Source organism: Dipodomys merriami, unplaced genomic scaffold (genome assembly GCF_024711535.1).
Source record: "Dipodomys merriami isolate MVZ:Mamm:240054 unplaced genomic scaffold, mDipMer1.0.p SCAF_266, whole genome shotgun sequence".
Taxonomy (NCBI): Eukaryota; Metazoa; Chordata; class Mammalia; order Rodentia; family Heteromyidae; genus Dipodomys; species Dipodomys merriami.
Window position 1 is genome coordinate 360,288 of NW_027204115.1, and position 71,381 is coordinate 431,668.

Sequence of the window (71,381 nt, forward strand, 5' to 3'; positions counted from 1 at the left end):
ATCCATCCATCCATCAACCCATCCACCCATCCATCCATCCATCCACCCATCTACCCATCACCCACCCATCGGTCCCCCCATCCACCGTCCATCCATCCACCCATCCATCCACCCATCCATCCATCCGCCCACCCATCCACCCATCCATGTATCCATCCGTCCACCCATCCACCGGTCCACCCATCCACCCATCCATCCACCCATCCATCCATCCACCCACCCATCCACCCATCCATCTATCCATCCGTCCACCCATCCACCAGTCCACCCATCCACCCATCCATCCACCCATCCATCCATACACCCACCCATACACCCATCCATCCATCCATCCACCCATCCATCCATCCACCCATCCATCCACCCATCCACCCATCCATCCCCATCCATCCACCCATGCATTTACCCATCCATCCATCCATCCATCCATCCATCCATCCATCCATCCACCCACCCATCCATCCATCCATCCACTCGTGACTCAGTGAGGCACTTCCTGTGTTCATTCCCTTTATTTCCAGAGGTCAGGGACGCCCTGGGATGGGTCAGGTCTTGGCCTTGTGTCCAGTGTCCTTCTGTCTGTCTGTCTGTCCGTCCGCAGGTCAGTTGAAGGCGGGCAGGCTGAAGAGCTCGGGTTGTATGTCACCCAAGGAGGGCAGCAGCAGGGTGGCCCCGGCCGTTGAGTTCGGGGTCGAGCTGGACGCTGGGCACCATGACCACCTGCATCCCCGCTGCCTGGGCGACCGCCATGCCGTGGGGCGTGTCCTCCAGCACCAGGCACTGCGGGGTCAGAGGGCGAGAGAGACACGCGGAGTGAGAGGTCGGCCGGGGGGTGGGCCGGGTGCCCAGTGTTGGAGGGAAGGAAGGGGGGAAGGAAGGAAGGAAAGAAGGAAGGAGGGAAGGAGGGAAGGAAGGAAGGATGAAAAGGAAGGATGGAGGGAAGGAACAAGAAGGAAGGAGGGAAGGAAGGAGGGAAGGAAAGAAGGATGGAGGGAAAGAAGGAAGGAGGGAGGGAAGGAGGGAAAGAAGGAGGGAAGGAGGGAAAGAAGGAGGGAAGGAAGGAGAGAGGGAAGGAAGGAGGGAAGGAAGGAGGGAGGGAAGGAAGGAAGGAGGGAGGGAAGGAAGGAGGGAAGGAAGGAGGGAGGGAAAGAAGGAGGGAGGGAAGGAAGGAAGGAGTGAAGGAAGTAGTGAAGGAAGGAAGGAAGGAGGGAAGGAAGGAGGGAAGGAAGGAGGGAAGATGACCGTTGAGCCACGGCGTGCCTACTGGCATGTTCTGTGTGTGATTTCGAGGCCTCCCCCACCCAGGGCCTGGTGTGGCCCAGGTGAGCACTGTGCCAAGGAGTCTCCCTCCCTGTTCCCCTGGGGCTGTCTGTCCATCCGTCTCTCCATCCGTCCATCCGTCTGTGTGATTGTGTGTCTGTCCGTGTCTCTCTGTCTGTCTCTGTGTGTCTGTCTGTCCCTATATCTGTCTGTCTGTGTCTCTGTGGTCGGTCTGTCTGTTCTGTTCTGTGTATCTGTCTGTCTGGACTCTTATGTCTGTCTGTCTGTCTTTGTATGTGTGTCTGTCTGTGTCTGGCCAAGTGTCTCTGTGTCTGTCTATCTGTGTGTGTCTGTCTCTGTATCCGTCTGTCTGTCTATATGCCTATTTGTGTGTCTCTGTAGTCTGTCTGTCTGTGTGTCTGTCTGTGTATGTATGTCTATCTCTCTGTCTGTCTATCAGTGTGTGTCTGTCTGTCCGTGTCTCTGTGCTCTGTCTGTCTGTCTGTCTGCCTGGTCTGTGTATCTGTGCGTCTGTCTGTGTCTATCTGTCTGTCTGTGTGTCTATCAGTGTGTCTGTCTGTGTCTCTGTGGTCTGTCTGGTAGGTCTGTGAATCTGTGTGTCTGTCCCGTCTCTTGTGTCTGTCTGTCTGTCTATCTGTCTGGTCTCTGTGTCTGTGTGTCTGTGTGTCTATCTCTCTGTCAGTGTGTCTGTCTGTCTATCGGAGTGTGTCTGTCTGTCCGTGTCTCTGTGGTCTGTCTGTCTGTCTGTCTATGAGTCTGTCTCTGTGTCTGTGTCTCTATCTGGTTTGTCTGCCTGTCGGTCTGTGTGTCTATCTGCCTGTCTGTCTGTCTGCATGTCTGTCTGGTTTGTCCATGTGTCTATCTGTGTCTCTGTGTCCGTCTCTGCGTCTATCTGTGTGTTTCTGTGTCTGGCTGTCTGGCTGTCTGGTCTGTGTATCTGTGTATCCGTCCATGTCTGTCTGTCTGTGTGTCTCTCTGTGTGTGGTCCATGCAGTGGACCCGAGGCCCGAGGCCTCAGTTTACCTGGTTGACGGGGGGGGGGGGATGAGGAGAGAACCTGCGGGTGCAGGCCAGGAAGATGTCCGGAGAACCTGTGGGCGCAGGCCAGGAAGATGTCCGGGGCGGGCTTGCTGGCCTTGACCTCGGGGTCATCACCCAGCACCACGTGGTGAAAGGCACCGAACAGCTCCCGGTGTGCGCTGGTCTTGGCCTGGTAGGACTCAGTCCCTGAGCTGGTGGCCAGGGCGAAGGGGATGCTGTGCTTCTGTATGTGGAGGATCAACTTCTCTGCACCTGGAGACAGAGAGACAGGAGGAGAAGAACTTAGGTCTTTGGTGGCCTAGGGGGGAAATCCACAAATCCATCCATCCACCCATCCATCCATCCATCTACCCATCCACCCATCCATCCACCCATCCGTCTATCTATCCATCCATCCATCCACCCACCCATCCATCCACCCATCCATCTATCTATCCATCCATTCATCCATCCATCCATCCATCCACCCATCCACCGATCCATCCACCCATCCATCAATCCATCAATCCATCAATCAATCCATCTACCCAGCCAGCCACCCATCCATCCACTCATCCATCCACCTACCCATCCATCCATCCATCCATCCATCTACTCATCCATCCACCCACCCACCCATCATCCATCCATCTACCCAGCCAGCCACCCATCCATCCATTCATCCATCCACCCATCCATCCATTCATCCATCCATCCATCCACCCACCCATCCACTCATCTATCCATCCATCCATCCATCCATTGACCCATCCATCAACCCATCCATCCACCCATCCACCCACCCATCCATCCATCAATTCATCCATCCACCCATCCATCCACCATCCATCCATCCATCCATCCACCCATCCATCCATCCACCCACCCATCCATCCATCCATCCATTCATCCACCCATCCATCCATCCATTCATCATCATCATCATCATCATCATCATCATCATCATCATCATCATCATCATCATCATGGTGACCCAGGAAGGATGTGAACTCCGGGCATCATCATCATCATCATCATGGTGACCCAGGGCGTTTCCCAGGGCGACCGGCTGGGCCACATGCACGCACACGCACGCACACACGTGTATGAGCAGATGACATCTTGTCCCGAGCACTGGGCAGCGAGTCCTAGATAGGGTGGTGGAGACGGCACCGCGTTCTAGAAGGTTCTGAATCCAACGGTCATGGCAGATGGACCGGTGAAGTCTAGGATGTACAGACAGACAGACAGACAGACAGACAGACAGACAGACAGACAGACAGACAGACACACACACACACACACACACACACACACACACACACACACACACACACAACGGCCCGGGGAAAGGAGATGGTTCTAGAAAGTTTGTCCCTTTTCAGAGTTCTTCACCCAGACAGACAGACTGACAGATGGATAGATGGATGGATAGACAGATGGGTGGATGGATGGACAGACAGACAGAGAGATGGATGGACAGATGGGTGGAAGGATGGACAGACAGACAGACTGATACATGGATAGACGGATAGACAGATGGGTGGATGGATGGACAGACAGACAGACTGATAGCTAGCTAGATGGATGGATCGATGGACAGACAGACAGACTGATACCTAGACAGATGGATGGATGGATGGACAGACAGACTGAAAGATGGCTAGATAAGACGGATAGACAGATGGGTGGATGGATGGACAGACAGACAGACTGATAGATGGGTAGATGGATGGATGGACAGACTGACAGATGGATAGATGGATAGACAGATGGGCAGATGGATGGACAGACAGATAGATGGATAGACAGACAGACTGACAGATGGATAGATGGATAGAAAAATGGGTGGATGGATGGACAGACAGACAGATGGATAGATGGATAATAGATGGATAGATGGATGGATGGACAGACAGACAGACTGACAGATGGACAGATGGATGGATAGACAGATGGACAGAAGGATGGACAGACAGGCTGGTAGGTGGATAGACAGACAGACGGATGGATAGATGATAGATAGATACACAAATAAGATACATGAATAGATGGATAGATGGATGGATGGTTGGACAGACAGAGAGATGTATAGATAGACACACAGACAGACAGATAGGTGGATAGATATAGTAGATAGATAGACAGATAGACATGTGGATAGACAGATGGATGGATGGATCCATGAATGGACAGACAGACAGAGAGTAGATAGACAGACACCTGGATAGACAGAGGGATGGATGCATAGATGGACAGACAGACAGATAGACGGATGGGTGGATGGGTGGATAGATGGGTGGATAGAAGGGTGGATGGATGGATGGGGGATGGGTGGGTGGATGGGTGGATGGATGGGTGGGTGGATGGATGTTGATTGAATATGGATGGGATTAACATTTACACACTTGAGTGACTTGGACCCAAGTCCTGATACAATATGGGTGGGATTAACGTTTGCACACTTCAGTGAGTTGGACCCAAGTCCTCATCTGGATGGAGGAGAGACGGAAGGGATTAACATTTGCACACTTGAATGAGTTGGACCCAAGTCCTGCTGTTGATGGAATATGGAAGGGATTAACATTTGCACAGTTGAGTGACTTGGACCCAAGTGTTCATCTCAATGGAGGATGGATGGATGGGTGGATGGATGGATGGATGGGTGGGTGGATGGATGAGTGGATGGATGGGAGGGTGGATGGATGGATGGATGGGTGGATGGATGGATGGGTGGATAGATGGGTGGATGGGTGGATGGATGGATAGATGGGTGGATGGGTGGATGGATGGATGGGTGGATAGATGGGTAGATGGGTGGATGGATGGATGGATGGATGGATGGGTGGATGGATGGATGGATGGGTGGGTGGGTGGATGGATGGGTGGATAGATGGATGGGTGGATGGATGGATAGGTGGACGGATGGGTGGATGGATGGATGGGTGGATCAGAGGGTGGATGGGTGGATGGATGGATGGATGGATGGATGGGTGAATAGATGGGTGGATGGATAGGTGGATGGGTGGGTGGATGGATGGGTGGATGGATGTTGATTAAATATGGGCGGGATTAACATTTTCACACTTGAGTGACTTGGAACCAAGTCCTGACCTCAATGGAGTAGGTCAAGCTCTGTCTCTGTCTGTCTGTCTGTCTGTGTCTTCTTCTGTCTGTCTCTGTCAGTCTGTCTGTTGGTCTGCGTGTCTCTACCTGTCCATGTCTGTGTCTGTCTGTCTTTGTCTCTCTGTCTCTGTCTGTCTCCTCTGTCAGTCTGTCTGTGTCTCGTTCTCTCTTTCTTTGTCTGTCTGTCTGTGTCTGTCAGTCTACTTCTGTCTCTGTCTTTCTGTCTGTCTGTCTCGTCTGTGTCTGCCTGTTGGTCTGCCTGTCCATGTCTGTCTCACTGTCTGTCTGTCTCTGTCTCATTCTGTCTTTGTCTGTCTCGGTCTGTCTGTCTGTCATCAGTCTACTTCTGACTTCTGTGTCTGTCTGTCTCTTTGTCTCTCTGTCTCTGTCTCCTGTGTCTGTCTGGGTCTCGTTCTGTTTTTCTTTGTCTGCCTGTGTCAGTATCTGTCTGTCTGTGTGTCTGTCTGTCTGTGTCTCTCTGTCATTCTCTGTCTGTCTTTCGTGTCTGTCATTCTCTGTGTCTGTCTGTCTTTCTCTGTGTCTGTGTCTGTCTCTGCCTATGTCTGTCTGTCCATCTGTCTGTGTCTCTCTCTGTGTCCATCTGTGTGTCTGTCTCTGTCTGTCTTTGTCCCAGTGTCTGTCTGTCTTGCTCTATGTCTGTCCGTCTCTGTCTGTCGGCCTGTGTCTGTCTCTCTCTGTCATTCCCTGTCTGTCTGGCTCTGCCTCTGTCTGTCTGTCTCTCTGTCTGTCATTCTGTGTCTGTCTGTCTATGCCTGCCCATGTCTCTGTCTTCTCTGTGTCTGTCTGTGTCCATCTATCTGTCTGTGTCTCTCTGTGTCCATCTGTGTGTCTGTCTCTGTCCCAGTGTCTGTCTGACTCTGTTTCACTGTCCCTGTGTCTGTCAGTCTGTCGCTGGGAACCGCGCATGCGCGTTGCAGGGCAGCGCAGCCCAATCCCGCGCATGCGCAGATCCGTACCTCGCAGAGCCCGGGGAGCACACGCATGCGTGTTCCTGCTCGGCGGGGGGGGGGCGGGGGGGGAGGGAGGGACGGGGCGTGCTGGCTCATGCATGCGCGGTACAGCGCGGAGGACCTCCCCCCCCCAGGTGGCACGCATGCGCAGTACCAACTAGACCAACCGAGGGAATCCCACGCATGCACGCACCACACGCTCGGCCCGGACGGTGCCGGACGACTCAACCAGTGCGCATGCGCAATGCGGACGGAACCTCGATCCTCCGGAGTCCCCTAGGCACCTCCCGGAGGACTCACGCTGTGCGCATGCGCAACTCGACCCTCCAGGGTCCGCTCTGCGCCTCCCGGCCGATTCAACCTGTGCGCATGCGCCGTGGGTCCACACGCGGGAGGGCAGTGGGAACAAGCAGCCAAGGGACACGCATGCGCAGCGGCGCTCCGCCGGGAGCGCTAGGCCCCTCCCTGCTGACGAACCCTGTGCGCATGCGCATTGGCGCAGGCTGGCTCAGCCCCTCCCAGCTGCCTAACCCTGTGCGCAAGCGCAATGGCGCTCCGCCAGGCCGGCTCAGCCTGTCCCCGCTGAAGAACCCTCTGCGCATGCGCAATGGCTCTCCGCTGGGAGCGTTCGGCCCCTTCCCCGCTAACCCTATGTGCATGTGCAGTGGCGCTCCGCCGAGAGCGCGCGCATGCGCGCCCGCGTCTTGGCGCCGGCTGATGACATCGATGCGACGGCGCCGGCGGCCGCGCCCGGAAATGCAGCCGTGGCGGGGCCGCGGAGCGTCGCCGCCGCCGCCGCCATGGCCACCACTACGCCGTCCGGATCCGGAAGCGGAAGTGGAAGCGCGCAGGACCCCCGAGGACGCCGACCCGGGCGGCCCCCGGGTCACCGTCGGTGCGTGGAGGCCTCCGGGACGAGGCGCCTTTAAGAGGCGGGGACGCTGGAGGGCGTGGCTTTCTGATGGGCGTGGCGTCGCGGTGGGCGTGGCCTGCAGGGCGTGGAGCTGACAGGAGAGTCAGTGGGGGGCGTGGCCTGGAACAGAGGCCATTGGGCCGCTGGGGTTTGGGGGCGTGGCCTGGAAAGACACCATTGGGCGGCTGGACGTAATGCCATTGGTCGGCTGGGCTGGGGGGGCGTGGCTTGGAAGTAAGGCCATTGGGCCGCTGGGCCTAGGGGGCATGGCCTGGCAGGAACTAGGCTATTGAGGGTCCTGGCTTTGGGGGTATGGCTTGGAAGTAAGGCCATTGGGCGGCTGGTCCTGGGGGGGCGTGGCCTGGCAACAGTGATGCTATTGTGTAGTCTGGCTTTGAGGGCGTGGCCTGGGCGTGCTGCCATTGGATGGCTGGCCTGGGGGGCGTGGTCTGGCAGGAACCAGGCCGTTGGGTGCCCTGGCTTTGGGGACTAAGCACCCAGCACCTCCCCATGGTGACCCAAGGCAGGGACTTAGCACCCACCACCTCCCCATGGTGACTCAGGGACTGAGCACCCAGCACCTCTCCATGGTGACCCAGGGCAGGGACTGAGCACCCAGCACCTCCCCATGGTGACCCAAAGTGGGGACTCAGCACCCAGCACCTCCCCATAGTGACTCAGGATGGGGACTGAGCACCCAGCACCTCCCTAAGGTGCCCCAGATCCAGCAGTAAGCACCCAGCACCTCCCCATGGTGACCCAGAATGGGGACTGAGCACCCAGCACCTCCCCATGGTGACCCAGGATGGGGAATAAGCCTCCAGTACCTGCCCATGGTGACCCAGGACCAAGACTAAGCACCCAGCACCTCCCCATGGTGACCTAGGGCCAGGACTAAGCACCCAGCACCTCCCCATGGTAACCCAGGATGGGGACTAAGCACCCAGCAACTCCCCATGGTGACCCAGGGCCAGGTCTAAGCACCCAGCACCTCCCCATGGTGACCCAGGGGCAGGACTAAGTACCCAGCACCTCCCCATGATGACCCAGGGGAGGGACTGAGCACCCAACACCTCCCCATGATGACCCAGGGACTGAGCACCCAGCACCTCCCCATGGTGACCCAAAGTGGGGACTAAGCACCCAGCACCTCCCCATAGTGACTCAGGATGAGGACTGAGCACCCAGCACCTCCCCATAGTGATTCAGGATGGGGACTGAGCACCTAGCACCTCCCGATGGTGCCCCAGATCCAGGAGTAAGTACCCAGCACTTCCCCATGGTGACCAAGGGCAGGGACTAAGCACCCAGCACCTCCCCATGGTGACCCAGGACCAGGACTAAGCACCCATCACCTCCCCATGGTGACCCAGGGCCAGGACTAAGCACCCAGCATTATCCCATGATGACCCAGGGCTGGGACTAAGCACCTAGCACTATCCCAGGGTGACCCGGGGCCAGGACTAAGCACCCAGCACCTCCCCATGGTGACCCAGAGTGGGGACTAAGCATCCAGCACCTTCCCATAGTGACTCACAATATCCCCCAAGCACCCAGCACCATCCCATAATGACCCAAGACAGGAACTAAGCACCCAGCACCTCCCCAGGATGATCCCCAAGCACCCAGCACCACCCCATAGTAACCCAGGGCTGGGACTAAGCACCCAACACCTCATCATAGTGACCTAGGATGATTCCCAAGCACCCAGCACCATCCCATGACAACCCAGGGCTGGGACTAAGCAACCAGCACCTCCTCAGAGTAACCCAGGACCAGGACTAAGCACCCAGCACCATCCTATGATGACCCAGGGCTGGGACTAAGCACCCAGCACCTCCCCATGGTGACCCAGGGGAGGTACTGAGAACCTAGCACCATCCCATGATGACCCAGGACAGGGACTAAGCAACCAGCACCTCCTCAGAGTAACCCAGAACTGGAACTAAGCACCCAGCACCACCACCTGGGGAACAAGGACTGAGCCTAAGCATTCAGCACCTCTCCATGGAGACCGAGGATAGGAACTAAGCACCCAGCACCTCCCCATGGTGACCCAGGAACGGGACTTCACACCCAGCACCTCCCTACTGTTTACATGAGTCAGGTACCAAACACCCAGCACCTGCCTATTACTAACTCAGGACAGGTACCAAGCACCCAGCACTTCCCCACAGGGACTCTGGATAATCAGCAAGCACCTAGCACCTCACGTGTGTGTCCTTTCCCTCCCCCTGACCCCATCCCAGGTTCTCCACGTGGCGCGATGACCGCTGGTTGTACAGGATGATGGACTACGTGCCTGGTGGCGAACTCCTCAGCTACCTGCGCGCCCGCCAAGATCCTGTGCGCACTGGCCTACCTGCAGGTGAGCGGACCAGCAATGATGGGGGCCGCCCATCCATCCATCCATCCATCCATCCACCCATCCATCCACCCATCCATCCATCCACCCATCCATCCATCCATTTACCCATCCATCCAGCCATCCATCCATCCACTCATCCATCCACCCACCTATCCATCCATCCACCTATCCATCCACCCATCCATCCATCCACCCATCCATCCTCCACCATCCACCCATCCATCCATCCACCCACCCATCCATCCACCCATCGATCCTCCATCCATCCACCCACCCATCCATCCACCCATCCATCCACCATCCATCCATCCAGAAAGTTCCAGAAAGTTCCCCCAAGGTTCCAGAAGGTCCCAGAAAGCTCCAGGTTTCAGAATAACTCAGCACATTCCCCAGGCAGGCGTTCCCTCCACCCAGACACACCCCAACCCTCCCACCCCCCTTCCTTGGCCCAGGAATGATTTTTGGGGGGAGAGGGGGAGGGAAGGAGGGTATTGATGATATTGGTATTGGTGTTGGTATTGATACTGATCCTCTCATGGTCTATTGATGATAGGTTTTCCCAGGGGATCTGTTTGATCTAAGGACTTGAGACGCTTCCAGGACAACCCATGGAAGGTTCTAGAAAGAAGCCAGGGCTGGGGCTGGTTTCTATTTCCTCCCCCCCCCATTCTCCCCAACATCTGGGACCCAGTTGCGTTCATCCCTTGGGATTCTCCTCCATGGGAGAAGTTGAGGATGGATGATGACATCACCCCTTCCCATGATCCTTTGCGGTGACTGGTCCAGTGTCCCTTGACTATTCTTGTTGTTGTTGTTGTTGTTGTTGATTTATTATGATGATTAGCTCATGTGCATGGTCTTGTCTTTCCCTTCCCCCCGCCCCAACCAAGCTTCTAGAAGCTTCTGGAACAAATTGCTGATGGATTTCCTGTGTGTGTGTCAGACTCAACCAGAACCCAGCCAATGGCTTCCTCTTCTCAACGCCTGGAAATCTGCCCAACACTTCCTGGAAGGGGGGAGGGGGAGAGGGAATGGAGGAAATGAATAATGAATGAATGAATTCCCTCCTTCCTTCCCTCCTTCCAATCCTTCCTTCCCTCCATCCTTTCTTCCTTCCTTCCCTCCTTCCTTCCTTCCTTCCTTCCTTCCTTCCTTCTTCCTTCCTCCTTCCTTCCCTTCTTCCTTCCTTCCCTCCTTCCTTCCTTCCTGCCTCCTTCCTTCCCTCCAATCCTTCATTTCTTCACTCCTTCCTTCCTTCCTTCCTCCTTCCTTCCCTCCAATCCTTCCCTCCTTCCTTCCTTCCAATCCTTCCTTCCTTCCCTCTATCCTTTCTTCCTTCCTTCCTTCCTTCCCTCCCTCCCTCCTTCCTTCCTTCTTTCACTCCTTCCTTCCTTCCTTTCTTCCTTCCTTCTTCCTTCCCTCCAATCCTTCCTTCCTTCCCTCCTTCCTTCCTTCCCTCCATCCTTCCTTCCCTCCTTCCTTTCTAATCCTTCCCTCCTTCCCTCCTTCCTTCCTTCCCTCCTTCCTTCTCTCCAATCATTCCCTCTTTCCCTTCTTCCTTCCTTCCTTCCTTCCTTCCTTCCTTCTTTCCTTCCTTCCCTCCTTCCTTCCTTTCCTCCTTCCTTTCCTGTGTCCAATCCTTCCCTTCTTCCTTCTTTCCTTGTCTCCAATCTGTTAGGTTTTTAAAAAGAGGTAGGCGAGTAAGAACCGCACCAGCACGCATGTGGTATTCAGATAAGGGGTAGGTTTATTCAGTAGACCTGCTGGGACCAGGCAAGGTTGGCACTCCACGTGGCTGGGAAAGGCCTGGGAATGAGAGAGAGAGAGAGCTGGGAAGAGAGGAAAGAGAGAGAGAAGAGCAGAGAGAGGGGTAAGAACAGTAGCACTCACGTGGTATTCAGGTAAGAGCTAGGCTTATTCAGTAGACCTGATGGGACCAGGCAAGGTTGGCACTCCACATGGCTGGGAAAGAGAGAGAGCAAGAAAAGAACAGAGAGAGAGCTAGAATAGAACAGAGAGAGCAAGAAGAGAGCAGCAAGAGCAAGAGCAAGAGAGCGTCTGGGCCTGGGTTAGGCCTTATGTAGGGTATGGGCGGGGAAAGGTGTGGCCACATCAAATTCAGATGTGACCTCAGCGGATGCAGATGTGACCTCTTCCAGGTGTCCCAGTTGCCTAGGTAACACAGGTACTGGGTGGAGACTTTGCTGCGAGGAGGGTGGAGTCTGCTCGCCATCCAGGAGCGGACCTTACACAATCCTTCCCTCCTCCTCTCCTTCCTTCCTTCCTTCCTTCCTTCCCTCCTTCCCTCCTTCCCTCCTTCTTTCCTTTCCTCCTTCCCTCCTTCCTTCCTTCCCTCCAATCCTTCCCACCTTCCTTCCCTCCTTCCTTCCTCCCTCCTTCCTTCCCTCCAATCCTTCCCTCCTTCCTTCCCTTCCTTCCTTCTTTCCTTCCTTCCTTCCTTCCTTCCTTCCTTCCTTCCTTCCTTCCTTCCTTCCTCCCTGGTCCAACCCAGGGCCTAGGAGAAGCACCGAGCTCGGGGCCCACAGCACCCATGCTGGGTGCTGATGGCTGAGTCCTTCCTGTGTGCAATGTGGAACAGCAGCTGGGTGGGGGGAGGAGGGGCACAGGGAAACTGGAAGCCTCTGCTGCTGTGGCTTTTTTTCTCCTGCAGGCCCCGCATGAATCATGGCCTGGAGGAAGCTGGAAACATCTGGAAGGAATTAGCAGGAAATGAGACCAAGATGTGGGAAAAGCCTGCGCCTCCTCCTCCCCCTGTGGCTGCTGCTGCTCCACCTCCTCCTCTTCCTCCTCTTCCTTCCTTCCTTCCTTCCTTCCTTCCTTCCTTCCTTCCTTCCCTCCTTCCTTCCTTCCTTCCTTCCCTCCTTCCTTCCCTCCTTCCCTCCTTCCTTTCTTCCTTCCCTCCTTCCTTCCTTCCTTCCTTCGTTCCCTCCACTCCTTCCTTCCTTCCTTCCCTCCTTCCTTCATTCCCTCCACTTCTTCCCTCCTTCCTTCCTTCCTTCCCTCCTTCTCTCCTTCCTTCTTATGTCTTTCTGTCTGTCTCTGTGAGTCTCTATTTCTGTTTCTGTCTGTCTCTGTGTCTCTTTCTGTTTTGCAGTCTGTCTGTCACTCTATCTCTGTCCATTTGTCTCTATGTCTCTGTGTGTCTGTCTCTGTATCTGTCTGTCTGTCTCTGTCTGTCTGTCTCTGCCTCTGTTCATCTGTCTGTCTGGCTAGCTATGTCTGTCTCTGTCTCTTTCTGTCTCTGTCTGTCTGTCTGTCTGTCTGTCTCTGACTCCATTTTTCTGTCTGTTTCTGTTTGTGTCTGTTCATCTGTCTCTGTGTGTCTGTCTGTCTGTCTCTGTGTTTCTCTGTATTTTTCTGTGTCTGTCTCTGTCTGTTCGTCTGTCGGTCTCTCTGTGGGTCTGTCTGTCTTCATCTGTCTGTCTCTGTGTGTCTCAATCTCTATCTGTCTCTGTCCATTTGTCTCTCTGTCTATGTCTCACTCTGTATTTGTCTCTGTCTGTCTGTCCATCCGTCTGTCTGTCTCTGACTCCTTTTTTCTCTTTTACCGTTTCTCTGTCTCTATGGTTCTGTCTGTACGTCTGTCTGTCCCTGTCTGACTCTGTGTCTCTCTGTGTCTGTCCATTTGTCTGTCTCTCTGTCTGCCTCTGTCTGTCCATTTGTCTGTCCATCTGTCTCTGTCTGTTTCTCTGTCTATTTCTCTGTCTGTCTGTCTGTCTGTCTCTGTTCATCTGTCTCTCTGTGTCTGTCTGTCTGTCTGTCTATCTCTATTTCTGTCTGCCTCTATTTCTCTTTGTGACTTTCTGTCTGTTTCTCCGTCGGTCTGTTTATCTCTGTGTCTGTCTGTCTGTCTCTATGTCCATTTGTGTCTTTGTCTGTGTCTGTCTGTCTCTGGTTATCTGTCTGTGTCTGTCTGTCTCTCTGTCCATTTGTCTGTCTCTGTCTGTGTCTGTCTGTCTGTCTCTCTGTCTCTTTCTGGGTCTGTCTGTCTGTCTCTGACTCCATTTTTCTGTGTTTGTGTCTGTGTCTCTGTCTGTTTGTCCCTGTATCTGTGTGTTTGTCTGTCTGTCTCTGTCTTTCTCTATCTGTGTGTCTGTCTCTCTCTGTGTCTGACTGTCTCTGTTCATCTGTCTCTCTGTGTTTCTCTCTATATATTTGTCTCTGTCTCTTTGTCTGTCTGTCTGTCCCTGTCTGTGTGTCTCTCGGTCTCTATTTGTCTCTTTGTCTATCTCTATGTCCATGTCTGTCTCTGTATGTCTGTCTCTGTTCATCTGTCTCTCTGTGTCTGTCTGTCTGTATCTCTCTGCCTATCGCTCTGTGTCTATTTTTCTGTTTCTGTCTGTGTGTCTGTCCGTGTTCATCTACCTCTCTGTGTGTCTGTCTGTCTCTTGTGTTTCTCTGTATTTGTCTCTGTCTCTCTGTGTCCATCTGTCTGTCTATGTCTGTGAGTCTGTCTGTCTGTGTTCATCTGTCTCTCTCTGTCTGTTTGTTTCTGTCTCTGTCTGTCCATCTGTCATTCTCTGTGTCCGTCTGTCTCTGTATCTGTTTGTCTCTGTCTATCTGTGTCTGTCTGTCTCTGTGTCTGTCTCTCTGTCCATGTCTGTCTCTGTTCATCTCTCTCTCTGTCTCTGTGTCTGTCTGTCTCTCTCTCTGTCTCTGTCTGTCTGTCTCTATATTTATCTGTCTGTATCTCTGTGTGTCTCTGTCTGTCTCTATATTTGTCTGTATCTCTCTGTCTGTCTGTCTGTCTGTCTGTGTCTGTCTATTTTTCTCTCTCTGTCTGTGTCTGTCCCTGTTCATCTGCCTCTCTGTGTGTCTGTCTGTCTCTTGTGTTTCTCTGTATTTGTGTCTGTCTCTCCATCTCTGTCTGTGTGTCTCTCTGTGTCTCTGTCTCTCTCTGTTTATCTGTTTCTGTCTGTGTTTTGTCTCTCTGTCTCTGTCCATCTGTCATTCTCTCTGTCTGTCTCTGTCTCTCTGAGTCTGTCTGTCTGTTCATCTCTCTCTGTGTCTGTCTGTCTGTCTGTCTCTCTCTCTGTCTCTGTCTGTCTGTCTCTGTCTGTCTGTCTATATTTGTATGTCTGTATCTCTCTGTCTGTCTCTCTGTGTCTGTCTATTTTTCCCTCTCTGTCTGTCTGTGTGTCTGTCCCTGTTTATCTGCCTGTCTGTGTGTCTGTCTGTCTCTGTCTCTCTGTCTCTCTCTGTCTATCTGTGTGTCTGTCTGTGTGTCTGTCTCTGACTCCATTCCTCTGTCTTTCTGGCTGCGTTTCCTCTCTGTCTGTCTGTCTATCCCCCCTCCTCCCCCGCCCCCCCACACCCCCTCTTTCTCAGCTCTGTGCCCCCCAGCCCACAGGTCCGGCCTTTTCCCCTTCCTCTCCCCTCCTCCTCCTCCTCCTCCTCCTCCTCTTCCTCCTCCTCCTCCTCCTCCTCCTCCTCCTCCTCCTCTCTCTTTCCTTCCAGAACTTTCTCTTCGGCCGTTTCTCCCTCCCCCTCCCCAGCATCCCCCCCTTCCCCGCCTGGCCTGGTGGGGGGATTCATGGTCTCCCCATCCCCCTCTCATCGACCCCCACCCCCTCTTTTTCTTCCCTGATTCCCCTCCCTCCTTTTCCCACTGACACCCCCCCTCAGCCCAGGCTGTGTGGGGCGGAGCTGAGGCTCAGGCTGCAGCGTGGCGGGGTGGGGACATCTGGGCCTGGGCGGATAAAAGAGGAGCCCGCAAGCTGTGCTGTGCTGTCTGGAGATACAGGACAGAGAGACAGAGAGACAGACAGACAGACCAGGTGAGGGGGCCTGGACGAGGGGTGGAGGGGGGTGAGGGGATCTTGGGGTACAGGGGATCCTGGGAGGGGGGAAAGGGGGAGGTGTAGGGATTTGGGGGTTCTGGGGGTCAAGGAGGAGAGGTTAGGGGTCAGGGAGATGCAGGGGGAAACATGGTCAATCCTGGGGTTCCCAGGACCCCAAAGTTCATTGGGGGGAAAGCACAAGGATTCCTGGGAAGAGGGGGTCAAAGGCCCAGAGAGCAAAGGTCCTGGGGTGCAGCCAGCAAAGGAGTTCAAAGGTCAAGGAGGGGGGAGACAGAGGTCAGGGGAGGGCGGACACCTGGGACATGGGCAAGATCAGGGAGCCAAGGTCCTGGGGTGCAAAGTTCAGGGGTGAGGGAGTCAGGAAGAGGGGGAATGGGAAGTTCAGGGGTGCAGGGATCAGAGGTCACCAATCTGGGGGGTGAGGGAGGGCATCTGTCACGGGGGTCCTGGGTCCTAGGTTCCCCCAAGTTCAGAGGGGAAAAGCCCAGGGAGCAAAGGTCCTGGGGTGCAGAGTTCAGGGGGTGCAGGGGTCACAGGTCACAGGAATCTGGGGTACAAGGGTCCCAGGTCCCAGAGGTAATGGAAAACCCACCTTAGGGGTGCAGGGTGTCATGGTCCTCCTCTTCCTCCTCCTCCTCTTTCTCCTGTCCTCCTCCTCATTCTCTTCTTCCTTCTCCTCTTCCTCTCTTCCTCCTCCTCTTCCTCCTCCTCCTCTTCCTCCCCATCCATCCATCCATCTACCCATCCATCCACCCATCCATCCATCCACCCATCCTCCCATCCATCCATCCATCCATCCACCCATCCATCCATCCCCCCACCCATCCACCCACCCATCCACCCATCCATCCATCCATCCATCCATCTACCCACCCACCCACCCATCCACCCATCCACCCATCCACCCATCCATCCACCCATCCATCCATCCACCACCCATCCATCCATCCATCCATCTGCCCCTCCACCCATCCATCCACCCATCCATCCATCCATCCACCCATCCATCCATCCACCCATCCATCCACCCATCCATCCATTCATCCACCCATCCATCCATCTACCCATCCATCCATCCACCCACCCACCCATCCATCCACCCATTCATCCATCCATGAAGCCACGCCCCCTGTGGCTGGTCCAACCCATTCTCTTCCTCCTCCTTTTCCTCCTCTTCTTCCTCCTCCTCCTCCTTTTCTTCCTCCTCATTGTTATTACTATTATTCTCATCATAGTTATTATTATTACTGTTATTGACATTGTTGTTTTTACTATCATGATTGTTACTGTTATTGTTAATATGATGGTTATGATCATCATTATTGTCATGGTTATTACTATTATGGGTATTGTGGTTATTATTGTTATTGTTGTCATGATGTTTGGGTTATTGTTATGATTGTTATTGTTGTTATTGTTACTATGGTGATGGTTATTATTATGGTTACTGCTATTGTTGTCATGATGGTTGTTATTGTTATTGTTGTTGTCATTGTTATTATTATAGTTATTATTGTTGCCATGGTTATTACTATTATGGGTATTATGGTTATTATTGTTATCGTTGTTATTATTGTCATTGTTATTGTTATTATAGTTGTTATTGTTGTCATGGTTATTATTGTCATTGCTATTGTTATTATAGTTATTATTATTGTCACAATGGTTATTGTTATTGTTGTTCTTGTTACTGTGGTGGTGACAGTCGTTGGCATATTCTTCGCCAAGCCTTCCTTGTTGCTCAGGAGGCTGAGATCTGGAGGATCGTGGTTCAAAGCCACCTCCACCCCCTCTCCCCACCCCCCCCCAGGACCAACCAAGAGACCCGGATCTCCAGTGAACCCCCCAACCTGGAAAGGTAGGTGAGGAGCTCCGGCCCCGGGTTCGCATCCCGGGGAGGGGGGGCTGATGGAGGTGGGAGGAAGAGGAGGAGGAGGAGGAGGAGGGTGATGGGTGATAGGAAGCCAGGGGGAAATGGGGTGCTGAGTACTTAGTACTTAGTCCTGGGGAGGGGGGAGGGGGGATGGACAATGACAGAAACAGACAGACAGACAGAAGAGACACACAGACAGATGTAGACACACAGACAGACACAGACATGACACAGAGAGAGAGACACACACAGACAGACAGACCAAGATGTGCAGACAGACAGGGAGAGACAGAGACAGGACAGACAGACACACAGACAGACATACAGACAGACAGAGACACAGAGACTGAGAGAGAGACAGAGACAGAAGAGACAGACAGGCACAGACAGTCAAACTGAGCCAGGACAGATAGACAGAGACACAGAGACAGGAAGAGACAGATGGACACAGGCACAGACAGAGACAGAGACAGAGAGACAGAGATGGACGTGAGAGAAACTGGCACAGACAGACACAGAGAGACAGACAGACAGGAAGACACAGAGACAGAACAGACAGACAGAAGAGACACACAGACAGATGTAGACACAGAGACGCACAGACAGAGAGAGACACACACAGACAGACGAAGATTGCAGACAGACAGGGAGAGACAGACAGAGACAGGACAGACAGACAGAGACACACAGACAGAGACACAGACAGACAGAGACACAGACAGACAGACAGAGACACAGACAGACAGACAGGGAAAGACAGATGGCAGAAACAGAAGAGACAGACAGGCACAGACAGACAAACTGAGCCAGGACAGATAGACAGAGACACAGAGACAGGAAGAGACAGACAGACACAGGCACAGACAGAGACAGAACAGACAGAGATGGACATGAGAGAAACCGGCACAGACAGACACAGAGAGACAGACAGACAGAAAAGACAGAGAGAAGTGACAGATGGAGAGAGGTAGAAGAGACAGACAGACAGAGACAAGAAACAGACAGACAGCTGTAGACACAGAGACAGGAAGGGAGATGAACAGACATGGAGAGACAGCAACAGACAGAGATAGACACAAGCACAGAGAGACAGACAGAGACAAGAGACAGACACAGAGACGGACACAGACAGAGACAAACAGACAGAGACAGAACAGACTGACAGACAGACAGATGGAGACAGGGAGAGACCGACAGAGGTAGACAGACAGACAGACTGAGACACAGATGTGAACACAGAGACTGACAGGAAGAGACAGAGACAGGACAGACAGACACAAGAGACAGAACAGACACAGACAGACAGACAGACAGACAGACAGACAGACAGACAGACAGACAGAGATAAGAGACAGACTCAGAGACAGACAGAGAGAGACAGATGGACAGACACAGAACAGATAGACACAGGGGCAGACTGACTGACAGAAGAGTCAGACACAGACTGAGACAGACAGACAGACATCAACATACAGACAGACATGAGACAGAGACAGACAGACAGACAGAGACAGAGACAAGTGACAGATGGAGAGAGACAGAAGAGACAGAACCAAGAAGACAGAGACAGACAGACAGAGAGACCAATGGACAGATAACAGACAGAGACAGAGAGGCAGACAGACAGAGACAGACAGAGGGAGACATGGAGACAGGGGGAGACCAACAGAGATAGACGGACAGACAGACAGACAGATAGGGAGAGACAGATGGATAGAGACAGACAGACACAGACAGAGACAGAGAGACAGAGACAGAGAAAAGACAGATGGACAGAGACAGGAAGACAGACACAGACAGAACAGACAGACAGACAGAGGCGGATGTGACAGAAACAGGCACAGACGGACAGAAAGACACAAGAGACAGACATATGAATACAGAGACATACAGGAAGAGATAGAGATAGAACAGACAGACAGACAACAGAAGAGACAGACAGATGTAGTTACAGAGACGGAAAGACAGACACAGACATGAGACAGAGAGAGACACACAGACAGACGAAGATGTACAGACAGACGGAGACACACAGAACACACACACACAGAGACACAGAGACAGACAGATGGACAGAGACAGAAGAGACACAGACAGAGAGACACAGACAGACATGAGCCAGAGACACAGACATGACTGACAGACAGACGGAGACAGTTAGACAGAATCAGAAGAGACAGACAGGCACAGACAGACAAACTGAGCCAGGACAGATAGACAGACAGACACAGAGACAGGAAGAGACAGACAGACACAGGTACAGACAGACAGAGAGACAGACAAAGAGAAGAGACAAAAGACAGACAGACAGACAAACAGATGTACACAAAGAGACATACAGGGAGAGACAGATGCACCGAGACAGACAGACAAAGAGAACAGACAGACACAGGCACAGAGAGACGGACAGACAGAGAGAGACAAGTGACAGATGGAGAGAGACAGATGAGACAGACAGACAGACAGAGAACACAGACAGATGTAGACACAGAGACAGACAGGAAGAGACAGACAGACAGAGACAGACATGTAGACACAGAGAGAAGAAACAGACTCAGACAGACAGACAGACAGACAGACAGAGGACACAGATGTAGACACAGAGACAGACAAGAAGAGACAGACAGTCAGAGACAGACATGTAGACACAGAGATAGAGAAGAAACAGACGCAGGCACAGACAGACAGATGGGCAGACACAGAGGAGACAGATGGACAAACAGACACAGATAGAGACAAGTGACAGATGGACAGAGACAAGAGTCACACAGACAGAGACAAAAGACAGACAAGTACAGACAGAAGAGAAAAGAGACAAACAGACACAGACAGGAAGACAGACGGGGACAGACAGACAGACTGAGACAGAAGAAACCGACACAGGCACAGAAAGACAGACTGAGAAGAGACAGACAGACACAGAGAGACAGAGGCATGAGAGCCAATGGACAGACAAGAGACAGAAGAGACACAGACAGACAGACATATACACAGAGACAAAGACATGAGACAGACAGACAGATGGAGACACAGAGACAGACGGACAGAGGGAACAGACACAGACTGACAGACATGAGACTGATGGACAGACAAGAGACAGACACAGAGATGAGAGACAGAGCCAGACGGAGACACAGACACAGACAGGGAGAGATAGATGGACAGACAGAACAGACAGACAGACAGATGGAGACAGGGAGAGACCGACAGAGGTAGACGGACAGACAGACAGACTGAGACAGACAGGAAGAGACAGAGACAGAATAGACAGACAGACACAAGAGACAGACAGAGACAGAACAGAAACAGACAGAGATAAGAGACAGACAGACAGGGAGACAGACAGACACAGGCAGACACAGAGACAGAGAGACAGATGGACAGACACAGAACAGATAGTCGCAGGGGCAGACAGACCGACAGAGAGAAGAGTCAGATACAGACAGACAGACAGACAGACGTCAACACAGAGACAGACATGAGACAGAGACAGACAGACACAAGTGACAGATGGAGAGAGGCAGAAGAGACAGACAGACGAGCCAGGAAGACAGAAACAGACAGACAGACAGACAGACAGTCAGACAGAGGACACAGATGTAGACACAGAGACAGACAGACAGACACAGACTGAGACAGAAGAGACCCAGACAGACAGACAGACAGATGTACACACAGAGACACACAGGAAGAGAAACGGATAGAGACAGACACAGGCATAGACAGACAGACATAGAGACAAGAGACAGATGGACAGAGACAGAAGAGACAAAGAGACAGACAGGCACAGTCACAGACAGACAAACTCAGCCAGGACAGATAGACAGACATAGACACAGAGACAGGAAGAGACGGACGGACACAGGCACAGACAGACAGAGACAGAACAGACAGACAGACAGACAGACAGAGATGGATGTGAGAGAAACTGGCACAGACAGACACAGAGAGACAGACAGACAAAGAGAAGAGACAGAAGAGACAGACAGGGACAGACAGACAGATGTACACACAGAGACAGACAGGGAGAGACAGATGCACAGAGACAGACAAAGACAAGAGACAGACAGACAGACACAGACAAAGACAAGTGACAGATGGAGAGAGACAGACGAGACAGACAGATGGAGCCAGGAAGACAAAGACAGACAGACAGAGGACACAGACAGATGTAGAGACAGTGACAGGAAGAGACAGACGGACACAGGGACAGACAGACAGAGACAGGGACAGACAGACAGACAGAAGAGACAGACATGTAGACACAGAGACAGAGAAGAAACAGACTCAGACAGACAGACGCAGGCACAGACAGACAGATGGGCAGACAGAGGAGACAGATGGACAGACAGACAGACACAGAGACAGGCAGGAAGGGAGATGGACAGACACGGAGAGACAGACAGACAGAGACAGAGACAGACAGGAAGAGACACAGACAGATGGACAGAGACAGGAAGACAGACAGACAGACAGAACAGACCAACAGAGATAGACACAGGCACAGAGAGACAGACAGACAGAGACAAGAGACAGACGGGGACAGACAGACTGAGACAGAAGAGACACCAAGACAGATAGACAGAGACAGACGGACAGACAGAAACAAAAGACACACAGAGACAGACTGAGACAGAAGAGATCCAGACAGACAGATGTACACACACAGACGGACAGGAAGAGAGTCGGACAGAGACAGAGACAAGAGACAGATGGACAGAGACAGACAGACATGAGACTGGTAGACAGACACAGGGAGAGACAGAGATAACAGACAGACAGACGTCAACACAGACAGACAGAGACAAAAGACAGAGACAAACAGAGATGTGGAGACAGACAGATGTCAACACAGTGATGGAACAGACAGACAGACAAGATCGATGGACAGACAAGAGACAGAGATAGAGAAACCCAGACAGACAGACGGAGATGTACAGACAGATGGAGACACAGAGATAGACAGGGAAAGACAGAACAGACAGACAGAGAGACATGAGACCAATGGACAGATAACAGAGAGAGACAGAGAGACACAGACAGAGACAGACAGACAGACAGAGACACAGAGACAGGGAGAGACTGACAGAGGTAGATGGACAGAGACAGGCAGATGTCAACACAGACAGACAGAGATAAGAGACAGACAGAGACACAGACAGACAGGGACACAGACAGACAGATACAGACAGACAGAGATAAGAGACAGACAGAGGGAGACAGACATAAGAGACAGACACAGACAGACAGACACAGAGGCAGACAGGGAGTGACAGACCAGACAGACAGACATGAGACCAATGGACAGATAACAGACAGAGACAGATAGACAGAGACAGACGGACAGACAGAAACAAAAGACACACAGAGACAGACTGAGACAGAAGAGATCCAGACAGACAGATGTACACACACAGACGGACAGGAAGAGAGTCGGACAGAGACAGAGACAAGAGACAGATGGACAGAGACAGACAGACATGAGACTGGTAGACAGACACAGGGAGAGACAGAGATAACAGACAGACAGACGTCAACACAGACAGACAGAGACAAAAGACAGAGACAAACAGAGATGTGGAGACAGACAGATGTCAACACAGACAGTGATGGAACAGACAGACAGACAAGATCGATGGACAGACAAGAGACAGAGATAGAGAAACCCAGACAGACAGACGGAGATGTACAGACAGATGGAGACACAGAGATAGACAGGGAAAGACAGAACAGACAGACAGAGAGACATGAGACCAATGGACAGATAACAGAGAGAGACAGAGAGACACAGACAGAGACAGACAGACAGACAGAGACACAGAGACAGGGAGAGACTGACAGAGGTAGATGGACAGAGACAGGCAGATGTCAACACAGACAGACAGAGATAAGAGACAGACAGAGACACAGACAGACAGGGACACAGACAGACAGATACAGACAGACAGAGATAAGAGACAGACAGAGGGAGACAGACATAAGAGACAGACACAGACAGACAGACACAGAGGCAGACAGGGAGTGACAGACCAGACAGACAGACATGAGACCAATGGACAGATAACAGACAGAGACAGAAAGGCAGACAGACAGACAGATAAGAGACAGACAGACAGATGTCAACACAGAGACAGACAGACAGGGAGACAGACACAGACAAAGACAGAGAGATAGACATGGAGAGACAGATGGACAGAGACAGACAGACAGAGCAGGTCTTCCCGGTCTCTTTTTCCTTGTGTCTCTCGATTTCCTGATCATATTCCTGTTGGTGTTTTCCTTCTTCCTCTTCTGTCTCCTCTTCCTCTTCCATCTTCTCTTCCATCTCCTCTTCTTCCATTTCCTCTTCCTCTTCCATCTCCTCTTCCGTCTCCTCTTCCATCTCCTCTTCCATCTCCTCTTCCGTCTCCTCTTCCCTCTTCTCTTCCTCTTCCGTCTCCTCTTCCATCTTCTCTTCTGTCTCCTCTTTCTCTTCCATCTCCTCTTCCTCTTCCGTCTCCTCTTCCGTCTCCTCTTCCGTCTCCTCTTCCATCTCCTCTTCCATCTCCTCTTCCTCTTCCATCTCCTCTTCCTCTCCTCTTCCATCTCCTCTTCCTCTCCTCTTCCTCTTCCATCTCCTCTTCCTCTCCTCTTCCTCTTCCATCTCCTCTTCGATCTCCTCTTCCTCTTCCATCTCCTCTTCCTCTCCTCTTCCTCTTCCGTCTCCTCTTCCATCTCCTCTTCCTCTTCCGTCTCCTCTTCCTCTTCCGTCTCCCCTTCTGTCTCCTCTTCCTCTTCCATCTCCTCTTCCGTCTCCTCTTCCGTCTCCTCTTCCATCTGCCCTTCCGTCTCCTCTTCCTCTTCCATCTCCTCTTCTGTCTCCTCTTCCTCTTCTGTCTCCTCTTCCATCTCCTCTTCCATCTCCTCTACCGTCTCCTCTTCCATCTCCTCTTCCATCTCCTTTTCCTCTTCCATCTCCTCTTCTGTGTCCTCTTCCATGTCCTCTTCCTCTTCCATCTCCTCTTCTATCTCCTCTCCGGTCTCCTCTTCCATCTCCTCTTCCTCTTCCATCTCCTCTTCCTCTTCCATCTCCTCTTCCTCTTCCATCTCCTCTTCCATCTCCTCTTCCTTCTCCTCTTCCTTCTCCTCTTCCATCTCCTCTTCCTCTCCCATCTCCTCTTCCATCTCCTCTTCCATCTCTTCCGTCTCCTCTTCCATCTCCTCTTCCTCTCCTGTCTCCTCTTCCATCTCCTCTTCCGTCTCCTCTTCCGTCTCCTCTTCCTCTCCCGTCTCCTCTTCCGTCTCCTCTTCTATCTCCTCTTCTGTCTCCTCTTCCATCTCCTCTTCCTCTTCCATCTCCTTTTCCTCTTCCATCTCCTCTTCTGTCTCCTTTTCCATCTCCTCTTCCTCTTCCATCTCCTCTTTCATCTCCTCTTCCTCTTCCATCTCCTCTTCCTGTTCCCCTTCCTCTTCCTCGTGTCCATGTCCTTCTTCCTCTTCCTGTTCTTCTGATACATCTCCTTCCTCTTCCCATTCTCCTTCCTCTTCCTCCCCGTTGTCTCCCTGACCCCCACAGGTCGCCTCACATCCTTGAACCTCCATCCCCGGGCCTCCAACTTCCAGCCTCCATCCCTGGCCTCCATCCTTGGGCCTCCACCCCCTTGGACCTCCATCTCCAGCCTCCACTCCTGGCCTCCATCCCCAGCCTCCACCCCATTTGGCCTACTTTCCTCTATCCACAGGGCCTCCATCCCTAGCCTCCACCCTCCTGGGCCTCCTTCCCTGGGCCTCCAACTTCCAGTCTCAATCCCCAGCCTCCACCCCATTAGGCCTCCATCCCTGGGCCTCCATCCCCAGCCTCCAATACCTCTGGGCCTCCTTCTCTGGCCTCCAACTTACAGTCTCCATCCTCAGCCTCTACCTCTGGCCTCCACCTTCCTGGACCTCCATCCCCAGTCTCCATACCTGGCCTCTAACCCTGAGGCCCCCATCCCTGGACCTCCACTTTCCTTAGGCCTCCATCCCTGGGCCTCCATCCCCTGGGCCTCCAACTTCCAGTCTCCTTCCTCAGCCTCCACCCCTATCCTCCACCCTGTTGGACCTCCATCCCCAGTCTCCACCCTGGCCTCTAATCCCTAGGCCTCCTTCCTTGGGCCTCCAACTTCCAGCCTCCATTTCCCTGGGCCTCCACCCCTGGGCCTCCATCCCCAGCCTCCCCCCCTCCATCCCAGCCCCAGGATGGGGGGCCCCCGCCCCTGGGCCTCGCTGCTGCTGCTGCTGCTCCTGTGTGGCCCCCACCCAGCCCCTGCCACCCGCTGCCCCAGGACCTGCGCCTGCTACGTCCCCACCGAGCTCCACTGCACCTTCCGCAGCCTCAGGGCCGTGCCCCACGTGCTGGACCCCAAGATAGAGCGCGTGAACCTGGGGTGAGGCCTGGGGGGGAGGGGGGAAGGAAGGGAAGGAAGAGGAAGGAAGGAAGGAAGGAAGGAAGGAAGGAAGGAAAGAAGGAGGGAAGGAGGGAAAGAAGGAAGGAGAGAAGGAGGGAAGGAAGGAAGATGGAGGGAAGGAAGGGAGGATAGAAGGAAGGAAGGAAGGAGGGAAGGAAAGAAGGAAGGAGGGAAGGAAGGAGGGAGGGAAGGAAGGAGGGAGGGAGGGAAGGAGGGAAGGATGGAAGGAAGGAAGGAGGGAGAGAAGGAAGGAAGGAAGGAAGGAAGGAGGGAAGGAGGGAAGGAAAGAAGGAAGGAAGGAAGGAGGGAAGGAGGGAGGGAAGGAAGGAAGGAGGGAGGGAAGGAAGGAAGGAAGCGAGGGAGGAAAGGAAGGAAAGAAGGAAGGAAGGAAGATGATGATGAGTAATGATTCATTATTCTTGACCCTGACCCGGAAACAAAAGTCCTGCCCTCCCAGCGCTGGTTTTCAGGCTGGTTTCCTGATTTCCTCTTCCTGTCCTCTCATCTGTTGAATTAGGTTCAACCACATCCGGGTCCTGACGCACGCTTCCTTCTCCGGTCTCGCGAGACTTCAGCTGCTGCTGCTGCACGGAAACGAGATCGCGGACATCACCGAGGGCGCCCTGAGCGACCTGGGTGCACTGCAGGTGCGCAGGGAGCGGGCGGAATTGGAAGGAAGTGGAAGGAAGTTTGGCAGGAAGTGGGGCAGAAATACGCAGTGAAGTGGGGGGGGGGCGGGGGCGGGACATCCGGGGATCTGAGAGCCAACATCCAGGGTACTAAGATCCAACATCCGTGGACCTGATATCCAACATCTGGGGATCTGAGACCCAACATCCGGGGATCTAAAGCCCAACATCCGGGGAACTGAGCACCAACATCGGGGTACTGAGCTCTAACATCCAGGGACTTCATCTCTAACATCCGGGTTACTAAGATCCAACATCCGGGGATCTGAGCACCAATATCCAGGGCACTGAACTCTAACATCCGGGGACCTTATCTCTAACATCCTTTGTACTAAGATCCAACATCCGGGGATCTGAGGCCTAACATTCTGGGAATTGAACTCCAACATCCGAGGATCTGACATCCACCATCCGGGATACTAAGATCCAACATCCGGGAACCTGAGCCCCAACATCCGGGGAACTGAGCTCCAACATCTGGGGATCTGAGGGCCAACATACCCGAATCTGAGCTCCAATATACGGGGTAGTAAGATCCAACATCCAGGGAACTGAGCTACAACATCCGGGTAACTGAAGTCCAACATCTGGGGTCCTGATATCCACCATACAGGGCACTGAACTCCATCATCCGTGGATGAGGGCCAACATCCGGGATACTAACATCCAACATCCGAGGACCTGAGGTCCAACATCCGGGGAACTGAGGCCCAACATCTAGGGCACTGAGGTCAACCAGAGGGAGGGGAGGACTTCTCCGAGGATCTCAGGTTCAAATCCCTGAGACTCTGGGACTTCCCCCCTGAACCACCAGGAAACCGGAAGTGATGCCATATTGGTTTCCCCCGAGGGCTCCCAGGGCTGGGGTCCTTTCCACCCCGGGTGGGCAGGTCCCAGGCTATCCCAGACACAGCAGGCCTTCCCCCTGAAGGTGCTAGATGCCCCCTCCTTACCCAGGACGCCATCATCACTGACCTAGGGTCCTTCTCCTCTCTCTTGGAAGGCATGGTGACCACCAACGGGGCGCGCGTGCTGCAGTGGGCGGCCGTGTCTGGCGGGCTGCCCACTTCCGAGATCACCTTCGCCAAGATCCTGCAGCAGCAGGGATATGCCACCGGCCTCATAGGTAAGAGAGAAGTCATCCATCCACCCATCCATCTATCCACCCATCCCCCATCCATCCATCCATCCATCCATCCATCCATCCATCCATCCACCCATCCATCCATCCATCCACCCCTCCATCCATCCATCCATCCACCCATCCACCCATCCATCTATCCATCCACTCATCCATCCATCCATCCACCCATCCACCTATTCATCCATCCATCCACCCACCCATCCATCCATCCATCCATCCACCCATCCATCCACCCACCCATCCATCCACCCATCCATCCACCCATCCCCCCATCCATCCCCCCATCCACCCATCCATTCACTCATCCATCCATCTCTTCCCCTCCAGGCAAATGGCACCTGGGCCTCAACTGTGAGTCCCCCACTCACCACTGCCACCACCCCCTGAACCATAGGTTCGACTCCTTCTTCGGGGTCCCCTTCACCCTGATGGGGGACTGCCTGCAAGCGGAGCCCTCGGAGAAGCGAGCACGTCTGCAAGGGCCCCTGGACCTGGGGGCACAGCTGCTGCTGCTTTCCCTGCTCTGCCTGGCCGCTGGGAAGCTCACGGGCCTGCTGGGCCTGCGCTGGGTGCCCAGGGTGCTGGGCCCCGGATGTGGGGCCTTGCTCCTGGCCTGCACCTCCCGCCTCCTAGGTGTCTTCATGGTCCACGCCGACTGCTTCCTGATGAGGGATCACCAGGTCGTCCAGCAGCCTCTGAGGTTCGAGGCCAGCACGGGGCTGTTCTTGTGGGAGGCTGAGGCCTTCATCCACAGGTCAGCCTGGGGTCGGGGAGGGGGACAGATGCCATCTACTAGTTCTCTATAGTCAACTGGTAGACCTTAGATCCCCGGATGTACATCCAGTAGATCTCTATAGTCAACTGTCAACCTCAAATCCCGAATGTTCCACTAGGAGATCTCTATAGGCATCTGGTAGACCTCAGATCCCCGGATGTACATCCAGTAGATCTCTGTAGTCAACTGGTCAATCTCAAATCCCTGGATGTTCCATCAATAGATCTCTATAGACATCTGGTAGACCTCAGATCCCCTGATGTACATCTACTAGATCTCTATAGTCAACTGGTAGACCTCAGGTGCCCAGATGTATATCCAGTAGATCTCTATAGTCAACTGTCAACCTCAAATCCCCGGATGTTCCATCAATGGATCTCTAAAGACATCTGGTAGTCCTCAAATCCCTGAATGTTATATCTAGTACATCTCTATAGACATCTGGTAGACCTCAGGTTCCCGGATGTTCCATCAGTAGATCTGCAGAGACATCTGGTAGAGTCAAATCCCAGGATGTTACATCCAGTAGATCTCTATAGACATCTGGTAGACCTCAGGTCCTTGGATGTTCCATCTAGTAGATCTGTAGAGACATCTGGTAGACCTCAGATCAGACCACGATCAATCATTGGTAGTATTGATCAGATCATGATCGATTATTGGTAATAACTGTTCAGATGATGTTCGATTATTGGTAATAACTGATCAGCTCATGTTCAATTATTGGTATTATCGATCAGATGATGTTCGATTATTGGTATTATCGATCACATCACGATCGAATATTGGTATTATTGATCAGATCCTGTTCGATTATTAGTAATATCTGATCAGCTCATGTTCTATTATTGGTCATATCGATCAGATGATGTTTGATTATTGGTAATAACTGATCAGATCTGTTCGATTATTGGTAATAACTGATCAGATCACGATCGATTATTGGTATTTTCAATCAGATCACTATTGATTATTGGTATTATCGATCAGATCATGATCGATTATTGGTATTATCGATCACATCACGATCGATTACTGGTATTTTCGATCAGATCAGGATCGATTATCAATCATCTGATCGATTATTGGCAATACCTGATCAGGTCAGTTATTGGTGAGGTTATTGATGATGGGGGCGGGGTCTGACGTGGGTCCGCAGGCACCAGGCCCGCCCCTTCCTCCTCCTCGTCTCCTTCCTCCACGTCCACGTCCCGCTGGTCACCTCACCCGCCTTCTGGGGCTGCAGCTCGCACGGCGCCTACGGCGACAACGTGGAGGAGCTTGACTGGATGGTGGGTGAGTGCAGGGGGGGAACTGAGGCACGGTGCGTGGGATGGGGGAAACTGAGGCACGGGGGTGGGGTGAGCGGGATGGGGAAACTAAGGCACAGGGTCGGGGTGAGCGGGATGGGGAAACTGAGGCACGGGGGTGGGGTGAGTGGGTTGGGGGAAACTGAGGCACGGAGATGGGGTGAGCGGGATGGGGGAAACTGAGGCATGGGAACGGGGTCAATGGGTTGGGGTAAACGGAGGCACGGTGCACTTGGATAAACTGAGTCACTGGGCATGTTGGGGGTAAACTGAGGCATGGTGCACTTGGGTAAACTGAGGCACGGTGCATGTTGGGTAAACTGAAGCACGGTGCATGTTCAGGGTGAACTGATGCACGGTGCATTTGGGTAAACTGAGTCACTAGGTATTGGGGTAAACTGAGGCACGGTGTATTTGGGTAAACTGAGTCACTGGGCATGTTGGGTAAACTGAGGCATGGTGCATGTTGGGTAAACTGAGGCACGGGGACGAGGTGAGTGGGTTGAGTAAACTGAGGCACTGGGATGGGGGTAAACTGAGGCCCGGTGAGCATTGGGGGTAAACTGAGGCACGGTGCCTGTTGGGTAAATTGAGTCACTGGGCATTGGGGATAAACTGAAGCACGATGGAAATTTGTAAACTGAGTCACGATGCATGTTGGGTAAACTGAGGCATGGTGCATGTTGGGGGTAAACCTAGGCACGGTGGACGCTGGGGGTAAACTGAGGCACGGATCCATTGCCCCCCCCACAGGGCGACTGCTGGTGGCGCTGGACGGCGCAGGGCTGGGGCGCCACACCCTTGTCTACTTCACGTCGGATCTCGGTGCCTCGCTGGAGGCCCGGGCTGGGGGCGCCCGCCTCGGGGGTTCCAACGGCGTGCACCGAGGCGAGGGGGAAACTGAGGCAGGATGGGCGGGGCCTCCCACGCGGCCCGACCCCGCCATTGACCTTTGCCCTTCGCTCCCCCCTTGCAGGTGGCAAAGGCATGGGTGGCTAGGAGGGTGGCATCCGGGTTCCCGGGCTGGCGTGCTGGCCCGGGACGCTGCCTGCAGGGCGCCTGGTGCCTGAGCCCACCAGCCTCATGGACCTGTTCCCCACCGTGGTGCGCCTGGCCGGGGGCTGGGTTCCGGCGGACAGGTAGTCGTTCGCCGGCCTGGGTCCCCACGGGGTGGGGGGGAAGGGGAGTCATCCGGGGCCTCAGGGATCCCGAGGGGGGGAGGCTGAGGCCTGCACATCCGGGTCTCTGGGGGCTCAGAAGCCTACACATCCGGGTCTCTGAGGGCTCAGACCTGCACATCCGGGTCTCTGGGGGCTCAGGAGCCTGCACATCCGGGTCTCTAAGACCCAAGACCTGGGGCTCAGGCCTTGACATCCGGGTCTCTGGGGGCTCAGAAGCCTTTACATCCGGGTAACTAAGGGCTCAGGCCTGCAAATCCGGGCCTCTGAGCACTCAGAAGCCTGGACATCTGGGTCTCTGAGGACTCAGGCCTTCATATCGGGGTCTCTAAGGCATCAGGGCTGCACATCCAGGTCTCTGAGTACCTAGGCCCAGGTCTCAGTCCTGGACATCCGGGTCTCTGAGGGCTCAGGACTGCACATCTGGGTCTCTGAGGGCTCAGAAGCCTGCACATCCGGGTCTCTGGGATCTCAGGCCTGCACATCCGGGTCTCTGGGGGCTCAGAAGCATGGACATCAGGGTCTCTGAGTGCTCAGAAGCTTGGATATTCGGCTCTCTGAGGCCTCAGGCCTACACATCCAGGTCTCTAAGACCAGAGGCCTGGGTCTTAGTCCTGCACATCCGGGTCTCTGAGGGCTCAGAAACCTGGACATCTGGTTCTCTGGGATCTCTGACCTGCACATCCGGGCCTCTGAGCACTCAGAAGCCTGCACATCCGGGTCTCTACAGGCTCAAGCCTTGACATCCGGGTCTCTGGGGGCTCTGGCCTGCACATCCGAGTCTCTGAGCACTCAGAAGCCTGCACATCCGGGTCCCGCAGGGAGGTGGACGGCCGGGACCTGATGCCCGCGCTGCTGAGGACGGCGCAGGCCGCAGGCCACAACTTCCTGCTGCACTACTGCGAGGCCCGGCTGCACGCCGTGCGCTGGTTCAACCGCCCAAGTGAGTGCCTCAACCTCCGCCGGGCCCCAGGGCGGGGGAGGGGGCTGCATGCGAGCGCGCAGGGACCCGGATGCAAGGCCTGGGGTGGGAGACCTGGATGTGGGAATCCTCGGATGTGGGAATCCCGGGATGTGAGGACCTAGATGGAAGGCATGAGATGGGAATCCCCGGATGTAAGGTCCCGGATGTGAAGTCCCCAATGGGAATTCCCGGATGTGAGACTCCAGATGTGAGATAGTGGATGAGAATCCCTGGATGTGAGGCCCCGGATGTGAGATCCCGGATGTGAGGCCTCGGATGGGAATCCCCAGATGTGAGGCCCCGGATGTGAGGTCCCAGATGGGAATCCCTGGCTGTGAGGTCCCGGATGTGAGGCCCCGCATGTGAATCCCCGGATGTGAAGTACCGCATGTGAATCCCCGGATGTGAGGGCCTGGATGTGAATCCCTGGATGTGAGGTCCTAGATGGGAATCCCCGGATGTGAATACCCAGATGTGAGGTCCTGGATGGGAATCCCGGATGTAAGGTCTTGTGTGTGAATGCCCTGATGTGAATCCCCGGATGTGATGTCCTGGATGTGAATTCCCGGATGGGAATCCCCGGATGTGAGGCCCCGGATGTTACTCCTTTCTCCCCACCCCCCGCAGGCTGCACGGTGTGGAAGCTGCACTTCGCCACTCCGTGCTTCGACCCGCCGGGCTCGGGCGCCTGCCTCGGTTTCCCTGCCTGCGCCTGCTCCGGGCGGTGCATGACCCGCCACCGGCGGCCACTGCTCTTTGACCTGACAGCGGACCCGGGGGAGACCCGCCCGCTGCGGGGCCCGATGGCGACGCGCAGGCGCGTGGAGGCTGCAGTGGCCCGGATGCTGCGCACGTGCCGCCCCCCGCGCGGCCCCGCCCCTCGCCCCTGCACACAACACCTGGAGCCCGCGCCTGCAGCCCTGCTGCGTGCCCGGACCGCTCTGCGCCTGCGACCACCTGATCCCCGACCTCTGACCCCGACCCGGCCCCCAACCCCCAACTGCCCGGGGCTACGGCAGATCCTGGCCTGCGCCTCTCACATCCGGGGACTCACATCCGAATATTAAACATCCGGGTATACTCAAATACAGAGATTCCCACATCCGGGGATTCCCACATACAGACTCTCCACATCCAGGGATTCCTACATCTGGGGATTCTCACATCCGGGGATTCTCACTTCTGGGGACTCACATCCGGGGATTCCCGGGGATGTATTCACACATCCGGGGAATCCTACATCCGGGGACTTTTACACCCGGAGAGTCTCACATCCAGAGACTCTCACATCCGGGGATTCCCACATACTGACTCTCACATACGGTGATTCTCACATCCAGAGATTCTCACATCCAGAGATTTCCACATCCGGGGATTCTCATATCCGGGGATTCCCACTTCCAGGGATGCTCAGACCAGGGAATTCCCACATCTGGGGAAATCTCACATCCAGAGACTCTCACATCCGGGGATTCTCACATTTTTGGATTTTCACATCCGGGAATTCTCAGATCCAGGGATTCTCACATCCGGGGATTCCCACAGCCAGGGATTCTCACATCCAGGGATTCCCACATCTAGAGATTCCTACATCCCGGGATTGTCACATCCGGGGACTTTTACATCCAGAGACTCTCACATGTGGGGACTCTTACATCTGGGAACTCCTACATCTGGGGATTCCCACATCCGGGGATTTTCACATTCAGAGAGTCTCACATCATGGGATTCTCAGACCCAGGGCTTCACATATCCTGGGACTCTCACATCCTGAGCCTCTCATCCTGGACCTCCACCTCGGGCCTCCCATCCAGGGCCTTTCCCCAGCCTCCCATCCGGAGCCCTGTCACATCCGGGCCTCTCTCCTCTAGCTTCCCACACAATAAAACCTCGTGAGCACCGTACCGCACGGCAGGGTCAGCGGTCACGGGGGTCAGAGGCCGGGCACTGGTCCTGCCTTCCATTTCAGGTCATTTCCAGTTGTTGCTAGCATACAGGGCTGGTCCTGCCTTCCATTTGAGGCCATTTCCGGTCATTGCTATGGTATAGGACTGGTCCCGCCTTCCATTTCAGGCCACTTCCAGTCGTTGCTAGGGTATAGGACTAGTCCCACCTTCCATTTCAGGTCATTTCCGGTCGTTGCTAGGGTATAGGACTACTCCCACCTTCCATTTCAGGCCACTTCCGGTCATTGCTAGGGTATAGGACTAGACCCACCTTCCATTTCAGGTCACTTCCAGTCGTTGCTAGGGTATAGGACTAGTCCCACCTTCCATTTCAGATCATTTCTGGTGGTTGCTAGGGTATAGAACTAGTCCTGCCTTCCATTTCAGGCCATTTCCGGTGGGTTGCTAGGATACAAGCTTGGTCCCGCCCTCTCCAGGACGTCCCACCACCTAGATTCACACCTGATTGGCTTATTCCATGAAAGCCCTCCCTCACTTTCCTAATTCCCTTGTCATTGGTCCAGCTGTAAGACACGCCCCCTAGCCCCCCCCACAAATCCAACTCGCTGCTGATTGGACCTCACACCACAGTCCTGCTCCTAACTACATGAACTCGGATTCAGATTGGCCCAGCGGGATTGGAGATGTGGGGTACCTGGATGTTGGACCACTCTGGGGGGGGTGGTTGGGTGGATGGATGGGTGGATGACCAGGCCTGCAAACTCTTCCCCTTCTGTGCCTGTCCCAGGGGACCCCAATGACCTCTCCAGGGATTGACCCAGGTGGGCCTATATCTCCTTATTGCAGTAGGATAAGTCATGTCGGAGGTCTGTGTCTCCCTAGGCCTAGGATGCATTGCACCTGCATGATATCCAGGTCTTCTCTGGAGGGAGGGCCCCATTGGCTTCCCCGGGGACTCCTCCAGCCGCACCCCCTGCTCTGATTGGCTGACACGCCTGTCTCCCACCCAGGGAAGCTGCGGGTCCAGTTCGGCCTCTTCCTTGGGTGAGGTTAAAAGGCAGGGCGTGCTGTCCATCATCTCTGGGCCCCACCCCCTGCCAAGCCAATAGCTGGAGACTCGATCTGTGTGAAGCCACGCCCCTTCGTGGCTAGTTCTGTGGACTCTGTTTATGCCCATCACCCAGAGGTCCCGCCCACTAGTGAATGTATGGGCGTAGGGGCTGTCCTTCACTTCCAGGTCCCGCCTCCTGGCTGTTGGAAGGCCACAGGGGCTGTCTGTCTCTTCCAGGTCCTGCCCCTGGCTGTTGGAAGGCCATAGGGGCTGTCTGTCACCTCCAGGCCCCGCCCCCTGGCTGTTGAAAGACCACAGGGGCTGTTTGTCTCCTCCAGGTCCCACCCTCTGGCTGTTGTGTGGACATTTGTCCTGTCTGTAACCTTCAGGCCACGCCCCCTTGCAATTAGATGGCCACACGGGCTGTCATTCACCTCCAGGCCACGCCTCCTACGCCATCTTACGTCATGTCAAGCCGAGGCCCCGCCCACAAGTGACTGACGGGACGCTCTAGCTGTCCATCACAATCCTGTCCCGCCCTGCGCCTGTCTCCACACTGCACAGACGCCAGAGGGGAAGGAAACGCTGGGCATGTGCAGGGAGTGGCTCCAAAGGGGCGGAGCCTACGCATGCACAATGGAAAGATGGGTTGGGCAGACAGGCCTGACAGCGCGCATGCACACTTTATGTTGATTTTATTCGTCCTTCCCCCTCCAGGCTCCTTCCACTTCTGCTTCCACCTGCTGCTTGAGGCCCCAGGTTCGAATCCAGCCTCACACCGGGGCGGGGCCTGGTGGGGGAGGGGAGGCACAAGCTGCAGCCACCCGCGGGGGATCATGTGAGGCCCCGCCCCACGCCTCTCCTCATCCGAGCACCCTGGGAGGGGGTGGTTCCCACCTGCATCCTGGCCCGCGCCCCGGAAGCAGCGTCTGCGACCTCCAGACTAGAAGTAGGTGATGGCGGCACCCACCAGGGCCACGACCACCACGGACACGATGGGGGACACGACATGGGCCAGCGCGCTGCCTGGAGGGGGCGGGACTGGACCCGGAAGTGCGGGGGAGAACACACCCGGGAAGGGCGGTGGGGCGTCTCCCTGCAACTTCCGGTCGGGAAGTGCCCAGAAACAGGAAGTGAGCCAAGGTGAAGGGGGGGGACAAGGGTGCCTGACTGGAAGTGCTATCACAGCCTTGACTGGAAGTGTCCATGAACAGGGACCGGAAGTGCCCATAGTCAAGACCAGAAGTTGTTATATACTAGGGACCGGAAGTCTCCACAGTCAAGACCGGAAGTTCCTACACACTAGGGACTGGAAGTGCCCTTCCAATCAGGATCGGAAGTGCCTTTCCCATCAGGACTGGAAGTTTCTCTACACTAGGGACCGGAAATCACCAGTCAGGATGGGAAGTTCCTATGTACTAGGGACTGGAAATCTCCACAGTCTAAACCGGAAGTTCCTATACACTAGGGACCAGAAGTTCCCATAGTCAATACCAGAAGTTCTTATACACTAGGGACCGGAAGTTCCTCTACACTAGGGACTGGAAGTGCCCTTCCAATCAGGACCAGAAGTTCCTATACACTAGGGACCGGAAGTGCCCTTCCAATCAGGACCGGAAGTTCCTGTACACTTGGACCAGAAGTCCCCATAGTCAAGACCAGAAGTTGTTATATACTAGGGACCGGAAGTCTCTACAGTGAAGACCGGAAGTTCTTATACACTAGGGACCGGAACTCCCCATCGTCAGGGCCGGAAGTGCCCATAGTCAGGACCGGAAGTTCCTATATACTAGGGACCAGAAGTGCCCAGTCAAGACCGGAAGTTCCTATACATTAGGGACTAGCAGTCCCTAGTCGGAACTGGAAGTTGTTATATACTAGGGACTGGAAGTTCCCGATCAGGACTGGAAGTTCCAATACTCTGGACCGGAAGTTCACATACTGTCAGGAGTGGAAGTTCTCATGCAGGCCGGAAGTCCCAAGACAATCTGTACTGGAAGTCCCCAGGAACTCAGAGACCGGAAGTTCCTTTTCTCTCCGGACCGGAAGTTTGCACTGAGACCGGAAGTGGAGGCGGCAGCGGTCCTGAAGGCCGTGGGTCACACCCGGGCCCAGATCACGAGGGACCGGAAGTGGGGCGGTCGAGGGGGCGGGACTTACCTTGGGGGGGGTCTCCGTGGATCACATGTTCATTGCCAGCACCTGGGGGAGAGGGGGAGGAGAGACGCGGCCCTGGGAGCTCGGCCTCCACATCTGGGTCCCTACATCCGGGTTCCCTACATCCAGGTCCCTACATCCGGGTCCCCACATCTGAATTCCTACATCCGGGTCCCTCCATGCAGGTCCTTACATCTGGGTCCTTACATCAGGTCTCTACATCCAGGTCCCTACATCCGGGTTCCTTACATCCGGGTCCCTACTTCTGGGTCCCTACATCCGGGTCCTTACATCCAGGTTCCCTACATCCAAGTCCCTACATCCAGGTCCCTACATCCCTTCCTCCTCATTCGCATCTTCTACATCCGGGTCTCCTCCCCCTGCCTTGGTTTCCCTGTCTTACCGTGTGAGCCTCCATAGCCTCCACCGCCACCTGTGAACAGAGGGGGCGGGGTCAGCCCGGCTTCCACATCGGGTTCCCTACATCTGGGTCCTTACATCGGGGTACTCACATCCGGGTCCCTACATCTGTGATCCCATGTCTGGGTCCCTACATCTGGGCCTCTACATCCGGGTCTCCACACTGGGGTCTCCACATCCGGGTCTCTACATCCGGGTCTCCACACTGGGGTCTCCACATCCGGGTCTCCTCATCCAGGTCTCCACACTGGGGTCCCTACATCCGGGTCTCTACATCCAGGCTTCCACATCCAGGTCCCTACATCCGGATCTCTACATCTGGGCCTCCTCACTGGGGTCTCTACATCCACGTCTCTACACTGGAGTCTGCACATCCGGGTCTCCATACTAGGGTCTCTACATCCGGGTCTCCACACTGGGGTCCCTACATCCGGGCCTCTACATCTGGGTCTCCACATTGGGGTCTCTACATCCAGGCTTTCACATTCGGGTCCCTACATCTGGGTTTCCATGTCTGGGTCCCTACATCCGGGTCCCCAAATCCGGGCCTCCACACTGGGGTCCCTAAATCTGGGCCTCTACATCCGGGCCGCTCCATCCCCAGCCTCCACATCCGGGCCTCCCCCCCTTCCATGTCCTCATGTCCTGCGCCTGGCAGGGGTCGGGGCTGGGGTGGAGGCCGGCATCGGGGCGGGAGGTGACGTCTGCGGGGAGAGAGCAAGGGAAGATGGAGGCCGGCCTCCCCCCCTTACCCCCTTCCTTCCCCTGATCCCTGACCCCCCTGACCCCTCCTGACCCGCCCACCTCCATCCCGACCCGGGGGTCGCGGCCTGGGCGGGTTGAGCAGCTGCGGGTACAGCCCTGTGTGCCAGGAGTGGGCCATGCCTCAGCTTCCCCACCCTGAGTGGGCCTGGTGTGGGGAAGGGGGGGAGGACCGCACTCACCTGAGCTGGGCTTCGGGGTGGGATCTGCGGGCGAAGAGAGAGAGGGTGGTGACCCCTGACCTCCCCTGACCCCTCCCTGACCCCCCCTGACCCCTGAACCCAAGGCCTTAGTGGGTGGCAAAGGGTCACATGGGATTCAGGCCCACAGCTGGATCAAGGCCCCACATGAGGCCTAGCGGCCAGGGTGAAGCCATGGGGGGGAAAGGTGAGAGGTCAGGACTCACTGGGTCATCCAGGGCGTCGGCGAGGTCAAAGTCAGCCTGGCCTGAGGGGGGAAGAGGATGGGTGCTGGGGACGGACGGATGGGGAGACAGACAGACACAGAGACGAACAGACAGACAGACCGAGAGGATGACACACGGACAGACAGACAAGGGATGGACAGATGATCAAGACAGGACAGACAGATGACAGAAGAAGCAGATGGACAGCCAGGTGGACAGAACAAGAGGCAGACAGACAGAGAGGAAGACATGGACAGAGAGGAGACAGACAGACAGACACAGGACAGATAGACCCAGACAGAGAGACTGAGAGGCAGGCAGACAGACAGACAGACACAGAGATGGACAGACAGACAGACCAAGAGGATGACACATGGACAGACAGACAGACAGAGCCAGAGGCAGATGGACAGACAGACAGACAATGAGACAGACAGAGAGGAGACGGACAGACACATGGACAGATAGGGGCCCAGACACAGATGGACCTGCAGACAGACAGAGACAGACAGATGCAGAGACCGAGGGACAGACAGACAGACAGACAGACAGACAGACAGACAGACAGACAAGGGATGGATGGATGACCAAGACAGAACGAATAGATGGACGGACAGACAGACAGGAGAAGCAGATGGGCAGCCAGGTGGACAGAAAGACCAAGAGGCAGACAGACAGACTGCGAGGAGACAGACAGCCAGACAGACCGAGAGGAGATGGACAGACTGACAGAAGCAGATGGACAGAGACACAGACAGACAGACTGAGACACAGATGGACAGACAGACAGACAAACAGACACAGAGACAGACAGGCCAACAGGACCAGGCCCTGGCCTCCAACAACCTGGCCCGACCTGAAAATCCACTGCCACCTCCCCACCCCACAACCCCAGCCCAGCCCCACGCCCTGAAGGGGGGGACCCGAAACCACCAGGAGAGGGGGGGAAACTAGAAACCACCAAAGAGGGACAACTGGAAACCACCAAACTGGGGAGGGAACTAGAAACCACCAAGGTGGGGGAACTAGAAACCACCAAAAAGGAGAGAACTAGAAATCACCAAGGGAAGAACTAGAAACCACCAAGGGGGGAGAACAAGAAACCACCAAAGAGAGTGGGGGAACTAGAAACCACCAAGGCCTCACCCCGGCCTCCTGGGCCCAGGCCGCAGAGCAGGGCGGCCAGCAGCAGCAGCAGCAGCAGCACAGGTCCTCCTTGAAACTTATAAGGCTATGGTCAAAGTCACCCTAAGCAGGAAAGTCCTTGAAACCCCTGTCCAAATTCAGTGCCAACAAAGCCAGAAGTAGAGCCGTGTGGCTTCACTAGTTGAGGCTAGCCTTGAGAAAAGCAGTTCATGGACTGTGCCCAGATCCTGAGTTCAAGGTCTGGGACTGCCAACAAACAGACATACACAACAATCTGTGCAGCCATCCAGCTAAAGCACGTCACCCTCTTGTCCCCAACTGAATTGGACAGAGTTCCCTGGGAAAGGGGCTGGGGGAGCCACTGTCATCTTGACTCTGCCCATTCTGCATGCATCACAGGATTCCGGCCACACCCCCATTATTTCATGGTTCTTTTTGACCAATGGGATACAAGAATAGTGGCCATGCCCACATTCCATGCTGCCTGGTAGATGGACTAGGCTCTATTAGAACACTCGGAGGCTGAGATCCACAGGGGGAAAATCCTGCCACAGGAGCATGGGCCCGCTGCAGGCACCCGGGCCACCAGGCAGCTCAGTGACAGACTGAGCTGGAGCCACAGGCCCTCTGCCCCATGAGCTGCCACCACAGCATGCATGGGGATGGGAAGAGGGACACATGGGCATCTGAAAAGAAAATCTGCTTCCTCCATGACCTACCTGATGAGGTGGACTTCCAGAGTCCAACAGGTGAGCTCCACCATTGATGCAGCCAGATTTCGGCACACATCCGAACCATCGAGGAGTCCCTCATGGTATGTAAAGAGCAGAGGTTGGTCTTGAGTGAGCTGTGTTGGGAGAAAGCCCAGTGCATGCACTGGCTGTCCCAGGAGAAGATGGAGAAGAGGACAGTGCTGTGGGAGCTGCTGTTGCTCCTCACAGGGGAAGGCACAGACAGCAGTCCCCAGATGCCAGCACAGGCTGAGCTCCCCACCACCAGCACTGCTTCAGATGTCTCAGGGCCTGTGGTAGGTGAAATGAGGGAGGAGCAGAAAGGTTTTGAAGAATTGCAACTTGAAGACAGCATGGAAACTGCCAGAGGAGAGGTCAGGGTTCCCGACCCCATAGTGGACTCCCCCAAGGAGTATGTCCTGCCCCAGATGCCCCACATCCAGATCTGCCCACAGCTCCCAGGCTCAGAGGAGGAGTGCTCCCCCACTTTCTCCTATAAACTGATGTGGATGATGACTCTCTATGTGACATACTGACTCTCATAAGCCTTGGCAGCCACCAGAAGTAGGTGGCCAGGTGGCTTTCTCTCAGGCCTCCATCAGCCGGGTGATGGGAAGGTTAAACTGGGGGTCAGGTAGGGCAGAGGCTGCCAGGAGGTGGCCCAAACTCAAGGGTTATCTAATGGCCCATTGGTGGCCAGGAAAGAGGCCCATGTTATGCTTATCACAAAGAATAAATTGTTTTCAAAGCAAAATAAAAAGCCACCAACAAAGATTTGTTCTTCCAGTCCTGGGGCTTGAACTCAGGGCTTGGCCATTGTCCTGAGCTCTTTTTGATCAAGACTGGCACTCTACCAGTTGAGCCCCACCTCCCTTTCCAGCCTTTTCTGTGTGGAATAGAACCCAGGGCTTCAGGCATGCTAGGTGACCACTCTACCACTGAGCCACATTCTCAGCTAGGATGATTCTCCCCCCTCCCAAACCCATATGGCAATTCCTCAGATAAATAGGAAGTAGGTGGTGGTGTATGCATCAAATACCTAGGCCAGCAGCCATCAGGCTTAGTGGGAAAAGATTGTAGTGTAGAAATCTCTGATTTTGCATGCACGTGGTGTGTGTGTGTGTGTGTGTGTGTGTGTGTGTGTGTGTGTGTGTGTGTGTGTGTGTGTGTGTGTGTGTGAACTCAGGGCATAGGCTCTATCCCAGAGTTTTCTTGCTCAAGGCTAGTGCTCTACCACTTGAGCCACAGCCCCACTTGCTTTTGGATGGTTAATTGTAGGTAAGAGTCTCAAGGGCTTTCCTGTCCAGGGTGGCTTTGAATCATGATGGGGGCCCCAAGGAAGCAAGAGTAAACACAACTCTCAAGTACTATCCCTATGGTGGGCTACTCCTGCACCCTGGGGGCCAGATGTGAAACATGAGGCCCTGTGCCATCATCCTCTAGAGTTCAATTTGGGGAAGTGACCAGAGCCAAGCTGACTTTTGCTCACCCTGATTGCTGATGCCAGAGCAGGTCTGTTCCACCCTAGGCCAAGAGAGCTCCTGGAAGCCTGGCTTACCACGGGCACAAAAAAGGGAGAGGTCAGCTCCAGGCTGAGCTAAGAGCCTTTGCCCACGGATACCCCAACTTGGCCTTACTTATCACCATAAGACCTGCCAAAGAACAACCCAAAAAAACAAAATTGGAGCTGTGCCTCCAAGTGGTAGAGCTCTAGCATTGAACCAAAGAGCTCAGGGACAGGGCCCCCAAGCTTTGAGTTCAAGACCCCAGCTGACCTTCCCCCATAAACCACAGGTTGTCTAAATGTGAATTAGTATGATTTGTGCAGTATTTCTGAAGAATGGTGATACTGAAGAAAGCACCCTAATTCTAATGACAGCTGAACTTGTGACATACAGCTATGTGCTGAGTCCTTCACAGGGCACTATTTGCTGGGTCCTTCCCACATGGGGAGTCCTCAAAAAGGTGCTGTTTGGTGAGTCATCCCAAAGGGTGCTATGTGCTGAGTCCCTGAGAAGAGTGGGCCATCCTGGGTTTTTCAAAGGGTGCTGTGTGCTGAGTCCATTACACAACGTACTGTATGCTGAGTCCCTCAAAAGGTGTGGTGAGCTACTGCATCCCAAAGGGTCCTGCTATGTGCTGAGCCCTTGCGAAGAGAGGGATGAGGTGAGTTTTTTGAGTGCTGTGTGCCGAGTCCTTTACACAGGGGGCTGTGTACTGTACTTCAAATGGTGCTGTTTGCTGATTGCTTCCACAGTATGGTATGTGCTGAGCCCTTCAAAATTGTTCTATGTGCTGATTTTTTTGAAGGGTGCTGTGCACTGGATGTTTTACACAGGGTGCTTTATACTCAGCCCTTCAAAGGGTGCTGTTTGCCGAGTACTCTACCCAGCATACTACATGCTGAGTCCTCAAAGGGAGCTGTGTGCTGAGTCCTTTACACAGGGTGCTTTGTGCTGTTTTTGGAAGTGTGCTGTGTGTTGAGTCATCCCAAAGGGTGCTATGTTCTGAGTCCTTGAGAGGTAGTTATCCCCAACACTCACACACACACACACAAACACACATACACACACAAGTTTCACTATGCACCTGCTTGGTGTGTGGAGTGGAGGGGGATGGAGGAGAGTCTCCTCCAGGGGTGGGGCTGAGGGGAGAGTTGATCTCCCGGACCAGTACTGGGGGTGGGGGGTAGTGCTGAGCTGAGGTAAGGCTGCAATTGCCATGGTCTGGAAGCCTCAGGGCCCAGTCAGGGCTGCAATTGTGGCCAGGGCTGGGGGGCTGGGCCCAGGGGAGGAGGGGCAGGGCCCAGGGGCACACTTTGGTGGCAGCAATGGCCAGGGGCCCAAGGGGGCAGGGGTGTGTGCGCAGCAGGGGCGGGTTGGCCCAGGAGAGGAGTGTGGGGCAGAAACAGAGCTGGGAGAAGAGCGAGCATGAACACAAGCACCAGTGGAAACGGCTTCAGTGGCTGGCGGCTGCTCCGATCATAGCGTGGGTCCTGGCCGGTTGCATAGAGCATGCAGAGCCTGCATGGCAGGCTATGGCCGCGTGTAGCCCCTCGGAGACGTAGCAGCCATGGCGGCCTTGAGTCTGAGGTCCTGGTTAGGGGAGCACGGGAGAGTCAGCAGCTGCTGAGGCAGAGACGGCGGCCACAGGGGAGGAGGCCATTGAGGGGGCGACAGCGGTTGAGGAGAAGGAGAAGAGGCTGAGCGCTGCCCGGCCATGCACCAGCAGACACCCCCGCTCCTTCCCAGCAGCGCTGCCTTTCAAACATGGTGCTGCAGGCTCGGACTGGTGGAGCCTCTTGCAGTCACCTGGCGGAGATGGCGCACCCCTGTGGGGCTTGTGGCCTTGACTTGGTCCCCGCCCCAGGTCCTCAGACTCAGGTCGCACACCCAGAGTCGCAGCCTACAGCTTCTCCCAGCAGCTCACGTGAGTGGCCGCCCTGCAGGCCAGCACCTGGCGTGACCCCTGCACCTTGTGACTCCACCACTCTACCCCTTCCACCCCACCCCCGCGGACCCTGAACCTTACCTCTCGCCTCCCCTCTCCTGTCCTACCTGCATCTCCCCAGCACCCCACAGTCCGCCCTGGCTCTGCCACAAATGCACCCCAGGGGTGGGGGTTGGAGCTGGGTGTTGACCTGGGGATCCCAACCCCATCCCTAGCATCCAGTGTCCCAGGAAAATGGGAGCTGCAGGGATGGGTGAGGAGCACCCATCCAGGGGCACCACAGAGCCCCTGGTCTGGAGCAGTGGGAGCCACACAGCCATGCATCTGCACCCTTCCTCTCCCTGGTGGGAACCTGCTGCCTTTAGTCAGAGATGGGGAGCAGCACCTCCACACCTGTCTTCTTAGATCTTTTCCTTTTTGCTGGGGAGGGGGGTGTTGGATACAGAAGATAGGCCCCCTTGCTGTGTGAGCCCTTATTTTCTGTGCTCAGTCACCCTTTCACCTGAGGACATTCCCAGAAGAGCCCACTAGAGAGGTGAGGGCACTGGGGTCAGATAGAAAGTGGATATTTGGGAGAAACACACACCCCCTCTGAGAAACATACACCAGCCTGTACCCCCAACCCCAGCTGTCAACAGTTCTGACTGGTTGATCACATTTCCCAGCTCTGCCAGCTTCTGGTAGTGCTCCCAGTCCATCTGGTCTCCTTGTCCTCCCCAAGAATCTGCCAAGTCGCCCCAAAGTATGTAGGCTGAAAGTAGGGACTCTATCCATGTATATAGACTTTAGGACCCCATCAAAGTCCCCAACAACGCCCCCACCCCAGGTCATACACAACTCTGGAGGCACCATGACCCCCTGCTTTGTTTTCTGTCCAGGCTCTGAGGAGCCATGTGTCTCGGGACTCCTTCACCCAGCGTCCTGGCCTAGGGTTTTGGTGAATGAGGAGTCAAAGCTGGATGTTCCCAAGAGGAAGGGGCTGGCAATGGAGAAAGGGGGAGGCAGGATGGTTCTGCATAATTAGAGCATTGTTCCCCTTGGGTGGTTGCCCCTGGTTCTGACAAGGGAACCCCTCTGCTCAAACTGGTACATTGCTCAGATGAGAAAGTAACAAACTCCAGAAAGGCACTGCTCTGAGTCTGTGTTTATGTGTTTGTGTGTTTGTGTGTGTGTGTGTGTGTGTGTGTGTGTGTGTGTGTGTGTGTGTGTAAGAGAGAGAGATGAGTCTTCTGTCACTGATTTAGATTTGTGTTTGTGTTTCTGTGTGTGTGTGTGTGTGAGTGTGTGTATGTGTGTGTGTGTGTGTGTGTGTGTGTTTGTTGGGAGAGCAGGGAGGATGAGAACAATGAAAATATATTTAAGTCACTGGGTCTAGAAAGAGCAAAAGCATTTTATTTGTTGTTCTTTTTTCATTAATGCCCATTAGGAGACCAGCCACAATTTTTGTTTTCTCTTTCACCGTTTCATGGCTCCTTTAGGGAAGGTTTCAGTAGATGTTCCTTTCCACCTCTTTCTTCCCCTTTCCTGCAGCCCACAGTAACTCCTGGGCCTGAATGGGTCTCCCCTAGGAGGCCTGTGTGAACCACAGACCAGTGTGGACACCTGCTCTTCTGTCTTCAGCCAGAAGGCTCATGAGGCTACTGTGACCACAGCCGCACTCTTCCAGCCAGACAGTCTGCTCTGGTGTGTATAGTTGGAGCTAATTCAAGGTTGGGAATGAGTCTGCCAAACATAAATAGGGAACGAGATGGGGGTAGTAGGGCAGGGGCTGTGAATCTAGGAGGGTCTGGGAAGTGACGATCGGTGTGACATGGCAGATGGTTCACCACGACCAAGGATGAGAGGGGAATCTTACCCAGGGTATTGGCGGTGTACATCTTGGCAGGGGGCTCCAGGCCCCCAATGGTGGCATGGATTCCCTCCAGGGGCAGTGTACTGGTGGGCAGTCCTCCCTGGAGTTCTGCAGACTCCAATCTGTGTCCCTCCTGGGCTGTTTCCAGCTGCGCAATGGTAGGCAAGTGTGTTCCCTCTGCTGGAGCCTACTTGGGATCAGGACATGGCAGTTACCTGAGGCTCTCTGAATGCCATTTTCTATAACCTGCTGTAGGCTGTCTGGAAGGAAAAGGGGACCACTGACTTTGGAACCCTTTAAGTTTGATTGGGACATGTGAAATGCCAGCTTTTCCAGGTTTTTTCCTTGAAGCTGGCAATTTCTACTAATGCTTGGGATTCTTGGTCAAATTAGATGGACCATTTCAGCCACCAAACAATGACATTCAAGCAGCACAAGCAGAGTTCCCAAGCCAGATGGTCTCCTGCTATGAACGTCGTGCCTTGACTGCCTTTCTCTGACAGCTGCCGATACTTCTCCACCTCTCTCTAGGGTGATCACTACAGTTGAGGATGTCATGGGGAGCAGAGATTGTGACCTTGTTATCTGCAGCCTACTAGCTGTGAGTAGAGACAATTCCCAGGAACTGTACTGGACTCTGGGAGATTCAGAGACCTGGGATGCCTCAGGAGTCCTATCTCTGGAACATGAAACTTGGGGGCCAGATATGGTGGACCATCCTGTCTGGCCCCAGGGAGTGGAGAGGAGGCCCCTTGAGCCAGGCTTTCACCTCAGGGCAACCTTGTTCACAGCTGAGTGGGGAATTGAGTGCCACACAGCTGGTCAGTGGCCGGACAGAGATCTTTGAGAAGATAGGCATCCCAGAGGCCCCAAAATACAGTGAGTACATCATGGCTCACATCCTTGGAACCAAAACAGTTAAGTGCGGTGGCACCAGGAGGGTGGGAAGAGGGAGGAGGTAGAACTGTTGGAGAGCTACATCAGGCTTTGCCCCCACCCAGGATGCTTACCTGAATTGGATGGGACTTTTCTGTAGTATTGTCATAGACAGATGCTCATTCGTTTATCCAACAAACTGTTATAGTGTGTGCCAGGTCTTGGTGGGGGAAGAGGAGGGGGTCATACAGGATGAAAGGTTCCAGTGCTGGTTCCACAGCACATGAAGAAATCGTGCAACAAGTGTAGGATTATGAAACAAAACATGGATTTCTTTCATCATTAACCTATCCCCATGAGGAAGGGGATCCTTCACTGTATTCAGTCTTGCAGCTGGGGAAAATGAGGCATTGAGAAGCCAGGTGACCTACTCATGACTTCCAGCTGACAGGAAGCTCAGCCTGACTTCTCTGCCATACTTCCTAGGACAGTGGGTGTTATTCAGTCCACTTCTTGTGGTGGGACTTCCACTTTTTCATTTTTGAGGCTTGAATTTGAGGCCTGGATGCTGTGCCTGAGCTCCTTAGATCAAGGCTAGCGCTCTACCACATGAGCCACAGCATCACTTCCGGCTTTCTGTTGGTTCTTTGAGTATAAGAGTCTCACAGACATTCCGGTCTGGGCTAGCTGTGAACCACGATCTTCATATCTCATCCTCCTTTGTAGTTACGATTATAGGTCTGAGCCACCAGCACCTGGCTTAAGTGTAATTCTGGCCCTCTCTTCATCTTTCTTTCTCTCTCATCCCCTCCTCCCCCTCTCCTCTCTCCCTCTCTTTTTCTCTCCCCACTCTTTCCCTCTCTCTCTATCCCTCTCTCTTTCTCTTTCAGGAACTGGTTGAATAGGTGCTGGAGGAGGTGGCCCAGCATCCCCATGTGGCTGGAACCCAAGGTGTCCCTCTCATTCTGGAGGTGGGCTGAGGGTCAGGAGCTGTTTTGCTCAGCCTGTTGAACTAGCTTCATGAGGTAAGCCCCTCTGTACCCCGGCTAGACTGTGATGGCTATTCATTGTCCATCCCTTGATTCCTTCCTCACATCCCTCTGCTACACCGTTGAAGGAAAGTGGATGAGGAGATGTTGCCTTGTCCCCCTGCCCAGCACGATCCTGGGACTCTGACCCATACCCCCACCTATCTGGTCAGGGCCTGGCTATAAGACAATGAAAACATTCCTTGTCTACTACCCTTTGCTGGGGAGTGTAGTTTTGGTTAGGGGGGTGGGGTGCAGAGGAAAGAGCCCAGACCTGACACCTCCCGGAGGACATTTGTTCTTGTGACAGAGCCAAGTCATTGCTATGGATAAGGAGGAAGCCGCATCAGACTGACCCAGAACAATGCTCAAAGATAGGTAGGCTGTTGAAGTATCAAACCCACTCATGTCTGCTTCCTACTCCCAACAAGTAGGTGTAGTGTGGGTGGCCCAGCCCTGGCCTAAGGGATTATAAATGGATGGTGGTGGTCAGAAGCTCATGGCTCCCACCCATCATCCTGGCTGTTCGGGAGGCTGAGGTTTGATGGTCATGACTCAGAGCCAGGCCGGGCAGGAAAGTCCAGGAGATTCTTATCTCCCATAAACTACCTCCCTCCCCAAACCCACACACAAGCCAGATGTGCTGTGGCTCAAGTGGTAGAGCCACAGCCTTGAAAAAAGAATCTCAGGGATAACACCCAGACCCTGAATCCAAGTCCTAAGACTAACACAATCATAAAATAAATGAACAGTGTACAACTTTTATCTGACTACCAAGAAAGATGGATACAGTTTTCTTCTGTACTTGTAGCCAAAGGTAAGGGGCTCCCCTTGATGTTCCCCTAAACCTCTCCTCTCCTTTATCTGTCCAGGCTTAGGTTGCAGGACAGAATTCGGATCATCCCCCTGGATGTGACCTTAGCTACCCTCCCCCAAACACCTTCCTTGGGGTCAGGATCCTGGATACACTCCCTGCTGGGAAGATGAGGCACTGCAGAGATGAGGGTAGGTATCCCCAACACTCTCTCTCTCTCTCTCTCTCTCTCTCTCTCTCTCTCTCTCTCTCTCTCTCTCTCTCTCTCTCTCTCTCACACACACACACACACAAACACAAATACCCCTAAGCCAACTCAGACTAGCCTTTTCCAAAGACACTTTATCTCCTTGGATTAACTGACCTAAGAGAGAATTTTGATCCCCTGTAACTGATTATTTTAACTTTGGCTTGCTAGATGACAGGAGATAAACAGGAGCAAAAAAAAAAAACAACCTTTGGTGCCCATCACCTGGTGCTCAGGCTCATGCCTGTCATCCTGGCTACTCCAGATGCTGAGATCTGAGGATCACAGTTTGAAGCCAGCTATAAGCTGGAAAGCCCGTGAGACTCTACTCTCCATGGAACCACCAAAAAGCTAGAAGTGGAGCTTTGGCTCAAGTGGTAGAGCACCAGCCTTGAGCAATAAAACTCAGAGAGCAGCTCCCAGATCCTCAGTTCAAGCCCACACAAAGAAATGGCCCCATCTTGTTGCCCACACATTGCCAGGGCCTCAAGCCCCCTCTCATGGGGTGTGATACAACACCTGTCCCTGGGTGGTGTATCAGGGCCTCCAGAGATCTGGTGGTGGAATCCAGGCCTTTCCCTTCATGCACTGTCAACCCACACTGGCTGGAAGGCAGAGCCTGACAAGCCGGCAGCCTGCAGAGTGGAGAGGCTCCTGCTCTGCCAAGGTGATCGGAATGGTCTTCTTGGAGGCAGCACTTGAAAAGGGGGTCTTGCTTAACAAGGAGGATCTGACAGGAAGCACAGAGTACAAAGGTGCTGAATATGATGGGCAACACAGCAGAGTATGTTCATTTCTAGCCAGGGCTGCTGTTGAGAGACTCGGTATAGATGTGTGACTTGGTATAGATGTTGGAGACTGTCCTGAGACAGCCTGAGGGGTCATAGAAGAACAGCTATCCAGGGCTGAGATTGTGTCTTAGAGGTAGAGGGCTCACCTAGCATGCAAGAAAGCATGGGTTGGATTCCTAGGTCCTGCATACACAGAAAAAGGTGGAAGTGGCACCGTGGCTCAGGTGAAAGAGTGCTCCCCTAGAGACAAAGAAAGTCGGGGACAGCGCTGGGGCCCTGATGTCAGGCCCTAGGGCTGTCACCATAAAACAGTTCTCCCAGGGACCTTTGTGACAGTTGGATGGCTATGCCCTGAAGCTCTCAGTAGGTCCATCCATGCTTTGTGTCTCCTTTGACAGAGGGGAGCTGGATACTCCTTCTGCCATGGGCACCCCTGGGCCCGGTTATCAGCAACCCTCCCAACGTCTTCCACCGGGACATGGAGCAGCTGGCCCCAGCAAAAAGTATATGCCTATCGGGTAATATTTTGAAGAGTGCATTGGACATATTCTAAATATAATAATTAAGTTGAGCAATTTCACATTGACAGTAATTAACTAGAATAATTTAATGCTAATTGGACAAGTTTGTCTTTCTAAATAAACAAAACCTATTTCTCCTTTTACTTTATCAGGGAAATATCTGAGCAAAAAATGGAAAGAAACATATGACTCTATAACAACTGGAATGAATTTTTGCCTTTTTATTAGCAAATATTAACTTTACACAGTATTTTATTGTGTTATACACATATGTCCATATAATGTAGCTTGCTAAATTTTATTCCTTTTATTAATTTCATTAGCCTATTTTATACTTATGTTTTATTATGTCATACCAACATATTGAATATTTGAACATATTTACTGCACAGTATTTCTCTTCATCTCCTCTCTTACTTTTTTCCAAATTAAATCAGCTTTATCTTTTACACCTGGGTTATTCATTTTATTTTCTGGGTTATTCATATTTTCATATGAGAAATCTAGTATTTGTTTTTTACAGTATGGATAATTTCTTTAATATGAATGTTTCCAGTTCTATTTTTTTTATTTTGAAAATACTGTACAGAGGGGTTCAATTTACATGGACAAGATAATGAGTACATTTCTTATCAAGCATTGTACCCTCCTCCTTTGTTTCCCCTTCCCATCCCTTCCCATCCTTCCCCCACCCCCCCCACCCAATCCTCCCCGCCCCCCTTTCCCGCACGAAAGTTGTAAAGTTCGTTTTCGACATAACGACTTGTACATCTCATTGTTGCAATGGGTCCCCCTGTATCCCTATTTAAACGATTTGTTTTTCCCCTTCCCCTCCACAAATTATACCGACATCAGATACAGTGAAAGCAGGGGTTATACTGTGGGGGAGGGACATACAAAGCAACAAAGAAATAATCTTATAAATGTGTAAGAAACAATCGCATGAAAGAAAAAAACATTTGAATACATATCTTAGGGTTCATTTCCCTAACATCACCTTATCTGACCTTTTCTGCTTGACTCAGACATATACTAGATATTGCATGGGACCTATGTTTCTTTGGGCCTGGCTTACTTCACTTAATATAATTTTTTCCAAGCCTTTCCATTTCCTAACAAATGGGGCAATGTCATTCTTTCTGATGGATGCATAGAATTTCATTGTGTATCTATACCACATTTTCTTGATGCATTCATCTACTGAGGGGCACCTGGGTTGGTTCCATATCTTAGCTATAGTAATTAATGCTGCAATAAATATAATCGTGCTGGTAGCTTTAGTGTGGTCTTATTGGTAAACATTTGGGTAAATACCCAAAAGTGGGATTGCTGGGTCATAGGGGAGCTCTATGTGGAGTCTTTTGAGGAACTTCCATACTACTTTCCAAAGTTCTATCTATTTTCTTGAAGATGATATTATTTCATAATTATGTGTGGCTAAATAGTATATCATTGTGTATATGCATATATGTATTACAATTTCTTTCTTCAATGAGTGATTAGGGAAAATGTAGGTTGATTCTGTAGTTACTTATTTTTTTATGTGAGAGAAGGAAGGATGTATATAATGATGCTTGGAATGAGAAACATGCTCTTTAAGCAGGCACTCTCATATTTGAAACATCCTCTCAGCTACTCTTTCATCAGTATTTTAATAGTGAATTGAATTAAAAGAATAAAATTTATCTACTTTTGCAAAGATTTTTTTTTCAGTACCTATAATATTTTTATTATAATGTTATGTTTACTATGTCATGTGAGTATGGGGATGAATGTGAAGATGAAAATCTAGGAATGTTTGTATACGTAGCTGACTCGAAGGAAACAATGTATGTGAGATACAGGATTCAAATAAAAGTTTGAGACCTGTAAGTTGCTAAATTGATGTATATGTCCAGTTTGTGGTGTGTGATTTCAAGATCGCATTTTGGTAGATTTCATACCAAGTAAGTAGATGTTTCTAACCCCAAATCTTAAGGAATAAAATAATCATTGTCTTAGTATTCCAGACATTGTCATAAGTGGAAAAAATGATTGAAAGTATGATGGGTCAATAGTAAGCCTTTAGACACTCTACATTTTCCCCCAAATCTTCAGATGTACTCTTTGGATATTAATTACAAATGTATTTATAAACATTGATATAATATGATCTTATACATAAATATATGTATATATTATAAATATATCATATATAGTTATATTTTAAATGTGTACCATAAATATTGACTTATATTTAAATGTAATTCATCTCATCATTTATACATATATATATATATATATGCATACTTTTTTTTTTGGTCAGTTGTGGGTCTTGAACTCTGGGCTTGAGTGCTGTCCCTGTGCTCTTCAGCTCAAGGCAAGAGCTCTACCACTTGAGACATTTTGCCACTTACAGTTTTCTGGTGGTTTATTGGAGATAAGAATCTTTGGAATTTCCTGCCTGGGCTGGCATTGAACTGTGACCCTCAAATCTCAGCCTCCTGAGTAGCTAGGATTATAGGCATGAGCCAAGGGCTCCGGGCTATATTTACATCCGAGATTTGTTAGTGGAACAAAGGGTACAGAAACTATTATTCTTATCACAAAATGACTTCACACTTACAGGTATAATTATAAGAAGAAAAACGATAAATATTCACAGTGGCACAAAAATCCCTTAGGTGCCTAACAAGACAGCACGTTTTTCCAGACACTGCATGTGGTGTGAGCTCTTTGCAACCCAAGCAACTGTAGAAGATATTGCACCCTAAACAAAACTGACAATTGCATGAACCCAGTCCTCTATGACAGATTTAGCCAGGCCTATCTTAGAGATTCTTGTTAGGGACATGATGAAAAATTTATAGTTTAGTTGTGATTATAGAACTCTTTTATACATGTCACTCAGCCATTAACTATATTTAACATAGTTCCTTTTGCTCTAACTTATATTTTCATGGCTTAGGAAACTGTTTTTTGTTTGTGAAAACTTAGCTGTTCACTATATAGACATGAGTTTTTAATCCTTGAAATTACTGTCTGCATAGTGTTCTATGAGATGAGCTTCTCTTTACCATATCATAGGAATAAACTTACTCTGATTCAAACTTGGACAACAGCTACCTTGTTCTCTCTCCTAGAAAACCATCTGCATAGACTTCTTTACATGTAAACAGACCCTCATTTACTTGCAAAAGTCTGTCAGTGAGTCAAACCTAACTCACCCAAGTGAGGTGAATTCCTCTGTCATGCTTCCTTTACTTTAAAAATTGTAAGAACTGTACAGCAATGTGCATACTTTTTAATGTGAAGTGTGACTCCTATTTTCCATAATGTGAATCAAGCAGAGGAATCAATTTAAAATGTGAAAGAACCTTACAAAGAGTCTTGGACCTTGAAAATTGACCTGGGTATGAATTTTTGGAGAAATATCCCTTCTAAGACAAAGGACTCAGTTTTTTTTTTTATATTGTGCTGGTACTGGGGTTTGAACTCCTGGCCTTGAGCTCTATCTGGGCTTTAATTCTCAATGTTTGCTCTATACCACCTGAGCCACACCTTCACTTCTTCCTTTTACCACAAGAGCAGAAAAGAATCTCTTAGGTTTATCTACTTAAAATAGCTTGGAGTTGCAATTGTCAAATTTGAACCTACTGAGTATCTAGGTGTAAGCCACTGGTGCTGTGCTAGAACTCACTTCTTAAGAATAAATAATCACAAAAAGAGGTGCAATAAATATTTGTTCAATTATGTATGTGTTGACTGATAAGCCAAATCACTTGCTACTGGAAAAGAAAAAGAGAGAAGATAGAGATTAATATGGAGGAGAGAGACACAAAGAAAGAAGGGATGGGAGGGTAAATGAGTGGAGGGGAGTGAAAGGGAGGATATGAGAGGAGAGGGTAGCTGGGTAGAATTGTCTACTGCTCACTAAGGTATTGTTGGACAATCAATGCCGTTGCATTTATGTAGCCAAAGCTTTATATTTTTGGTAGTAAGTTGATATATAAAATACCAATTTACAGGTAGTAACCTGTTAGTGTGCTTCCTCCTGCACCAAGGAAGCCACAGTTAGGTTACTGTTACAGATAAGGCAAGAGTAAGCAGTTTAAGTTATTCTGAGAAACAATAATTGACATACTAGGAATGTTCCCTTGTATGGTGAAGTCAAGCATCACTCTTTTCCCTGCTACAGTCTTCCTCTCAACAAGAATAGCAAAACCAGAAGAGGAAGGAGATATCTGAGTAATGATCATCTCTCTGTTTACCCTCATCCCTTGGCCTCTCAAACAATAAAGCCAAAGGAGACTTAACCTGAACTAATGGGGAAAATGGGGGGAAAAGTTCAGTCTAACTTATTGTGAAACTTTTAAAATAATTGGGGCAGTATTTCAAATACTGAAATAAAACTTTTTAAATTATTAATAAAAAGTTACTCGAAACTTATTGAAAATTTAAGACTACAGGGCTCACTACAAAGTGGAATCTGCATAGGTAAAACTGACTCGTGCTCCTATCATCAGAAATTGAAGATTGTCCCTAAACATAGACTGCTGAAGTGATAAGCGATGGAAATTCATGATGGATAGCATAATGCTGAGAGCATGGAAATTATTTCCTTTCCATCTTCAGTGTGTAGAGAAGAAAAAAGCTCTATAGGATGGTCCTGAAGGTGCAATTCTAAATTTAGGACAGAAGGTGAATAGTAAAATAGACCTATCTCAGCCATTCAGAGATTAGAAATGTGGAGAAATATATTCATTTATGTGGTCAAACATGGAAGAGAGGATGTGGCAAGCCCATAGCCAAATGCCAAAGGTAGAGATATTTAACAAAACACCATGAATTTGAAACAAGTCTTAAAAGGGGAGCTAGGCTTAGAGGAAATAGGGCAGAAGGATGGAGAGGGAAATGGTGGACTAATACAGTCATAACACTCAATGTACATATGTGAGAATATAAGTAGGAAACTTGAAGGGATAGGTGGGGTTGGGGTAAGGGAAGGAAGAAAAAAGGAAAATTTGACAATGATCCAGATGCACTGAACATTGAAATGCACATACACTCTATTCAACACTGACATGATGAAGCAAAACCCCTTTGCACAACTTGCTAAAGATAAATTTTTTTTGAAGTTTTAATATTAAAAGACCAGAAGCATAAACCTTTAGAGATAAATAAGAGGATAGTATTGACATATTGTTGAGGCTTGTGTTCCCAAAATTGAAACAATTCCCAAAATTGAATATATTTAAAACATTAAAACTTTGAACGAACCTTAACACTTGCTGCAGTGTTCATTATGACAGGTGCCTTGTATAGAATAATTGAATTCCTCCTCCTACACATTTCTTGAACAACAAATATCTGGAATTATTTTGTTTTTGACATGTCAATCTTGACTTTATTCTTAAATGTGTGCTTATGTAAGAAATATATGGTTGTAAAATTTCATGACAATTCTTTTGAACTTCCTTTTTGTTGAATCGTCTAGTTTAATAAAATCCAATTGCACTTTTGATATAAAAATATTTTGTGCTCAATTCAGAATCACATACACTAACATTGGAACGATACAGAGAAGATTAGCATGGCACCTGTGCAAGGACGACATGCAAATTCTTGGAGCGTTCCATATTTTTACAACAACAGATGCTGGAGGGGATGTGGCCACAAGGGAACCATACAGCATTCTTGGTGGGAGTGTAAACTTGTTCAACCACTTTGGAAAGCATTATGGAGGTTCCTCAAACGATTCCACATAAAGCTCCCCTTTGACCCAGCAACCCCACTTTTAGGGATTTACTAAATGATCACAAACAAGACCATACTAAAACTACCAGCTCAACTATGTTTATTGCAGCATTATTTACCATAGCTAAGATATGGAACCAACCCAGCTGTCCCCACTACATGAATGGATCAAGAAAATGTGGTGTATATACACAAGGGAATTCTATGCCTCCATTAGAAAGAATGACATCACCCAATTTGTTAGGAAATGGAAAGACTTGGGAAAAAATTTATTATGTGAAGTAAGCCAAGTCCAAAGAAACAGGTCCCATGGTTTCCCTTATTTTCAATAACGAATATATGTCTAGGGCAAGCAGACAATGTCAAAAACTATGTTCATATGAACAGATATGATGATGTTAAGGGAATTGAACTCCAAGATAGGGAAACAAGTAGTTTTTTGTTTGTTTCTTGCTATTGTTTCTAACATACTTATAATGTGCGATGTGAATTTTTGTTTCTTTGTATGTTCCTCCCCCATGCTATAACCCTTGTTTTCACTGTATTTGAAGTTGGTGCACGTGCCTCTTGTATGTACGCTTCTCTAATTTGGGGAGGGGAAGGGAAAAGATGCATGCGTGCAAACGCATGTGCATGCATGTGTGTTGGCGTGCTCAGAGTTTGAAATCAGGGCTTAAAGGCCATGCTAGGTCTTTCCTCTCTAGGTTGGTGAGGTACTATATGAACTACATTTTCTTTCCTGGGTCTTTGCTAGTTCATTAAAAATTTTGAAAAATAATTTCATGAATTTTTTTGTTTGTTTTGGAAGCCCTGATTGGCTTCCAATGGTTATCCACAGATCTCAGGCTCCTGAGGAGATATCCCAAGTAGATAGGATTATAAGTGTGACTAACCAATACAAGGCTTTCAGAATAATTTTAAAAGTAGAAGAAAATTTACTTCATGGGGGCCTGTTTTATTGTCTCCTACTTTTAAAGCATTTTGCATTGATTAAATGTGAATTTATTTCATTTTTGGATTCTTAAAAGACAGTAAGTGATATTTAAAAGTTTTGGTACTTTTTAAAAAAACTGGAACTGTGGGACAGAAGAAATTTGCCTCTCTTTGGACCTCAATTTAGAAGCTCAGCTCTGTGCATGATAACCCAATGTCACCAACACAGTCTGTGTTGAAGACAAAATGTGACAGAAAACAATCACCATGGGCAATATTTGCTATGCTATTATTTCTTGGAAAATATGAATATTGAATTGAGAGTGTAAGAGAATGGAGAGAATTTACCTACCTTTTGTGTATTGCGGAAAGACTTTTGGAAACTTTGACTCATTTCCTTCCTCACTGTGTGTCTTTGGGCCATGCACTTAATGCCTTTAATTACAATTTTTCCCAACACTAAAATGGTAATAACATTAGCATTATAGCAAATGTTATCTTAAGAATTAAGAGAAATAAAACTTGTAAAATACTTAACATAAACTTCCATGAATGAGCTTTGAGTTTAGCCAGAAGTTTTTTTTAAATACTAAATAGAATGTCATAAGTATTACGGAAACCATTACATGTAGTGAGCAACCAGAAGTAATGTTATCTATTGATCATGCTCTGCTTCCAGGGAAGCCAGGTGGATAACTTCTCATGCTGTAAATCAAACTGGTTATCTTCAGTCTTGTTAGTGTAAAAATATCAGGGACATAATAATGAAGGAATGTTGTAGACTGAGATGAAGTCCAAAAGAAAATGTACAGGGCTGGGAAGGTAGCTCAGTGGTAGACCGCTTGCCTTGCATGTCTGAGGCCCTGGGTTCGATTCCCCAGTACCACATAAGCAAAAAGAAAAAAAAGCCGGAAGTGGTGCTGTGGCTCAAGTGGTAGAGCACTAGCCTTGAGCTGAAGAGCTGAGGGACAGCGCCCAGGCCCAGAGTTCAGGCTCCTTGACCGGATCCCCCCCCCCCCCCAAAAAAAAGAAAATGTACAAAACTGAGAAAACATAAAAGTATCTGAGCAGTATAGTGTGTTTTACATCATTTAAGTTAAATAACAAAGATAAGGAAAACCTAGAAGAATAAATTGTCTTTTTGATATTTTATCATAGGTCTTTCCTCATTCTTGTAGAGGCATCATCAGATGAGAGGAAATGTATTTTTTTTGTTCGCTTCCTTCCATTTATTCTTTTGTTTGAAATCTGAACTACATGAGACAGAAAGAAACGAAGGGAAATTAGTCACACAGGCTTTGGAAAGAAAAATCAACGTAAAATAAAATACATATAGTCTTGTATAAGGTCTAACTAAATTGAGTTATATAGTCTCAAGCATTAACAGAAAATGATTTAATCAATATCATGTTATTGAAAACTAAAAAATGTTAGGAGTTGCTTAATTTTTTCCTTTCTACTACCTTGAATAAATTATTGCTTTTGTATAGAGAGATTAAAGATGAGATTAACAAGAAACTTGATTAAAAATGGACAAAATTTCTGAATAGACATGTTTTCCAAAAAGCCCTGAAAATTGCCAATGGGTTTACAAAGTTGTGTTTAATACAACTTCTATACTGGTTTAATGTTTTGTAAGAAAAAGTCATTAGAGAAATGCAATTCAAAATTACTATGATACTACTTCATAACTACTATAACTCTTATCAAAAAAATCAAAGGAACCAGGTGTGATGGTAAAGGCTTGTAATTCGAAGCTTTTAGGAGGTTGGAGTAAAAGGATTTGGGTCTGAGGTCATCTTGGGTATTGCACACAGTAAAAAACTGCCCTTTAAAAAAACTTTAAAAAAAAGTAATAATGTTGGCTGGTGAGAGTGTGGAGAAAAGGAAAATTTCTTCACTCTTGGTCAAAATACAGGTTAGTACTCTCATTGTAGAAAGTAGTATGCAGTTTTCTAAAGAAATTCAAAGATGAAATATCAACTGACCCACCAATCATGTGATTATTTCTCTCTGAGTAACTCATAAATATATCTGTAGTTCATTGTTATTCACAACAACAGCCAAGATATAAATTGAAGTTCAGTGTTTAACTACAGACTAATAAACAACTGTGGTGCATGCACAAATATATTTTTCTGTTTCATCCTTAAAATAGCAAGAGATTTCTCCCATTAGCCACAACTTACAATCACCTGAAAGATGTATTCTAAATGAGGAAAAATGTTGTCTTCTGATATTTGTAAACACACACACACACACACACACACACACACACACACACACACACACACACACACACACACACACACACACACACACACCAACCTCAAACATTAAGAGTGAAATTTTTTGAAAAGTAAAGCAAAGTGGAATTGCTGGGGCATTTAGGTCACAATGTAGAAGATAGTAGATATACAGGATGAACTGGTATAGAGTTACAATGTACAACATGAGGATACAGGGGACAACACTGGCCTTACATAGGAATGAAGCTAAATAAGTAGGAGTTGTTCTTCCTAGTAAAGGTTGCTCTTTTGGATGCTCTTCCTCCAGTAATGGATAAGATGAACATAATTCTTTAAATATATCTGCCTGTTAGCAGAAATAATAACAAACAATATAGCAATAATATTGTATGCTCAACATAGGACAAAATATCAAATTAAAATACATGAGATTATCCTTGGTGTGAACTAATTATTACAAATAAGGGAAACCATGGGAGCTATGTTTCTTTAAGTCCCACCAACAGTGTAATAGAGTTCCCAATTGGCTACATCCATGTCAGCATTTGCTATTGTTAGTCTTCTTGATAATGACCATTCTAACTGGGATGAGGTAGAATCAGTCTTGTTTACTTGTAGATTTGTGGGCACCTTCTAGCTACCATAAATGAATGAATCCATGAAACTTATATTGCTCTGAGTCTGCATTCTGTTCTCTTTGCTCTTAGTATAATTTTACCAAGCCTTTCATTTTCATTAATACTGGTGAAAAGTCATCCTCTCTGATGGGTGAATAGAATTCCACTGTGTTTGTTTTTTTTTGTGTGTGTGTGTAAGATCATGATAGGCCCATAAGCCTTCTGTTTCATCTGTAATTTTGTAATTCCATATTAAATTTGGATTGCTTTCTCTACTGCTTTGAAAAATATAGTTGGGATTTTGATGAGTATTGCATTGTCAATTTTTTGTCGGCCATATTGCAGTTTCATCATGTAAATTCTTCCAACCAGGAGCATTAAAATATTTTCCATTTTCTTGAGTCTCCTTCAATTTCCCTTTTTAGATTTTTAAAGTTTTCACAGTAGAGGTCCTTCACATTTTTAGTTACATTAATTCCTAGTTTTGTTGTTGTTGTTTAGTTTAGATTTGATTTGGTTTAGAGGCTAATCCATATGAAGTTGTTTTCTGAATTTCAGCCTGGATATTTCCATTCTTGGTAACACAAAAACTACTGATTCTTGTGGTTTTTATACCCTGCTACATTGCTGAAGGTTAGCATCACCATTAGTAACTTGAAGGAGGAAGCTATAGGGTCCTTTAAATACAGGATCATTTCATCTGTAAAAAGGGATAGTTTTATGTCTTCCCTATTTGGGTCCCCTTTATGTTTTTCTCTTGCTTATTGCTCTTGCTAGAAAGTCCACTACCTTATTGAAGAGTAGTAGAGAGAGTGAACATCATTGTCTCATTCCTGATTTTAATGTCTTCATGCTTCCACTGGGTAAATGCTAATTATCTGTCATATATATACTCTGAATTATATTGAGGTATGTTCCATGCATTTCTAGCTTCTCAGACAATCATAAAGGGGTATTGGAGCTTGTTAAAAGCTATTATTACATCCCTATAGACAATCATGTTTTTCTTTTACCTGCTTCTGCTGATGTTTTGTATTATGATTATTGACAAGAATATTGAATCCAATTGTATCCTAAGATGAATCCTATTTGATCATACAATATTATTTTTTGTTGCTGAAATTAGTTGGTGAGAATTTTATTAAGAAGTTCTGCATCATTGCTTATCAAAGAATTGGGTTCATAGTTCTCTTTCTTTGGTGAGTCCCTATATAATTTGGGGAAGAGTCTAATTCTGCATCATACAATGTGTTCGATAATTCCATTTTCCTTTCTATTCCATTGAAGAGTTACATCTATGTATTGTAAGTTATTTGCAGGCCTTAATTTCATGGTAAATTTATTGAGTCATAGATTTTTCTGAAATGGGAAGTGGTTTATTGACATTTCATTTTCATTTCTTCTTATGTGTTACTTCTTGCTTCAGATCCAGTATAGGAACGCATCAATTTCTCCAGGATTCTTCAGGTGATTGGTATCAGATTTTCAAAGTGCTGTCTTATAACATTCTCAATTTTGCTTATATCTGTTGTGGTCTCATTTTTGTCTCTAATTTTCTGTATTTGCATGAGTTCTCTTATTGTTTTGTCTTTTTTATTATGAAGGTGATATACAGAGAGGTGGGTTACAGTTACATAAATAATGAGTACATTTTTTTCTTCTTCCCCCAACCCTGACATCCCACTCCCACAAAGTTGTAAAGTTTATTTCTAACATAGTGTCTAGTGAATATCACTCTTGCTTTGGTTAATCTTTGTCCCACCATTTCTGTGATTTCCCTTCCTTTCCCCAAGTCAGATTAACTTATGAATAAGACAAAGGGTACAGAAATCAAAAACAGTGAGTACAGGGAATAAACCAAAGGGGAAAAACTAAATAGAAATAACTAAAAACAATTCACTATACAATAATCTTCTATCCATTTCTTGGAGCTCATTTTGATAAGCATCATTTTATGGTGATATGTGTATTGCTATTGAGCTACTGTGAATATCCTAGACATATTCTAGTTTTTCCAAATGAGTGAAAACATGTAGCCTCTGATTCTTTGGGTCTGGCTTGTTTGAATTATTATGTTCCCAAATGATTCCATTTTCTTACAAATGGGACAATGTCAATCATTCTGATGGAAGCATAGAATTTTGTTGTGAATATATACAACATTTTCTTGATCCATCATTGCTGGGTCATAGGGGAGCTCTAGTGAGGAACCTCTATACTTCTTTACAGAGTATTTGAACAAGTTTACATTTCCACCAGTAGTGTAGTAATGTTCCTTTTTGGCCACATCCCCACCAGCCCAGCATCTGTTATTATTAGTTTTCTGCATTCAAACTGGGGTTAGGTGGAATCTCAATTTTGCTTTGATTTGCATTTCTTTTATGGCCAGAAATGTTGCATATTTCTTCATGTGTCTATTGGCCATTCATATTTCTTCTTCAGAGAGGTCTGTCCTTAAATCTTAAGTTCAATTATATTATGAGGGTTGTTGTTTCTATGAGGATTTGTTTTTTGGGGGGCGTTAATTTTGGGGCTCTAAGAATATTTGCGATATGAGGACATTGTATGTTGCAGAGCAAATAAAGACCTTCTCCCACTCTGTTAGTTTTCTACTTGTCTTTCTATCTATATAAGTTCTCTTTTTAGTCAGATTTGGTAAGGGTCTGTCAAGTCTGTTAATTTATTGAAAGAACCAGCTCTGTTTTGTTGATCTTTCTATGTTTTATTTTGTCTTTATTTAGTTATTTCTGATTTAATGTTTTATATGTTTCAGCCTACTTACGTTTGGACTTGTTCCTCTCTTCAAGGAGCTTTAGGTACATGATAAAAATACTGATTTGAGATTTCCCCAATTGCTTGATGTAGGCATTCAAAGCTATATATTTTCCTGTAAGTACTGCATTTAATGTGTCCCAGAGGAGCTGGTATTTTGTGTGTTCATTTTTGTTAAATACCCGAAACTTTCAGATTTCCATTCTAATCTCTTCAGTGCCCCACTGGTCATTCAGCAATGTGTTGTTCAGTCTTCATAGGTTTGACAATTTTTGTTGCTTTAGCTGTTTAATTGTAAGTTTATTCTGCTGTGGTCTGACAAGCTATGGGAATTCAATTAATTTTTCTTTTGATTTGGACAGAATTTCTGTATGACATAGGATGGGTTCTGTTTTGGAGAATTTTCCATGACCTGCTGCAAAGAATGTATATACTGACACTGAATGTATATTCTGTAGATGTCTGTTAGGGCAATGGTCAATGCAGTTATTTATTTAGGTCTTCAGTTTCTTGGTTGAGTTTTTCCTGGATAACCAATCCATGCGTGACAATTATGGGTTGAGATGTATTTTTAGGTTATGTAGTATTTGGTTGATGATGTGGGGTGGTCCAAGATTCACGGCATTGATATTTACACTTGTTGTATTCTCCTAATGGAGAACTGCCTTTATCAATATATAATATCCCTTCCTACTAATTTTAATTTTAATTCTCTAATATTTTATGTTAGTAATTCTACTGTGGCCTGTTTATGGTATCCATTTACTTGAAAAATTTCCTTCCAGCCTTTCAGTTCGAGTATGTGTTTGTTTTTGTCAATGAAATGTATCTCTAGTGGACACTGGATGGATGTGTCTTGTTTTTTCATAATACTATCTAACCTGTGTTTTCTAATTGGAAATTTAAGTCCATTGATATTGAGAGTTACGGCTGGGAAATATTTAATAATTCTTGCTGTTATACACCTGCTGTTAGGAGCTGTGCCTCATCTATTCTTTTTTTTTTGGGGGGGGGGTCCAGTCGTGGGGCCTGAACTCTGGGCCTGGGTGCTGTCCCTCAGCTCTTCAGCTCAAGGCTAGCACTCTACCACTTGAGCCACAGTGCCACTTCTGGCTTTTTTCTTTTTGCTTATGTGGTGCTGAGGAATCGAACCCAGAGCCTCATGCATGCAAGGCAAGTGCTCTACCACTGAGCCACCTTCCCAGCCCCTCATCTATTCTTAATATATTTACATTGTTCTCTGGTAGGGAGCATTTTATATAACCATTTCCTGTTCTTTTTGACCTTCTCTATGTAGGATATATTTGATTAATTTCTATCTTGTTGATTTGGTGGAGATAAAATTTTCAAGTTCTCTTTGTCATGAAATATTTTTATATATCCTTTAAATATAAAGGAGAGTTTGGCTTGGGAGAGTATTCACAGTTGGTAGTTGTTTGTCTTTAATGTTTGCCATATATCATGCCAGGCTCTCCTTTTTACCATATCAGCTAAGAAATCATTATTTTTTCTGACTGTATATCCTTTATAAATAATCGGTCTTTTCTCCTGACAGCTTAAGAATCCTTTCCTTGATCTCTAATGATCCTCTAATGGATTATGATGTGGTGGTGGGTTGTTCTGTTCTGGTATTCTCCGTTTGGTGTTCTAAAGGCTTCTCTTCTCTGAATGAGCCTATCTGTATGGATGTTTGGCATGTTCTCTGCTAGAATTCTGTAATATGTTTCCCATCCATTTTGTTTCTTGCTCTTCTCCTTCTTGATACCTATCTTCCCCAAGTTTGATCTTCTAACTGAATCTTGAACTTCCAGCGAGATCGTTTCTTATTTCTTGGAATTGTTCTACATGATTAACTCCTCTTTTCTATTAGACCTAGTCTGTCTTTGATGCCTAACATTATCTTCTATGTCATCTATTAGCTGTGGAGACTTTCTACTTTGGTTTTGATTTCTCTGTCTTCTAATTGGTCATTTTTTTTAGGGCTTCTATCTTAACTAAAGCTTTATTTTAGGTCTTGTGTGGACTTTCTTTACATCTTTTCTTTGGGTAAGGGAGTTGGAGGGGCTGTTTTTTTAGCTGTGTCTTCTCATACCTTTTAACTATTTAACTACTTAACTATTTTTTCCTTGGACTCCTTTGCCTTCTCAGACTTTATTTATCTTTCCGTTTGTAGTCTTCATGAATTATTTTGCTAATCTTTGATTGGTCTCATCTTTTTTGACAAATTTCCTTGTAAAGATTTTGTATCTTTTCGTTAATCACATTTTTCAGCAGTATTTGTGATGTATTTTGAATTCTCTCTTCTAGCTCCTTAATTGTCTGTTCTAATGTCTGGTCAGTTCCTGTGTGAATTATACTACCTTGGCATCAGTTTTCTTGTATTTTTCTGATTTGTTCTGTCCATTTGGTGGATTTCTTGGCTTTCATTTGGGGAATCTATGATCTTAATAGGTGACTCTTTATGTTCTTGGTTGATTTTTCAGGTCTTCTGTTGTTATTTGTTTTTCTGGAATTTGGTTTTTGTCTAGATGATTAAGTGTAGGATTAGAGATCATTTGTGGTGAGATGTTGTCATGTTAGTACTGATGGTTCCAATGACAATTTGAACTGTCCAGTGGTAAGGTGAATAGTGTCTGTGTTTGGATGTGGCTTTCTCTGTTCCTGCTTTTTTCCCATGTAGCCCTTTTGTTTCCACAGTGCAGCTGTGCTTTTGAGTATGTTGTCCAACACAGTCACAACAGTCACCTGCCAGGCTGGGTAACTTTTCATAGATTTTTGTTTTCTTGTAAAGACAGAATAAAATGTTCTTTTGAATTATATATTTATATATAATTATAACTGACTTGTTTGACCTGCTAGAAGTGGAATACCTGCTAGGACTCTAAATCTCTGTTTCATTAGCTAGAGCTAGGGTAATTTTCTGTTCTTATTCTGCCATTGTCTTTCTACTTCCTCAGGTTTATTTTTGATATTGTGGATTTTTTCACATAATTTAGCATTTGTGATGGTTGTATCTGGTTATTTTTGTTTTTCTGTTTGTGTTACTTTGAAATAGTGATTTCCGGCTTCTCTGAAGAGACAGTAATAATATGAAATATATGTTATTACATTGAAAGAAAGAGAGCAGACATTTTAACCTTTTGCTACAAGTAAATTAATATTAAGCAAAACTAATGAAAATAATTACTTATTTACTCTTTAGAGAATGAGCATAGTACTCTTGGATATCTTGGAGGAAACATATTAGACTCATTACATTTACATTGAAATTACAGGCTAAACATTCTTTTTCAGAAGATAAAAGCTTCAGTTCTTTCATATAATATTATAAAATCATAATACCTGCATGTTGATTTGTTTTCATCTGAAATTTTCAATTCCATTCTTCATCCATTAGGTATCTAGTGCTTTGAATGACCAATTCCTTAAAATACCTATATTTCTTATATTGTGATGTAAATCTCAGTAATATAAGTATGAATTTATCTCTCAGTCTCATCTTGAGCTACATTCAAATGAAATTTATGCAGTCTCAAGCAAGAATCCTATTTTACTATTTTCTATGTTTTAATCAATATATCCATTCTCTTTAGAAATACGTTCTCATCTTTTTCTAGAAATATTTTTCTCATCTTTCTCATCATATTGCTCCAGTGAACATCGTGTACTTTCAGTACTTTAATTGAAATAAATATAAAGTTTTGAACATGAAGACACTTCCTCCCATTATCACTTTAAAGTAAAACTTTGGGGACTATTTTATATATAAAAATAAAAAAGTTCAATGCAAATGTTTATACATGAATGGTCTAATGATTAAGTCAATTAGACCCAAGAACTACCATACCACATCAAGTCTCAATTTACTTAAAGGCACCAAAATATTAGTGTTCATGAATATCACTCATTGTTAGAAAATGACTAGTCAAAACCAAGTTTATTTTTGAAATTTAAAAAATGAAAATTACACCCAGATTTTCTGTCAATATCCTGTTTCCAGGGATACATTTTTTTTTCAGCAAACAGGGAAACAAAAAATAAGGATTTGTCACATAGAATGAAAGATATAAAATCAGACTGTCTTTCCTTAAGGTGATAAATACATGCAAATCGTGATTTATTCAAAGATATGATAAACATTCATAAGAAGATATGTGATCAGAAGTGATAGGTAAGCAAAATAACTGGAAAACTGTATATGTAAATTTTGCTTTCAATATAGGATTACAGGTTTTCAATTCGTGAGCGTATTGAACAAGATTTTGTATCTGTAATACAGATCCTATATTCTACATTTTAGACATACTCCAATTTTCTTACCTCAGTTTCTGATCATTATTCTTCTACTTTCATGATGTCAATTGCTACTAAAGTAACAAGGTGGGAGTTTTATTTTCATTTCTAGATCTAGATTTTAGTATTTTGGAATAGTAGTATAAATTCATGTAGTTTGTTTTGAATGTCAAATTTAAGTATACTGCATTCAGGGTATTGTGAATTGGCCTGAAGCAGCCAGGAACATATTTTGAATACAGAGACACACAGTATACTAAGATCTAGGGACTTGATCTCAGAGAAAGATAAAGGTCCAGGCAAGATCTTGAAGCCGAGATAAAACAATGGAGCAAACATCAATCAACTATTATCACAAATGGAACTGATCTCTGATGTGTCTGCTGGCAGCTCTTTGTGTGTGTGTGTGTGTGTGTGTGTGTGTGTGTGGAGAGAGAGAGAATTTTAGTGTATCTTCCATATTTACAGTCTATAGAGCATTACTTATGAAGAAGGTGCTCATATCAGAGCTCTGATACCACTGTCATCACTTTTAACTGCTAAAAGCACTTGCTTAATCTCTAATTAAAAAGAGAAAAATAAACTAACATCTTACATGATTGTTTTGACAAATAATTGGTATATTAAAGGCCAAAAGGAGGAATTGGAGATTAATATAATCTTCTTCCTCTCTTCTGATTATTACACAGCAATAGCTGTGATTTTCAGAAGTCTCTTGCAATGTGCTCACAGCTGAATTACTAATATGCTTAATAGTATGAAACATACGATACAGAAGTAGATCAGCCTGCAAGCACAAAGAACTAGTTATAAGATCAAACTTTTGAGCAGAGTTGCCACATCATTTAGGAATGCAATTCCTTCATATAAACTTCAAATTTTGTGGCTTTCCTTGTGTGATTAAATGGTAAGAAAGTAGAAGCAAGAATTCCTGTTCAGCCAAGTAGAAAGTGCTCATTATCCCATCCTCATGTTGCAAATTTCCATTCCATAAAGACTCTTCATTAGAGTACTTTCATTTAATATACTTCAGCTCATCATCCTTTCCTGTTGGAGACAGGAAAAAGATAATTTTGTTTGAATATTATCTTACATAAATTAGTGTGTATAGGCTTGATTTGTATAATTACAGATGTTTGTAATAAAAGTATGTAGGGATCATGTCACAACTAAAAAATAAAAATAAAATCACATAACAACTAGAAGTCACAGCATTTTGTGCATAAATACATACATTAGATTAGTTGCAGAATTTCTATTTTGAGAAAAACTTTATATTAAAGTATAATGTACTTTACTAAGGATTGAAACATTTTATTGAAAAAATATATATATTTTGGGGGGTGGGTCCGGTCGTAGGGCCTAAACTCTGGGCCTGGGCGCTGTCCTTCAGCTCTTCAGCTCAAGGCTATTACTCTACCACTTGAGCCACAGTGCCACTTCCAGCTTTTTTTTTTTCTGCTTATGTGGTGCTGAGGAATCGATCCCCGGGCCTCATGCATGCAAGGCAAGCACTCTACCACATAGTCACCTTCCCAGCCCCTGAAAAATATATTTCTTAGAGACATTTTTGCTTCATAATTTTAAGAAGAAAAATGATCCCAAAGTAATTTTTTTATTGTTTTCCAGTTTCCATGTGATTAACTTGCAAATTAGAAATCCAGATATATGATTTAATTTAACCAAAAATATTTATTGAGTGTAAAGTCCTTCTACTCTCTACATTCTTCACACTAAGACCACCAAATATGAGTCTGAAATGATTAGTGTCTTTTTAACCTATGTTCATATTATTTACAATGTGAGTGAAATGTTTAAAAAGTAGTATTTATTTTAGCTTAATTGCTCTGAAGAGACAATAAATGATATAATCAAAGGCTAAAAATGATTAGATTTAAAATTTACAATTCAGGAAATGGTTTTGACCACTCTGGTTACTGGAGCCTTCACTACAACCTCATAAGACAATTTATATTGATGAAGCAAAAATCCGAGGTTAGACATTTATAAATAAAAAATCATGTCATTCTGAATATGTAGAGCTACATTTCAAACAGAAAATTTAGCTTTTAAATACCTGAATATGCTAGTACATTTAATTGCAGGGTAAGTACTTGTTCTGAAAGGAGATAAAATTGCATATATTTTGAAATGTAAACCTAAGTATTCATTTGAATAAAAGATAATGTTTAAAATATCACTCATTCAAGAAAGAAGATGTACAGTTAGTTGTTTTTCATGCCAATTGTGTTCTCTAAACTTACTACAAATACTAGATTAGTAAACCTAATTCATTGCTTTCTGGGAAATAGAAATTCAGTTTCCTAAAACTCATGACTATAACTTTTTCTCAAACAATTGCTAAATAATTGTTTTATATTTTTTGTCATGGAATCTTATTTGACTTTTTTATTCATTAAGTTAAGTAATTGGCCAATAACAATATAAATTATGCATGAACAAAGTTTATCTAACACAAGTATTTCTTTCACAAGACATATCATGGCTCTCTTAAAGAACACTAGAATGCAGTGTGTTCTTTATTAATTTTTAGTTATTTTCTTAATGGTTATTAATTGTCAGAAGTGGCAATTCTATAATATATTTAAAGCATTTGATTATACTCCCTCTATTTCTTTTTCATTACTCCTTTCTCCAAAGATCTTCTGTTTTTCACATAAAATTACATCTTTGTATATGTGCATATAAACTAATTTGGAAGATTTAAGCTAAACTGCAACTTAATTCAAGATGTACAGTGGATTAATAAGATGAATAAAAACTTGAATATTTTTGTTAACTTCTGAATTGAGTTATCATTATTATTATGGCTAGGGTTGGGACCCCAGGCAGAATTAGAATTAGAATTAGAGAAATAGAAATTTTAGCTTCAACACAGGGTGACCCATTGCAACAATGATACTCAAAAGACACTATGTTGTAAATGAAGTTTACACCATGGGGAGGGAGGAGTAAGGGAAGTGGGGAGGGATGGGATAGTAGGAGAACAAGACAGAAGGGGGTAACAATGCTCAACAAGAAATGTACTCTTTATATTACAGATATAGTTATTCACTCTTTAAAGCATCCTTACAACAAAATAAAATTTTCAAAAAATAATGAAAAATAAAACCTGTTAGGAAATATGAAAACACTTAGAAATTTAGGTTCAAAATGCAAGTAATAATTAGACATACACGCTGAGCAAGAGTTAGGATAAATGTGAAAAAAGAGGCTTGCTATTAACATGATGATTCAGTTATATGTAGGCTTAGGCTTAGGTAAGGTGTTCCAGTTAGAGCTGGGGTTAGGATGAGAAAAAGATGTAAGATATTGTGTAAAACTGCCACATATTTTAAGAAGAATGAATGGTATCAAAGTTAGAATGAATGTAAACCAGTGTTTATGTTACTTTAAACATTCAGATAAAGTGTGAGATACTTTTTTGTTCTAAGTAGGGTTAGGGAAGGATAAGCTTTAAGGTAACTTTTAGTTTTCCACTAAGAAGTAGAAGCAAAAAAAATGTGTGATTGAATAGAATCTAGACAATTTTCCTTACATTAACCATTTGGTGTTAAATCAGACTGTGATTAGGATTAGGTTTCTGGTTAACCGGGGTAGAGGATAGAGTACAGAAATGGGTTAAATTAGTGGCTTGTGCCTATTTTCCTAGCTATTCAGGAAGCTGATTTCTGAGGATCCCAGTTCAAAGCTAACCCGGGCAGGAAAGTCTGTGAGACTTTTATCTCCAATTAACCACCAGAAAACCCAAAAGTGGTGCTGTGGCTCAAGTGGTAAAGCACCCACCTTGAGCTAAAGAACTCAGGGATCGTGCCCAGGCCCAGAGTTTTCAAGTCCCACGACTGACAAAAAGAAAAAAAAAAGAAATGTGTTAAATGATAAGTAAAGCTGAACTTATTTTAGGTTCTAGGAATTCAGGAAATGCTGGGATAATGGAAGTACAATGTATTTCATAATATCAGAATTTGCGATCAATGAGTATAATGATTCCTCTTATGGAACAAGATACATTCAGAATTAAGAGTGAGAAAATCTGTAGGGTTTACAGAAAACCTGCAATTTATTTCAAGAATTACAAGTGGAATTTCAGTTAGGATTGCAGAAAATGAGCATTTTTCATAAATTTTAGAATTGGGATACTGTTAGTGTCAAGGTTATGGTTAGGATGCCAGCCATGGTTAGGGTTAGAGTGAAGGAGAAAAAAATGAGGCTCAAATTGAAGGTAAATTTAGACTAAGCCTAGTAAGAATTAGAATGAATGTGAACTAGAGTATTGCTATTAATATTAGAATCTACTTAGAGTTAGGCTTATGGTTATTGTCAATGTTCCAGTTAAGATTAATTTAGGATTAGAAAATGACTAAGATATTCAAAAATAAATAAAACTTAATTTTGGAAGTCTTATTTGAATCAAGTTAGGATGAGTGAAAACTAGTGTACTTGTGTTAGTGTTAGTATTGTCATATAATTAGGATTAAGATTAAGGTCAGTATTTTGTTCTGATTATGATTACTGTTATGAATAAGAAAGTTTTTAGTATAAACTTGAGTTTTTAGTTACAAGTAGAAGCAAAAATGTGAGATTGAATAGTAACTAGAGCATTATCATTATATTTATTTCTCAGTGATCATTCTCATAATGATTAATGAGAGTTTTCCAGACAGATTTAGGCTGAGAGTTAGCATTAAGTAATGGAGTAGATGGTAAGTAAATCTGAAACTGTTTTAGGGTACAGGGTTTC

At 48.2% G+C, this 71,381-nt stretch overlaps 2 protein-coding genes, 2 long non-coding RNA genes and 1 other non-coding gene across 6 annotated transcripts; 3 read left to right on the forward strand and 2 right to left on the reverse strand.

Moving 5' to 3' along the window:
- Positions 1-504: 504 nt before the first annotated feature.
- Positions 505-7,000, reverse strand: LOC138837205 (pseudouridine-5'-phosphatase-like). Its single transcript, XM_070035962.1, has 4 exons — positions 6,958-7,000; positions 6,699-6,863; positions 2,339-2,574; positions 505-780 (listed from the first exon to the last, which is right to left on the reverse strand). The coding sequence occupies exons 1-4, from the start codon at positions 6,998-7,000 to the stop codon at positions 643-645; spliced, it is 582 nt and encodes a 193-aa protein (XP_069892063.1). The 3' UTR covers positions 505-642.
- Positions 7,001-17,350: 10,350 nt separating this feature from the next.
- Positions 17,351-33,810, forward strand: LOC138837196 (arylsulfatase L-like). Its single transcript, XM_070035959.1, has 10 exons — positions 17,351-17,359; positions 25,678-25,779; positions 26,318-26,447; positions 27,493-27,615; positions 27,961-28,387; positions 29,568-29,700; positions 30,472-30,606; positions 30,695-30,857; positions 31,627-31,839; positions 32,488-33,810. The coding sequence occupies exons 4-10, from the start codon at positions 27,495-27,497 to the stop codon at positions 32,925-32,927; spliced, it is 1,632 nt and encodes a 543-aa protein (XP_069892060.1). The 5' UTR covers positions 17,351-17,359; positions 25,678-25,779; positions 26,318-26,447; positions 27,493-27,494; the 3' UTR covers positions 32,928-33,810.
- Positions 33,811-35,496: 1,686 nt separating this feature from the next.
- LOC138837198 (uncharacterized) lies at positions 35,497-39,833 on the reverse strand. Of its 2 annotated transcripts, none has more exons than XR_011375230.1 (6): positions 39,710-39,833; positions 38,564-38,604; positions 38,340-38,363; positions 37,379-37,408; positions 36,979-37,020; positions 35,497-35,608 (listed from the first exon to the last, which is right to left on the reverse strand). It is a non-coding gene; the product is annotated as an uncharacterized lncRNA (long non-coding RNA). The 2 variants fall into 2 exon arrangements; XR_011375231.1 differs by having other exon boundaries at positions 36,761-37,020.
- Positions 39,834-40,109: 276 nt separating this feature from the next.
- LOC138837199 (uncharacterized) lies at positions 40,110-50,217 on the forward strand. Its single transcript, XR_011375232.1, has 9 exons — positions 40,110-40,458; positions 45,421-45,573; positions 46,274-46,343; positions 46,534-46,621; positions 47,509-47,643; positions 47,957-48,024; positions 48,519-48,651; positions 49,897-50,016; positions 50,172-50,217. It is a non-coding gene; the product is annotated as an uncharacterized lncRNA (long non-coding RNA).
- A 5,319-nt stretch (positions 50,218-55,536) lies between these two features.
- On the forward strand, positions 55,537-55,643 carry LOC138837208 (U6 spliceosomal RNA). The gene has a single exon (XR_011375251.1). It is a non-coding gene; the product is annotated as a U6 spliceosomal RNA (small nuclear RNA).
- The last annotated feature ends 15,738 nt before the right edge of the window (positions 55,644-71,381 follow it).

Coding starts and splice junctions, on each gene's coding strand:
- LOC138837205 (XM_070035962.1), bottom strand. CDS start 7,000: ATGCGCAGAGGGTTCTTCAGCGGGGACAGGCTGAGCCGGCCTG. Junction 6,864..6,957: donor GGACAGGCTGAGCCGGCCTG/GCGGAGCGCCAT, acceptor GTTCGTCAGCAG/GGAGGGGCCTAGCGCTCCCG. Junction 781..2,338: donor TTCCTGGCCTGCACCCGCAG/GTTCTCTCCTCA, acceptor CTGACCCCGCAG/TGCCTGGTGCTGGAGGACAC.
- LOC138837196 (XM_070035959.1), top strand. CDS start 27,495: ATGGTGACCACCAACGGGGCGCGCGTGCTGCAGTGGGCGGCCGTGTCT. Junction 27,616..27,960: donor ATATGCCACCGGCCTCATAG/GTAAGAGAGAAG, acceptor CTTCCCCTCCAG/GCAAATGGCACCTGGGCCTC. Junction 30,607..30,694: donor TTCCAACGGCGTGCACCGAG/GCGAGGGGGAAA, acceptor CCCCCCTTGCAG/GTGGCAAAGGCATGGGTGGC.